The sequence below is a fragment of the Berghia stephanieae genome, chromosome 14, assembly GCF_034508935.2.
Source record: "Berghia stephanieae isolate SIO BIC M18660-M18661 chromosome 14, UCSD_Bste_1.3, whole genome shotgun sequence".
NCBI classification, from domain to species: domain Eukaryota; kingdom Metazoa; phylum Mollusca; class Gastropoda; order Nudibranchia; family Aeolidiidae; genus Berghia; species Berghia stephanieae.
The window spans coordinates 27,016,355-27,073,854 of NC_088373.1; the positions used below are offsets into that span (position 1 = coordinate 27,016,355).

The following is a 57,500-nucleotide window of genomic DNA, read 5'->3' on the forward strand; positions in this document are numbered from 1 at the left end:
ACTGAGTCCCTACCACCAGCGCTTTTACTGGGTTCCTACCACCAGCGCTATTACTCACCAAGTCCCTACCACCAGCGCTTTTACTCACTGAGTCATAGAGCTTTTACTCACCGAGTCCCTACCACCAGCGCTTTTACTCTTCGAGTCCCTACCACCAGTGCTATTACCGTCCATAGAGCTTTACTCACTGAGTCCCTACCACCAGCGCTTCTACTCACTGAGTCATAGACCTTTTACTCACTGACACTGAGTCCCTACCAACAGTGCTATTACTATTACCGAGTTATAGAGCTTTTACTCACTGAGTCCCTACCACCAGTGCTTTTACTCACTGAGTCATAGACCTTTTACTCACTGACACTGAGTCCCTACCACCAGTGCTATTACCGAGTTATAGAGCTTTTACTCACTAGAGTTCCCTACCACCAGTGCTTCTACTCACTAGATCCCTACCACCAGCGCTATTACTCACCGAGTCCCTACCACCAGGAGCTTTTACTGAGTTCCTACCACCAGCGCTATTACTCACAGAGTCCCTACCACCAGCGCTTTTACTCACCGAGTCCCTACCACCAGCGCTTTTATTCTTCGAGACCCTACCACCAGTGCTATTACCGTCATAGAGCTTTTACTCACTGAGTCCCTACCACCAGCGCTTCTACTCACTGAGTCATAGACCTTTTACTCACTGACACTGAGTCCCTACCACCTGTGCTATTACCGAGTTATAGAGCTTTTACTCATTGAGTCCCTACCACCAATGCTTTTACTCACTGAGTCATAACCTTTTACTCACCGAGTCCCTACCACCAGTGCTATTACTCACCGAGTCATAGAACTTTTACTCACTGAGTCCCTACCACCAGCGCTTCTACTCACTGAGTCATAAACCTTTTACTCACTGACACTGAGTCCCTACCACCAGCGCTTCTACTCACCGAGTCATGAACCTTTTACTCACGGACACTGAGTCCCTACCACCAGTGCTATTACTATTACCGAGTTATAGAGCTTTTACTCACTGAGTCCCTACCACCAGTGCTATTACCGAGTTATAGAGCTTTTACTCACTGAGTCCCTACCACCAGTGCTTTTACTCACTGAGTCATAGACCTTTTACTCACTGACACTGAGTCCCTACCACCAGTGCTATTACTCACTGAGTCCCTACCACCAGTGCTATTACTCACTGAGTCCCTACCACCAGTGCTTCTACTCACGAGTCCCTACCACCAGCGCTTTTACTCACTGAGTCCCTACCACCAGTGCTTCTACTCACGAGTCCCTACCACCAGCGCTATTACTCACCGAGTCCCTACCACCAGCACTTTTATTCACCGAGTCCCTACCACCAGCGCTATCACTGAGTCATAGAGCTTCTACTCACCGAGTCCCTACCACCAGCGCTTTTACTCACTGAGTCATAGAGCTTTTACTCACCGAGTCCCTACCACCAGTGCTATTACTCACCGAGTCCCTACCACCAGCGTTATTACTCACCGAGTCCCTACCACCAGCGCTTTTACTCACTGAGCACCTACGACCAGCGTTATTACTATTACTCACTGAGTCCCTACCACCAGTGCTATTACCGAGTCATAGAGCTTTTACTCACTGAGTCCCTACGACCAGCGCTATTACTCACTGAGCCCCTACAACCAGCGCTTTACTCACCGAGTCCCTACCACCAGCGCTATTACCGAGTCATAGAGCTTTTACACACTGAGCACGTATGACCAGCGTTATTACTCACCGAGTCCCTACCACCAGCGCTATTACTCAGCGAGTCACAGAGCTTTTACTCCCCTACGACCAGCGCTATTACTTACTGAGTCCCTACCTCCAGCGCTTTTACTCGTTGAATCCCTACCACCAGCACTTTTACTCGCCGAGTCCCTACCACATGGCTATTACTGAGTCCCTAACACCAGGGCTAATACTATTAGCCACCAAATCCCTACCACCAGGGGGACAATATAAGCTAAAATTAGACCCCAAAAATTCTTACAGTGATGCAGAAAAAAACAACGAACAGATCTCTTTCAAATTTACACAAAATGTTTCTTACAACAAGATGGATAGGTTTAGCAATAGTCTTGTAAATAAATTTTTCAGAATTTTTTTTCGATTTCTTAGTGAAAATTTGGTGTGACATGACAGGAAAAAAAATTGATTTAAAAATTCATAAAACTGCTAAATTTTTGTTTAGCCCAAAACCCAACCATCATGATGCAAAACACATCATAAGAAAAATTCTGACCAAATTTGAAGACAATCTGATGGGAAACAATCCAGATGTGAATGTTAGAAAATCAGAGAATGACGCACAATGAAATTTTGAGAAAATGAAAAATTTGTCTTTAATTTGATAATAAAGCTAATAATGCAGACAAAGGCCAACATTCATCAAGTATAACCGATATGGAACAAGAAAACAGTAATATTTTATAAATTGATCAAATTCTGAAAAAAAATTATAAACGATTCGCTAACCCACACCTCTAAGAAAAAAAATTGCGAAATAATTTAATATCTGCTGTTATTCACCAAAAAATTACTTTAGTGGTCAAATACGCTTTATAGTTCTAAAATTTTTAATTATATCTCATGAACTAATAATGTAATGTATAATTTGATGCTAAACACCAAAAATAACTGAATTAAAAAAAAAAACTTTTTAAGGGGCAACATAAGCTAAAATTAGACGTAAAACCCTAAAATTTCTAACATAGATGCACCAAAAACTAGCATATAAATTTCATTCAAATTTAAACACAATGTTTCTTTCATAAATAGCTATATCATGAAAACTCTTGGAATAATTTTTTTAGAATTTTTATTTGATTTCAACTGAAAATTTAGCGCGGATCGACAGGAACAAATGAATTTTAAAATTTATAAAATTGCTAAATTTTAATTTACCCCCAAACACTTACATCATGATGTAAAACACATCATAGAAAAGATTCTGAATAAATTTGAAGATAATTTAAAGGAAAATGACTAAGGTAGGATTGCTAGAAAATCAGACAAATGACATAAAACAGACATTTGAGAAAGCGCAAGCTTTTTCTATAATTTGACATAAAAGGCTGATTTTGCAGACAACTAAAAGAAATGATCCATCAAACTTTCAAAATATGACCGTAATAGGACAAGAAAACGAAAATTTTGTAGATTGATCTAAGTCTAAAAAAAATTATAATCGGTTCACTAACCCATACCCCTTAGATAAAAAAAATGCTGTAAAATTGATTTTTTTACGCCCAGAGATAAAATAATTTTGTGGTCAAATATGATGTCATACCTTATGAATTCATCATTATAATCACAAAACCTAATTATTTACTGTATACAATAGGTTATACAGATGATTTCTAGATATATTAAATGATTTTTCAAAATATGATATGGCACGCTATCCTCATTTTTCATTTTTTTATTCTACTTGAGAGACAAGTCGTATAAAATTAGATATCTAGTCAAGTTGAACTGCAAAATCAATTCTATTTTAGACAATGAAACAGTTAAATAGTGCACTAGCTCTGAATAAAAAGCAATTTGCTTTCCCAAACCCTTGGAATAAAAATCTCTTTCGCCTCAAATACAGAAAAAGTCAACACTACTTGTTTGCCACCACTTTTTTGTAGTTCCACAAAGAGGGTTGATCCTGCTCTGGATGGAAAAATTGAAATAAAAAAGAGACACATTTCATTAACAATTTTTGGAAATGGCATTATTGTCATAAAATGCATTTGTCAAAGACATAGCAATTTTTAAAAAATGATCATTATTCACACCAACACACTTGAAATTTCATTGGTTTTACATCCCTAGAACAAAACTCTTGGCAACAAACTATAGTCTGTCGTTAAGTTAATACATTCAGTAGTAATTCAATTCAAATGATGCTTTGCCATTTTCATTTAGAAAAATGAGCATTTATTTTATTGATCACCAATAAAAAATGTAAAGGCGCTATGGAGATTTGACAACATTACTAACCATTGTCAAAAAGTGCATGCAGACACTCTGGTCTGCTGGCCCAGATGATGGTTTGCTGATTGATGAGTTTTGCCACAGGCAAAGGTTTGCCACAGGTTTGCCTCAACACACCTTGCCAGAATAGCCCTTGAGCCAGCATCTTTATGGATTCTTTATGGATTGTCAGGACACCAGTAACGCCAACAGTGTTCTTTCATGTTAGCTGTCGATGAAAACAAAAAATTAAATTAAATTCACTACAGCGAAATAGGCACATACATGCCAATGCTAAAGTTTATAACAGCAACACTTCGCATGTTGAACGGGACATACCGTCTGTTAGGCGATATTACAATTTCTTCGGACAGAGACAACGCAGTTAACGGCCAAGTACACATTTTACAACTGAGTCCGGTGAGAGAAAGTGAGCAAAGTGCCTTTTCCAAGAGTTCAACTATGCGCCGAGCGAGTCTCGAGCCCAGGACCTTCCGGTCCAAAAGCGAGTGTCATACCACTACGACATAGCCGTACGTAATTTTTAAAAATATAATAAAAATAATCACACTAATATAATTATCTCACATTGTCATCATCATAGGCATTTCAAAACTACTAATAATACTACCACTACAGATATCTTATCATTATAAAATATTACTCTCTCTCTCTCTCCCATGAACATAACATACAAAACCCAATTTTCCGATATAAAAAAACAGCCGCCCCCCCCCCACCCCCCCCCCCCCCAAAAAAAAAAAAAAAGTTTTGAAAAAGTATGGACGATGCATGCTGTATCGGCCATAGTAAAGATAATAACAATAACTGAATGAAAAGTATTTTTTAAAGGACCCTGAGCCTGGAATGTCGTGAGTACTCGAAACCTCTTGATCTTGATAAAATTAGCAACCTTTTGACTGGGATCGAACATTGAAACACCTGGTTTTAATCACCTGACATGGAAGGCTGATTTAAATTATTTGGGGGGGGGGGGGAATAGTATTTTAATTTTTTTAAAGCCCTGTTATTGTTATTTTTCACAAAATAAAGTAATAAAGTTAAGTAATTCGCGGTAGCGACAAATTGTCGTCAGTTGATGCACAATCAACAAACACACAACCCCAAAGCATGTTTAGTTATAAAAATAAGAAATGAATTAAAATGTGCATTTCGTATGCTTACCTTGTAAACTGAGTATTCTGTGACTTGAAAAGAGTGAAGAATTACCAAAGTCCGTCAAAATCAACTTGTAATAATAGTAATAATAATAATGTGATTGTGATGAGATGAAGTGTTCACTTTTTGACTTCCAGATAATTCATTGTATATTGCAGTTCTATCCGTATAAAATGTTATATTTTTAGTAATTACGCAAATTCTATTTTTAGTAAGAGTACAATAAATAAGCTGCGACCTTATTGGTACGACAACTCCGCCTGGCAGGTGAGAGCGTGGCTCTACCGTGTGAGCTATCCACGAACACAAAAATATTCGTTTCAAACCCAAGTCATTTCTAGATCCCTCTCTCACCCACTTCTTGAGACCGTCGATTCGTTCGCACACCACCATCGCGAAGTAATTCTGACCAGCAGTCAAGCTTAATAGCCAATATTCTCAACACAAACATATAACATAGAAACGATTGAGACATTGAGTATGCTCCGTTGTATGGGGTGAATTTTTAATTCAGAAAAGCGAGTGGTGCAGGCACTTATGTTGGTAACAACGAGATATGAAGTGAGTAGAAAAGTGCCAGAAGACAATAGAGAATAAAAATTTTTCGCGGCGGTGGTGGGGTTTGAACCTGCGACCTTATTGGTACGACAACTCCGCCTGGCAGGTGAGAGCGTGGCTCTACCGTGTGAGCTATCCACGAATACAAAAATATTCGTTTCAAACCCAAGTCATTTCTAGATCCCTCTCTCACCCACTTCTTGAGACCGTCGATTCGTTCGCACACCACCATCGCGAAGTAATTCTGACCAGCAGTCAAGCTTAATAGCCAATATTCTCAACACAAACATATAACATAGAAACGATTGAGACATTGAGTATGCTCCGGTGTATGGGGTGAATTTTTAATTCAGAAAAGCGAGTGGAGCAGGCACTTATGTTGGTAACAACGAGATATGAAGTGAGTAGAAAAGTGCCAGAAGACAATAGAGAATAAAAATTTTTCGCGGCGGTGGTGGGGTTTGAACCTGCGACCTTATTGGTACGACAACTCCGCCTGGCAGGTGAGAGCGTGGCTCTACCGTGTGAGCTATCCACGAACACAAAAATATTCGTTTCAAACCCAAGTCATTTCTAGATCCCTCTCTCACCCACTTCTTGAGACCGTCGATTCGTTCGCACACCACCATCGCGAAGTAATTCTGACCAGCAGTCAAGCTTAATAGCCAATATTCTCAACACAAACATATAACATAGAAACGATTGAGACATTGAGTATGCTCCGGTGTATGGGGGGAATTTTTAATTCAGAAAAGCGAGTGGAGCAGGCACTTATGTTGGTAACAACGAGATATGAAGTGAGTAGAAAAGTGCCAGAAGACAATAGAGAATAAAAATTTTTTAACAAAAAATTAAATTAAATTCACTACAGCGAAATAGGCACATACATGCCAATGCTAAAGTTTATAACAGCAACACTTCGCATGTTGAACGGGACATACCGTCTGTTAGGCGATATTACAATTTCTTCGGACAGAGACAACGCAGTTAACGGCCAAGTACACATTTTACAACTGAGTCCGGTGAGAGAAAGTGAGCAAAGTGCCTTTTCCAAGAGTTCAACTATGCGCCGAGCGAGTCTCGAGCCCAGGACCTTCCGGTCCAAAAGCGAGTGTCATACCACTACGACATAGCCGTACGTAATTTTTAAAAATATAATAAAAATAATCACACTAATATAATTATCTCACATTGTCATCATCATAGGCATTTCAAAACTACTAATAATACTACCACTACAGATATCTTATCATTATAAAATATTACTCTCTCTCTCTCTCTCCATGAACATAACATACAAAACCCAATTTTAAGATATAAAAAAAAACAGCCGCCCCCCCCCCCCCCCCCCCAAAAAAAAAAAAAAAAAGTTTTGAAAAAGTATGGACGATGCATGCTGTGTCGGCCATAATAAAGATAATAACAATAACTGAATGAAAAGTATTTTTAAAGGACCCTGAGCCTGGAATGTCGTGAGTACTCGAAACCTCTTGATCTTGATAAAATTAGCAACCTTTTGACTGGGGATCGAACATTGAAACACCTGGGGTCTGATTCATGGAGCGGGACTATGGTAGTCTCAGACTATAGCAAAGTCTGAGACTTTGTAGTCTAAGACTTTGGGAAGTCAGAGACTACGGAAAGTAAGCTATTCATGGAGTCAGACTTCGTCCCTGACTATCAAGTCTCTGACTACGCTTGCGAAGTCTCAGACTACAGAGGTCAATCTATTTTTAACTGGGGATTCCTCGGAAACGTATCACAAAACGTCATAGAAATGTGTTACTTTTCCAGCTGCGCATGCGTCATACGAAGTGGCACAGAAATCATATCTATTTCTTCTTCGTGTTTGTTTTGATCGGTTTGTTTGTTTTTTTTTTTTGTTGTTTTTTTTTTGCCCCACAAATAAAAATGATGTGAGACAAGTTTAGGGATGTAAAAATTGTTTGAGAATGTGTGTGTGTGTGTGTGTGTGTGTGTGTGTGTGTGTGTAATGTTTTTAGTAAATATAAATAACGATGGCGCTTAAATGTGACATAAAAAAAGAAGATGGCACTTGGGCATCGGAAGATGAAGACAAGGCAGAGGTGCTAAATCTCTTCTTTGCAAGTGTCTTTACAGTGGAGAACCAGAAAAACTTGCCAGATATTGCTAAAAGAAGTAATATAGATACTACACAATGGCCGATTACTGAAGAGAGAGTAATGAAGAGACTACAAAACCTAAAGGAGAGTAAATCACCTGGACCTGACAAACTTCATCCTTACATCCTAAAAAACTTAGCAGAGCAGCTAGTAGAACCCCTAACCAAGATATTTAACCAGTCGATGAAAGAAGGAAGACTACCAAGGGAATGGAAAGAAGCTAACGTCACAGCCATATTCAAGAAGGGAGACAGAAAAAATCCAGAAAACTACAGACCAGTGAGCCTGACATCTGTCGTCTGCAAGCTCATGGAACAGCTGATTAGAGAAGAAATGGTTGATCATATGACCAAGAACAAACTATTCAGCAAAGATCAACATGGTTTCATGGCGGGAAGGTCTACAGTAACAAACCTACTTGAAACAATGGATGACTGGACGAGAGACCTGGAATTAGGCAACAATTTAGATGTCATATACCTCGACTTCAGAAAGGCATTTGACAAAGTTCCACACTGGCGCCTAATCAGGAAATTGGAACAGTATCAAATTAATGATCAGACAGTCAAATGGGTCCGAGATTTCCTCAAAGATAGAAGACAAAAAGTGATAGTGAATGGAACAGCATCAACAGAGAGACTGGTAACAAGTGGAGTTCCACAAGGAAGTGTACTGGGACCAGTTCTCTTCCTGATTTATATCAATGACTTGCCAGACAATCTATCATCTAAATGTAAAATCTTTGCCGATGATACTAAGCTCAATGGAGTAGCTAATACAGAAGAAGAAAGAAACATCTTACAACAAGATTTGAAAAAGCTTGAAGAATGGTCCGAAATATGGCAGATGGAGTTCAATGTAGATAAATGTGCAGTTCTTCACCTAGGAAAAAACAACAGAGAAGCAAACTATATAATGAAAGAAAAACCCCTGCAGAAATCCAATGGGGAAAAAGACCTAGGAGTATTTATTGATAGGAAGCTAAACTTCAAGAAGCAAATTAAAGATGTTCAATCTAAGGCTAGTAAAACACTCGGAATAGTGAAAAGAAATTTCAAGAATCTGAAAACAAAACACATGACTACCATCTACAAGACTATGGTTAGATCAAAGCTGGAATATGCTAACTGCATATGGTATCCGAAGTTTGAGGGAGACAAAGACTGTTTGGAAAGAGTGCAAAGGAGAGCAACAAAACTTATCACACACCTGAAAGACAAAACATACTGTGAGAGATTGAAAGAATTAAATCTCCCGACCTTAGATTACAGGAGAAGAAGGGGAGATATGATCCAAACATATAAAATAGTAAAGGGAATAGACAGGGTAGAGGCAGGATTCCTTAAACCAAACAAGAACATTCAGACACGAGAAAACAGCAAGAAACTGAAAAAAGAACGTTTTAAAACAAATGAAAGAAGGAAGTTTTTTTTCATCTAGAATTGTAAATAAATGGAATAAACTACAAGAAACCACAGTATCAGCAAAAAATTTGAATAAATTCAAAGCAGAGTTGGAGATAAGCAACACCCTAGGAAACAAGTTCAATTATAAAAATTGGTCCAATCATTAATAGATGAGGAGGAGCGAAGGAGACTACACCAAGTCTAAAAGCTCTATACAGAGGTATCCAGGTATCCAGGTAAATGATTCTTATCAACGGTGGAGCATTGTTCTAAGTCGAGAGCGGTGGGCGCTGCCTGAAGCATGGGGTCCCGAAAATACTAACGAAAGAGTGAAGATGGATAGGAATCGGTGGAAACAATACAGACAATGGGCGTTTCGGATACAAACCCTTCGTCGGCACAACAATAAACAAATAAACGTTGAAAACAAATAAGAAGAAATGCAGTATAAATTGGATCGTCTGTACTCAACGATGGTTGGAGTGTGAACGAATCGTTAGCGTGGTGTGATAGAAATGATGAGGCCAGTGAGAGACGTGAAATTTCTAGAAAATAATGGACGATAAAAGACATAATAGAAATGTAATAGTAGTAGTAGTAGCAGTAGTAGTAGTAGTAGTAGTAGTAGTAGTAGTAGTAGTAGTAGTAGTAGTAGTAGTAGAAGTAGTAGTAGTAGTAGTAGTAGTAGTAGTAGTAGTAGTAGTAGTAGTAGTAGTAGTAGTAGTAGTGGTATTAGTGGTAGTGGTAAGTAGTAGTAGTAGTAGTAGTATAGTAGTAGTAGTAGTAGTAGTAGTAGTAGTAGTAGTAGTAGTAGTAGTAGTAGTAGTAGTGGTAGTGATAATAGTGAAAGTAGTAGTAGTATAGTAGTAGTAGTAGTAGTAGTAGTAGTAGTAGTAGTAGTAGTAGTAGTAGTAGTGTAGTAGTAGTAGTGTAGTGTAGTAGTATAGTAGTAGTAGTAGTAGTAGTAGTAGTAGTAGTAGTAGTAGTAGTAGTAGTAGTAGTAGTAGTAGTAGTAGTAGTATAGTGAGTAGTATGTATAGTAGTAGTAGTAGTAGTAGTAGTAGTAGTAGTTAGTAGTAGTTAGTAGTAGTAGTTAGTATAGTAGTAGTAGTAGTATAGTAGATAGTAGTAGTAGTAGTAAGTAAGTTACTATGAATCAATATGTGTACCTGCAATGTGTTTGGAATGGACAAGATGAGGAATGTATGTGCGATTGTTGAATCTTCGAGAAAATAAAATAAAACAAAACAAAACAAAAAGAAAAATAAAATAAATAAATAAATAAATAAAAATAAAATCAAAAACTGTCTGGTAGCCTTGTTCTAATCGCAGTACAATTACTCCCACCAACGTATAGCACATATTATGATTTGGAAATTTAGTCCCAGACTACGATATTTACACCTGCTAAATCGCGGGTGTAAATTTCACCCGTTTAGTCCCTCGTTTAGTCTTAGACTTCGCGTAGTCCGGCTTCATGAATAGCTTACTACGCCTTTTAGTCAGAGACTACCGATATAGTCTCAGACTATCGTCGTAGTCCCGCTCCATGAATTAGAGCCCTGGTTTTAATCACCTGACATGGAAGGCTGATTTAAATTATTTGGGGGGGGGGGGGTGGAATAGTATTTTAATTTTTTTAAAGCCCTGTTATTGTTATTTTTCACAAAATAAAGTAATAAAGTTAAGTAATTCGCGGTAGCGACAAATGTGTCGTCAGTTGATGCACAATCAACAAACACACAACCCCAAAGCATGTTTAGTTATAAAAATAAGAAATGAATTAAAATGTGCATTTCGTATTCTTACCTTGTAAACTGAGTATTCTGTGACTTGAAAAGAGTGAAGAATTACCAAAGTCCGTCAAAATCAACTTGTAATAATAGTAATAATAATAATGTGATTGTGATGAGATGAAGTGTTCACTTTTTGACTTCCAGATAATTCATTGTATATTGCAGTTCTATCCGTATAAAATGTTATATTTTTAGTAATTACGCAAATTCTATTTTTAGTAAGAGTACAATAAATAAGCTGCGACCTTATTGGTACGACAACTCCGCCTGGCAGGTGAGAGCGTGGCTCTACCGTGTGAGCTATCCACGAACACAAAAATATTCGTTTCAAACCCAAGTCATTTCTAGATCCCTCTCTCACCCACTTCTTGAGATCGCCGATTCGTTCGTACACCACCATCGCGAAGTAATTCTGACCAGCAGTCAAGCTTAATAGCCAATATTCTCAACACAAACATATAACATAGAAACGATTGAGACATTGAGTATGCTCCGGTGTATGGGGTGAATTTTTAATTCAGAAAAGCGAGTGGAGCAGGCACTTATGTTGGTAACAACGAGATATGAAGTGAGTAGAAAAGTGCCAGAAGACAATAGAGAATAAAATTTTTTCGCGGCGGTGGTGGGGTTTGAACCTGCGACCTTATTGGTACGACAACTCCGCCTGGCAGGTGAGAGCGTGGCTCTACCGTGTGAGCTATCCACGAATACAAAAATATTCGTTTCAAACCCAAGTCATTTCTAGATCCCTCTCTCACCCACTTCTTGAGACCGTCGATTCGTTCGCACACCACCATCGCGAAGTAATTCTGACCAGCAGTCAAGCTTAATAGCCAATATTCTCAACACAAACATATAACATAGAAACGATTGAGACATTGAGTATGCTCCGGTGTATGGGGTGAATTTTTAATTCAGAAAAGCGAGTGGAGCAGGCACTTATGTTGGTAACAACGAGATATGAAGTGAGTAGAAAAGTGCCAGAAGACAATAGAGAATAAAAATTTTTCGCGGCGGTGGTGGGGTTTGAACCTGCGACCTTATTGGTACGACAACTCCGCCTGGCAGGTGAGAGCGTGGCTCTACCGTGTGAGCTATCCACGAACACAAAAATATTCGTTTCAAACCCAAGTCATTTCTAGATCCCTCTCTCACCCACTTCTTGAGACCGTCGATTCGTTCGCACACCACCATCGCGAAGTAATTCTGACCAGCAGTCAAGCTTAATAGCCAATATTCTCAACACAAACATATAACATAGAAACGATTGAGACATTGAGTATGCTCCGGTGTATGGGGTGAATTTTTAATTCAGAAAAGCGAGTGGAGCAGGCACTTATGTTGGTAACAACGAGATATGAAGTGAGTAGAAAAGTGCCAGAAGACAATAGAGAATAAAAATTTTTTAACAAAAAATTAAATTAAATTCACTACAGCGAAATAGGCACATACATGCCAATGCTAAAGTTTATAACAGCAACACTTCGCATGTTGAACGGGACATACCGTCTGTTAGGCGATATTACAATTTCTTCGGACAGAGACAACGCAGTTAACGGCCAAGTACACATTTTACAACTGAGTCCGGTGAGAGAAAGTGAGCAAAGTGCCTTTTCCAAGAGTTCAACTATGCGCCGAGCGAGTCTCGAGCCCAGGACCTTCCGGTCCAAAAGCGAGTGTCATACCACTACGACATAGCCGTACGTAATTTTTAAAAATATAATAAAAATAATCACACTAATATAATTATCTCAAATTGTCATCATCATAGGCATTTCAAAACTACTAATAATACTACCACTACAGATATCTTATCATTATAAAATATTACTCTCTCTCTCTCTCTCCATGAACATAACATACAAAACCCAATTTTCCGATATAAAAAAACAGCCGCCCCCCCCCCCCAAAAAAAAAAAAAAAAAAAAAAGTTTTGAAAAAGTATGGACGATGCATGCTGTGTCGGCCATAATAAAGATAATAACAATAACTGAATGAAAAGTATTTTTAAAGGACCCTGAGCCTGGAATGTCGTGAGTACTCGAAACCTCTTGATCTTGATAAAATTAGCAACCTTTTGACTGGGGATCGAACATTGAAACACCTGGGGTCTGATTCATGGAGCGGGACTATGGTAGTCTCAGACTATAGCAAAGTCTGAGACTTTGTAGTCTAAGACTTTGGGAAGTCAGAGACTACGGAAAGTAAGCTATTCATGGAGTCAGACTTCGTCCCTGACTATCAAGTCTCTGACTACGCTTGCGAAGTCTCAGACTACAGAGGTCAATCTATTTTTAACTGGGGATTCCTCGGAAACGTATCACAAAACGTCATAGAAATGTGTTACTTTTCCAGCTGCGCATGCGTCATACGAAGTGGCACAGAAATCATATATATTTCTTCTTCGTGTTTGTTTTGATCGGTTTGTTTGTTTTTTTTTTTTTTTGTTGTTTTTTTTTTTTGCCCCACAAATAAAAATGATGTGAGACAAGTTTAGGGATGTAAAAATTGTTTGAGAATGTGTGTGTGTGTGTGTGTGTGTGTGTGTGTGTGTGTGTGTGTGTAATGTTTTTAGTAAATATAAATAACGATGGCGCTTAAATGTGACATAAAAAAAGAAGATGGCACTTGGGCATCGGAAGATGAAGACAAAGCAGAGGTGCTAAATCTCTTCTTTGCAAGTGTCTTTACAGTGGAGAACCAGAAAAACTTGCCAGATATTGCTAAAAGAAGTAATATAGATACTACACAATGGCCGATTACTGAAGAGAGAGTAATGAAGAGACTACAAAACCTAAAGGAGAGTAAATCACCTGGACCTGACAAACTTCATCCTTACATCCTAAAAAACTTAGCAGAGCAGCTAGTAGAACCCCTAACCAAGATATTTAACCAGTCGATGAAAGAAGGAAGACTACCAAGGGAATGGAAAGAAGCTAACGCCACAGCCATATTCAAGAAGGGAGACAGAAAAAATCCAGAAAACTACAGACCAGTGAGCCTGACATCTGTCGTCTGCAAGCTCATGGAACAGCTGATTAGAGAAGAAATGGTTGATCATATGACCAAGAACAAACTATTCAGCAAAGATCAACATGGTTTCATGGCGGGAAGGTCTACAGTAACAAACCTACTTGAAACAATGGATGACTGGACGAGAGACCTGGAATTAGGCAACAATTTAGATGTCATATACCTCGACTTCAGAAAGGCATTTGACAAAGTTCCACACTGGCGCCTAATCAGGAAATTGGAACAGTATCAAATTAATGATCAGACAGTCAAATGGGTCCGAGATTTCCTCAAAGATAGAAGACAAAAAGTGATAGTGAATGGAACAGCATCAACAGAGAGACTGGTAACAAGTGGAGTTCCACAAGGAAGTGTACTGGGACCAGTTCTCTTCCTGATTTATATCAATGACTTGCCAGACAATCTATCATCTAAATGTAAAATCTTTGCCGATGATACTAAGCTCTATGGAGTAGCTAATACAGAAGAAGAAAGAAACATCTTACAACAAGATTTGAAAAAGCTTGAAGAATGGTCCGAAATATGGCAGATGGAGTTCAATGTAGATAAATGTGCAGTTCTTCACCTAGGAAAAAACAACAGAGAAGCAAACTATATAATGAAAGAAAAACCCCTGCAGAAATCCAATGGGGAAAAAGACCTAGGAGTATTTATTGATAGGAAGCTAAACTTCAAGAAGCAAATTAAAGATGTTCAATCTAAGGCTAGTAAAACACTCGGAATAGTGAAAAGAAATTTCAAGAATCTGAAAACAAAACACATGACTACCATCTACAAGACTATGGTTAGATCAAAGCTGGAATATGCTAACTGCATATGGTATCCGAAGTTTGAGGGAGACAAAGACTGTTTGGAAAGAGTGCAAAGGAGAGCAACAAAACTTATCACACACCTGAAAGACAAAACATACTGTGAGAGATTGAAAGAATTAAATCTCCCGACCTTAGATTACAGGAGAAGAAGGGGAGATATGATCCAAACATATAAAATAGTAAAGGGAATAGACAGGGTAGAGGCAGGATTCCTTAAACCAAACAAGAACATTCAGACACGAGAAAACAGCAAGAAACTGAAAAAAGAACGTTTTAAAACAAATGAAAGAAGGAAGTTTTTTTTCATCTAGAATTGTAAATAACTGGAATAAACTACAAGAAACCACAGTATCAGCAAAAAATTTGAATAAATTCAAAGCAGAGTTGGAGATAAGCAACACCCTAGGAAACAAGTTCAATTATAAAAATTGGTCCAATCATTAATAGATGAGGAGGAGCGAAGGAGACTACACCAAGTCTAAAAGCTCTATACAGAGGTATCCAGGTATCCAGGTAAATGATTCTTATCAACGGTGGAGCATTGTTCTAAGTCGAGAGCGGTGGGCGCTGCCTGAAGCATGGGGTCCCGAAAATACTAACGAAAGAGTGAAGATGGATAGGAATCGGTGGAAACAATACAGACAATGGGCGTTTCGGATACAAACCCTTCGTCGGCACAACAATAAACAAATAAACGTTGAAAACAAATAAGAAGAAATGCAGTATAAATTGGATCGTCTGTACTCAACGATGGTTGGAGTGTGAACGAATCGTTAGCGTGGTGTGATAGAAATGATGAGGCCAGTGAGAGACGTGAAATTTCTAGAAAATAATGGACGATAAAAGACATAATAGAAATGTAATAGTAGTAGTAGTAGCAGTAGTAGTAGTAGTAGTAGTAGTAGTAGTAGTAGTAGTAGTAGTAGTAGTAGTAGAAGTAGTAGTAGTAGTAGTAGTAGTAGTAGTAGTAGTAGTAGTAGTAGTAGTAGTAGTAGTAGTAGTGGTATTAGTGGTAGTGGTAGTAGTAGTAGTAGTAGTAGTAGTAGTAGTAGTAGTAGTAGTAGTAGTAGTGGTAGTAGTAGTAGTAGTAGTAGTAGTAGTAGTGGTAGTGATAATAGTGAAAGTAGTAAGTGTAGTAGTAGTAGTAGTAGTAGTAGTAGTAGTAGTAGTAGTAGTAGTAGTTAGTAGTAGTAGTAGTAGTAGTAGTAGTGTAGTGTAGTAGTAGTAGTAGTAGTTGTAGTAGTAGTAGTAATAGTAGTAGTAGTAGTAGTAGTAGTAGTAGTAGTAGTAGTAGTAGTAGTAGTAGTAGTAGTGGTAGTGATATAGTGTAAGTAGTAGTAGTAGTAGTAGGTAGTAGTAGTAGTAGTAGTAGTAGTAGTATAGTAGTAGTGTAGTAGTAGTAGTAGGTAGTGTATAGTAGTAAAGTAGTAGTTAGTAGATAAGTTACTATGAATCAATATGTGTACCTGCAATGTGTTTGGAATGGACAAGATGAGGAATGTATGTGCGATTGTTGAATCTTCGAGAAAATAAAATAAAACAAAACAAAACCAAAAAGAAAAATAAAATAAATAAATAAATAAATAAAAATAAAATCAAAAACTGTCTGGTAGCCTTGTTCTAATCGCAGTACAATTACTCCCACCAACGTATAGCACATATTATGATTTGGAAATTTAGTCCCAGACTACGATATTTACACCTGCTAAATCGCGGGTGTAAATTTCACCCGTTTAGTCCCTCGTTTAGTCTTAGACTTCGCGTAGTCCGGCTTCATGAATAGCTTACTACGCCTTTTAGTCAGAGACTACCGATATAGTCTCAGACTATCGTCGTAGTCCCGCTCCATGAATTAGAGCCCTGGTTTTAATCACCTGACATGGAAGGCTGATTTAAATTATTTGGGGGGGGGGGGGGGGGGGAATAGTATTTTAATTTTTTTAAAGCCCTGTTTTTGTTTTTTTTCACAAAATAAAGTAATAAAGTTAAGTAATTCGCGGTAGCGACAAATGTGTCGTCAGTTGATGCACAAGCAACAAACACACAACCCCAAAGCATGTTTAGTTATAAAAATAAGAAATGAATTAAAATGTGCATTTCGTATTCTTACCTTGTAAACTGAGTATTCTGTGACTTGAAAAGAGTGAAGAATTACCAAAGTCCGTCAAAATCAACTTGTAATAATAGTAATAATAATAATGTGATTGTGATGAGATGAAGTGTTCACTTTTTGACTTCCAGATAATTCATTGTATATTGCAGTTCTATCCGTATAAAATGTTATATTTTTAGTAATTACGCAAATTCTATTTTTAGTAAGAGTACAATAAATAAGCTGCGACCTTATTGGTACGACAACTCCGCCTGGCAGGTGAGAGCGTGGCTCTACCGTGTGAGCTATCCACGAACACAAAAATATTCGTTTCAAACCCAAGTCATTTCTAGATCCCTCTCTCACCCACTTCTTGAGACCGTCGATTCGTTCGCACACCACCATCGCGAAGTAATTCTGACCAGCAGTCAAGCTTAATAGCCAATATTCTCAACACAAACATATAACATAGAAACGATTGAGACATTGAGTATGCTCCGGTGTATGGGGTGAATTTTTAATTCAGAAAAGCGAGTGGAGCAGGCACTTATGTTGGTAACAACGAGATATGAAGTGAGTAGAAAAGTGCCAGAAGACAATAGAGAATAAAATTTTTTCGCGGCGGTGGTGGGGTTTGAACCTGCGACCTTATTGGTACGACAACTCCGCCTGGCAGGTGAGAGCGTGGCTCTACCGTGTGAGCTATCCACGAATACAAAAATATTCGTTTCAAACCCAAGTCATTTCTAGATCCCTCTCTCACCCACTTCTTGAGACCGTCGATTCGTTCGCACACCACCATCGCGAAGTAATTCTGACCAGCAGTCAAGCTTAATAGCCAATATTCTCAACACAAACATATAACATAGAAACGATTGAGACATTGAGTATGCTCCGGTGTATGGGGTGAATTTTTAATTCAGAAAAGCGAGTGGAGCAGGCACTTATGTTGGTAACAACGAGATATGAAGTGAGTAGAAAAGTGCCAGAAGACAATAGAGAATAAAAATTTTTCGCGGCGGTGGTGGGGTTTGAACCTGCGACCTTATTGGTACGACAACTCCGCCTGGCAGGTGAGAGCGTGGCTCTACCGTGTGAGCTATCCACGAACACAAAAATATTCGTTTCAAACCCAAGTCATTTCTAGATCCCTCTCTCACCCACTTCTTGAGACCGTCGATTCGTTCGCACACCACCATCGCGAAGTAATTCTGACCAGCAATCAAGCTTAATAGCCAATATTCTCAACACAAACATATAACATAGAAACGATTGAGACATTGAGTATGCTCCGGTGTATGGGGTGAATTTTTAATTCAGAAAAGCGAGTGGAGCAGGCACTTATGTTGGTAACAACGAGATATGAAGTGAGTAGAAAAGTGCCAGAAGACAATAGAGAATAAAAAAATTTTTAAAAATTTTTATTCTCTATTGTCTTCTGGCACTTTTCTACTCACTTCATATCTCGTTGTTACCAACATAAGTGCCTGCTCCACTCGCTTTTCTGAATTAAAAATTCACCCCATACACCGGAGCATACTCAATGTCTCAATCGTTTCTATGTTATATGTTTGTGTTGAGAATATTGGCTATTAAGCTTGACTTCTGGTCAGAATTACTTCGCGATGGTGGTGTGCGAACGAATCGACGGTCTCAAGAAGTGGGTGAGAGAGGGATCTAGAAATGACTTGGGTTTGAAACGAATATTTTTGTGTTCGTGGATAGCTCACACGGTAGAGCCACGCTCTCACCTGCCAGGCGGAGTTGTCGTACCAAAAAGGTCGCAGGTTCAAACCCCGCCACCGCCGCGAAAAAAATTTTTATTCTCTATTGTCTTCTGGCACTTTTCTACTCACTTCATATCTCGTTGTTAATAAATAAGCTATGGCGTTATTTGCAGTGGTAGTACAAATAAGCGTAGCCATATATATATATATATATATATATATATATATATATATATATATATATATATATATATATCGTTTAGTAATTGTTCGTCTCTCTCTCTCTCTCTCTCTCTCTCTCTCTCTCTCTCTCTCTCTCTCTCTCTCTCTCTCTCTCTCTCTCTCTCTCTCTCTCTCTCTCTCTCTCTCTCTCTTCGCAGTCTTTTATAGTTCATCTCCCCCTCTATCTTTCATTTAGTTATGCCGGACCAAAAAAGAAATCAAATGGAAAGAAGAAGAGGGGGGGGGGGGGGGAGGAGGCGGAGAAAGCAAGGTGGCAAGTGATATTTCAATATTTTCACTTCATAACGGTAATACAGTCATTGCCGATTAATTTGATGATGAAAAAAATGAATGATGCAACTTTGATTAATACCGTGATTAAATGAATGGTTAGAATTTTGGAGGGGGGTATCTGATGATGATGATGATGATGATGATGATGATGATGATGATGATGATGATGATGATGATGATGATGATGAGTGAGAGTGAAGGGGATGGAGGTTGATGAAAAGGAGGAGATGAGAAGGAGAATTGTATTGATGGTGTTAAATATGGTAACTTACAATTTCCAGCAAGATGATGTTGATGTTGATTGAGAGGTGAGCTTTTTTTAAGAATTAAGATAAATAGACAGAGACGCCCATTTTAAATTTGGCTCACAGGAGTTTCAGACACCACTCGTAGGAATTTCAATGCCGAAAGAGGAATTTCCGCACAAAAGAAAAAGGAATTGGAATGGTATTTGGCATTGTGTTTACATATAGTATAGTTCTAAATAGATAACTGATTAGAATTATACTATGATACATAAACACATTGCCAAATACAATCCCAAAGTTTCCTTATTTCAAATGAAGTAAAGCACCAAAATCAAATGGTAGAGATTGTGGTACTGGTGGTAGTGAGGATGATGTGGTGTTGGTGGTTGTAGAAATAGTGGTAGTGATGATGAAGATGTGATAGTGGTTGTTGTTGTAGTAGTAGTGGTAGTAATGATGATGTGGTGGTGGTGGTGGTTGTAGTAGCAGTGGTAGTGATGATGATGTGGTGGTGGTGGTAGTGATGAAGATGAGGTGGTGGTTGTAGTAGTGGTGGTAGTGATGATGTGGTAGCTGTTGTAGTAGTAGTGGTAGTGATGATGATGTGGTGGTTGTAGTAGTAGTGGTAGTGATGATGTGGTGGTAGTGGTTGTAGTAGTAGTGTTAGTATTGATGTGGTGGTAGTGGTTGTAGTAGTAGTTGTAATGATGATGAGGTGGTGGTGCTTGTAGTAGTAGTGGTAATGATGATGTGGTGGTGATGGTTGTAGTAGTAGTGGTAGTGATGATGTGGTGGTGGTGTTGGTTGTAGTAGTAGTGGTAGTGATGACGATGTGCTAGTGGTGGTTGTAATAGTAGTGGTAGTTGCGGTGATGATGATGTAGTGGTGGTGGTTGTTGTAGTAGTAGTGGTAGTGATGATGTGGTGTTGGTGGTAGTTGTAGTAGTAGTGGTAGTGATGATGATGTAGTGGTGGTGATTGTAGTAGTAGTGGTAGTGATGATGATGTGGCGGTGGTGGGGTAGTAGTAGTGGTAGTGATGATGTGGTGGTAGTGGTTGTAGTAGTAGTGTTAGTAATGATGTGGTGGTAGTGGTTGTAGTAGTAGTTGTAATGATGATGAGGTGGTGGTGCTTGTAGTAGTAGTAGTGGTAATGATGATGTGGTGGTGATGGTTGTAGTAGTAGTGGTAATGATGTGGTGGTGGTGGTTGTAGTAGTAGTGGTAGTGATTATGTGGTGGTGGTGGTGGTTGTAGTAGTAGTGGTAGTGATGATGATGTGTTAGTGGTGGTTGTAATAGTAGTGGTAGTTGCAGTGATGATGATGTAGTGGTGGTGGTAGTTGTAGTAGTAGTGGTAGTGATGATGATGTGGTGGCGGTGATTGTAGTAGTAGTGGTAGTGATGATGATGTGGCGGTGGTGGGGTAGTAGTAGTGGTAGTGATGATGTGGTGGTAGTGGTTGTAGTAGTAGTGTTAGTAATGATGTGGTGGTAGTGGTTGTAGTAGTAGTTGTAATGATGGTGGTGGTGCTTGTAGTAGTAGTGGTAATGATGATGTGGTGGTGATGGTTGTAGTAGTAGTGGTAACGATGTGGTGGTAGTGGTTGTAGTGGTAGTTGTAATGATGATGTGGTGGTGGTGCTTGTAGTAGTAGTGGTAATGATGATGTGGTTGTGATGGTTGTAGTAGTAGTGGTAATGATGTGGTGGTGGTGGTTGTAGTAGTAGTGGTAGTGATGATGTGGTGGTGGTGGTTGTAGTAGTAGTAGTAGTGGTAGTGATGATGATGATGTGGTGGTGGTTGCAGTAGTAGTGGTAGTGATGATGGTTATAATTCTAGTGGCAGTGACGATGATGTGGTGGTTGGAAAGGGGGGGGGGGGGTGTCCTTGGAAGAATTTGACCTCACCGGAATTTGACAGCAGTTGCCCGGAACCCGGAATTTTTTGCTCCAGACCAGAGTTTTTTCAGGTGAAACCGGAGTTTTGGCATCACTGAATAGACTATCAATGACAATTTCATTTTGATGTGTACAAGTACAAGATCATCCGGTTTTGTTTTGACTCAAGGCAACAGTTCAAGGTTTCGCTCGACGGCAGATGATGGCTTAGATGACACTATAGTTTTTAAATTACCTTTAAATTATTTTTCAATTGCTAAATTAGATTTTAAAAGATACACACAACAAACATCATGGTGGGATTGGCAATCACAATGAATATATATCCATGAACAGAAATAATAACAAACGACGCGATAAATTCATTGCATCAACAGGTAATCCAGCGTAACTGAGGTGTGTAATGTGTACACTGTACACACAAACTTTGTTGACAATCAAATAAGTCGCGGGGTTTTCGTAGGTGCTTTCCCTGACGTCCGCGCTAAATCTATTTTTAACTGCTATAGCTAATGTTATGTAGATTCTTCTGCCATTCTTTTCATTCATTCATTGATCCTTTCATTGCTACACGCCTATAGAATACGATACAAAAGAATGATCTGTTCCATTGTTCCTGAATAAAGACTTCATCATTTTACATCCTGGCCTTTGTTGTTTGATCGCCTCCACTACCCTGGAGTGGATGGGCTAGGACTCGGGTAGACTATGGTGTCTCCGGACTTGACTGTGGTGTGTGCTCTTCGCTCATGAAATCAACTCCCTACTTCTACTTCTGACACATGAAGTCATGCTACTATCACTAACAGTAGTACTAAACTGTCAATTCATTGTCTCGATCTATCTTCCTCACTTGAGCACCACCGCCGCAGTTACAGTCTGGAACTCTTAAGTCGACCCCGGGACCGAGTCCATTCACTCCCACCACGGCCTCTACACTCTGCCAATACTACTACTACCACTCGCCGGCATCAACTACCCGGTTGTCTCCATCAGTATCACACTCGCCGGCATCAACTACCCGGTTGTCTCTCAATCACACTCGCCGGCATCAACTACCCGGTTGTCTGACTCTATTACATATGGAACAGTCCAATCTGAAAAAACGAGGAAATTCTTTGAATAAATTGAGATATCTACGCCTACATGATAGCTCCACTGTCTGTCTGAAAAATCCAAAACACAAGAGAACAAATTGAAAAAGTCCTTCTGAAGGACAGCTCAAACCACCACGAGATAGCGAAGCTGTAAAAGAAGTAGTCTCAGTGGGAAACGATGACATGTTACCTTGGAGATCCGGGTGTTTTGATGCAATACAACCTGCAATATAAAAAAGAGGCATTGTCTCATCAGTTGACAGTTTACTAGGAAAGTCTGGAAGTGAATCTAAAAGCAAAATATCATTGTCAGAAAATGGAAGGTCACATAAATTACAAGCATGCGGTGCTCCACTGTAATCAACATATGCTCTCCAGCAAGAGCTTGGCACGATCAATGGTATTGGTATGTGAGGCATTCTCTACTGAGATGTAATAGTTACACCCTGCTGATCTGCGTAAGTCACCAAAATGGCTTTCAATATCTGTTGAAAAAAACCAAGAGCGACATAATCATGATGGAGACTGTTATCTGAGGACAAGAGAAAATGTGCCAAATCAATAAAGCACTTGCAGGTCCAGAAGAGAGCCTTGGCTGTATCTGCTGTAAAGAATGCATACGGGGATTGGAAAGTGGAGTAAGATTTAATGCCATATCTGCCCATGAGCTCAGAATATCCAGCTGGTGATGCTCCTCATCCCTGATTACTGCCATATCAGGATCTCGAAGTCGAGTCTGTCGGAGAGGATCTTTGGTATTGAAAACTTTCCATAAACATATCACATTATCAATGGATATAGCCGTATCTTTCCATGACTGTGTAGAAGCTGATGACGACTTGAGGGCTGCACTTGTTTTTTTTCTGAAAAGACATCAAGAACAAGAGAAACTTTCTGCTTTTCGATGTTAGAAGGCCTAAGACAAACATTATTTAATTTAGACATCCGCAATGAAAATTCAGATGTTTCATGATCATATAGTGCGATCAAATCAGACCATTTAGCCATCTTCTTGTCTGTGGGGTCAGGACTATCTAAAGGTGAAAAAGCAATGGTACCAGTTCTTTCTGAAATCCAATTATTACGTATGTTCTTTAACAGGTGAACTGGATCATAAATCAAAAAAAGAGGTTTGTGATTAGTTGAGACTGGGGATTTAGCAATCCAAGGCTTTTGCTCATCATCTCTGTCAAATTTCTGAAAAAAAGACTGATTTACTCTATTATTATCACATACAATGGCGACAACATTTCCTCCACATTCCTCCACAGTTGTAATGACTTCAGCAACCTGTTGAAATTGAAATTCAGAAGTTAATGAATGACACGGAACAAGTCTGGCAAGGAAAGATTTTGAACCAAAAAAACATTTCACCATAATACCAAGCATTGTTGTAGCTGCTCTGTCAGGATAATCATGAGCATAACCAAAGACTTCACCACCACGATACGACAAAGAGGCTTTGATGTAAATTTCATCCACAATCAATATACATCCCCGGCTGCGCTCACTGATGCTCCTGAAAATAGAGGTAAATAAAGCTGCATCACTCATATTTTTGCTGACAGCAGTAATTTTCTGTAAAGTAGAAATGGATGGTAATTGTAAATAATTCCTAAGCTGTGAATAGACAGAACGAGACAATGAATACCAACTAAAAGCAGTAAAAAGGTCATCTGTGGAGAAAATGCGTTTATTTTTAGAGGCATTAAGAATGTGAACATTACGATGTAGAAATTTCACCTGTGGAACATCTTCATCATTGGAAATGACATACTTAATCAATGCATCAAGCCCACTCCAACACTTCACTTGCTTGTCACTAGAAATAAAGTCTGGATAATTCTTTATTTTTCTGACGCCCTTGTAGCATTCAAATGATAAAGCCAGAGAACCTGAGGAAGATAATATATTAAAAAACATAGAAAAATCACAGATTGGACCATCTCTACGTATACTACAGAAAGTGTAGAGCCCTCTTGCCTTCTCAAATCCAACAACACCTCCTACAGGATGGCCAAGAAGCATGTTAATAAAGCGTTCATGAAAATCCTTTCCATCAAGCGAATCTCTTGCACGAAATTCAGCCAATTCATCAATAACAACAGCTCTTGACTCTGTTGTTGCTCTGTCTGTAGTACGACAAGTATGTCTGCCAGCCTGTAGAGGGATACAAGATTTTGGGACGTTAGGGAAAATAGAAGGTGGATTAGCAGGTCGAAAGGCTCTTCCAACGGTTCGAATCATTTCAGTGCCTTTCGGCCAATGTAAAGAACACACGCCCATGTTATCAGTCACATCCTCAAATTTCAATACATTGGGCAGACGTGAAATCCAAAGCCTTTTTGGTTCATCGTCAGTTGGAAAACGATAAACAGAAATCTTTTCATCTGATGCCGATGGTGGATTATCGCGAGTGGGACGATATCCACTTCGACTATTTACGACTGAGAACTTCCTCCCCATTTTATATTAAATCCTGTTGGAAATCACAAATAAATTAATCCTGAAATGTTAGAATGCTGAGGAAATAAGAATCGTTTAATAAAAATCACTCTAAAAAGGGGGGAAAATCAAATTTAACAGACTCTCATCAAAACACGCCATGCCTGATAACATTGGATGAGAAAGAGAAAGTAGAAATCTTAGGCCTTGACAAAACGAGGCTCAGTGCGCGTTCCATGTCCGGTATGTAAGACCTCAACGGGAAGGACTAAGAAAAAAAAAACCCGACTTGGGTAAAAATCGACTTAAGCAACGTCAACGTATCCAGAGTGCACTGTATAATAATAATAATAATAATAATAATAATAATAATAATAATAATAATAATAATAATAATAATAATAATAATAATAATGATAACAATAATAATAATAATAATAATAATAATAATAATAATAATAATAATAATAATAATAATAATAATAATAATAATAATAATAATAATAATAATAATATAATAAAATAAAAAAATAAATAGATAAAAAAAGATAATAATAATAAATAAATAAATTTAAAATGATAATAATAATAATAATAATAATAATAATAATAATAATAATAATAATAATAATAATAATAATAATAATAATAATAATAATAATAATAATAATAATAATAATATGAGGGGGGGGGGGGGGGGGTCGAAAGTACTCCGTGATGTACAAACTAAATTGCCTCACACAACCAAACATATCTGGCCAATCTCCAATGTAAACATAAAAAGATGGCCGCCCTCTCACCAGGGACATCAACCCCCCAGCAGTGCACTTATTTGCATATTATATGTACACGTCGTCTTTGACACTAGTGATCAACTTTAACTAGAGAGCTTGATATTAGAATAGCAACGTAAAACAAACAGACAAGGATTTCGTGTAGAATAGTGATCATGATGAAATTCCTACTTTTCAAAGTTTTTCGTTAATCTTTCGTTTCGTTTCTTTCATCGCCGTGCTCAAAACGTTTTCAAGATGGCCGAATATTTGGCGTCGATTTTTGGAACTGAAAAAGACAAGTAATTAAAGTGTTATTTATAATACTTGGAATTGAAAATATGGTCATTATCCATGTATAACATGTACAATATTTATCAATCACAAACTTTCATCTTTTCCGTTTCCTATTTATTAAATTAGGTGACCGGCTTTTTGTTCATCTTGTCTTTGTCAACTCAAGTCTTAGTTTCGGTTTGAGTTTTTGCATTGGGCTCACTCTGTGATTCGAATCCTAGTGGCTTTGATTAGGCACTTGCAAGAATTTTTCAAAATAATGATATCGGTATTAATTTAGCGTAGAAAAATAAAGGGGAGTGAAACATTTACTAAAGTGAAAAAATTATCGCTCTATCTCAACTAGAGAGCTGAGCCGGTGTTAGAGAGCCTCGCCTTTGGCCTACCAACCTCCGCTGCACGTCCAACTCGCCTTGAGCATGTATTCACGTAAAATATAAAGATTTTTTTTAAAAACCTACCTCTGTTTCAAAAACTAGCATCTTTCACCTTTCTAAGAAACATTTTGATTTTTCAGAACTTTAGTTCGTTAAAAAATACCGGCCAATCTGACCCGTTGAGTCGAATGAAAACGAAATTTTGTTGTTTACACGGTTCAAAGGAAATGCCGTAAATAAGCTTTCATGGACTTCCTGTGTTGTTTTTACAATGTCACGTGACCGTTTTGAGAAATTTGTCGTCTGCTACAAATAATTAGACCGGTAGGGGTAGATATTTTCGTTGGAGCAGAGAAAAAGTGAGTATTATTTCTTGGACTTGTAGAGAGGCCTAGGGTCCACCAGCAGTCAAGTTTATTGAATAAAAGAAAAAAAGGCCTTTTTACTGCACTAATGCACCAAATTGCATACCTATCTATGGACACTTTGTTCCGTATCTTTTTCCCAATAAACTTTTTTAAAAACCTGGGGCCAGGGTTGCTAGTTTGGCCTCCTGGTGGCCAAATTTGAGAAATTTGGCCTTTTCCCAAGCCATTTGGCCTCCCAAAATTTGGTTTGGCCACTTGGCCTCCTGTAACCTTTTTGGCTTCCTCTGACTTTCCCCGTTATATCGTTTTACTCTGGTACCGGTGAAACTTATTTTATTTGGCAATCTAAATATCTAAATGCAGCACGTGCTAACGCCACAGATTGCATTTGCTAATGCTTCTATATATACGATTTTTCCTTATCCTATCTAAATTGTTTAACAAATCTAAAGAGTTTTCGCGAGGCTAAGGTGGGTTTGGTGGTATTTGGGCTCCTGCCGAGGAATCTGGCTTCTTGCTATAGCTAGTTTGGTCTCTTACTCAAAAATGATCTGGCAACCCTGCCTGGCTAGGCGGAACCTTGATAACAGAAACGGGGCCCACACGATTTCGCGAGGAATTAATCATGAAAACAATTAGGATATAATTTCAACACAACTTTTGAAATTCATCAAGGATTGTCCATTACCGAATGTTTTTTGATAGAAAACAAATGCATCTTCAAATCTAAACTGCTTTTGACGGTAAGCGGTAAGTTTTTATTTATTTTTCTGTCCAAACGAATGATTTGTCCTGGTTATAGAAGCTAAGTATTGGTAGAGAGCTGAGCCGGTGTTACCAATACTTAGCTTCTATAACCAGGACAAATCATTCGTTTGGACAGAAAAATAAATAAAAACTTACCGCTTACCGTCAAAAGCAGTTTAGATTTGAAGATGCATTTGTTTTCTATCAAAAAACATTCGGTAATGGACAATCCTTGATGAATTTCAAAAGTTGTGTTGAAATTATATCCTAATTGTTTTCATGATTAATTCCTCGCGAAATCGTGTGGGCCCCGTTTCTGTTATCAAGGTTCCGCCTAGCCAGGCAGGGTTGCCAGATCATTTTTGAGTAAGAGACCAAACTAGCTATAGCAAGAAGCCAGATTCCTCGGCAGGAGCCCAAATACCACCAAACCCACCTTAGCCTCGCGAAAACTCTTTAGATTTGTTAAACAATTTAGATAGGATAAGGAAAAATCGTATATATAGAAGCATTAGCAAATGCAATCTGTGGCGTTAGCACGTGTTGCATTTAGATATTTAGAGTGCCAAATAAAATAGGTTTTACCGGTACCAGAGTAAAACGATATAACGGGGAAAGTCAGAGGAAGCCAAAAAGGTTACAGGAGGCCAAGTGGCCAAACCAAATTTTGGGAGGCCAAATGGCTTGGGAAAAGGCCAAATTTCTCAAATTTGGCCACCAGGAGGCCAAACTAGCAACCCTGGCCCCAGGTTTTTAAAAAAGTTTATTGGGAAAAAGATACGGAACAAAGTGTCCATAGATAGGTATGCAATTTGGTGCATTAGTGCAGTAAAAGGCCTTTTTTTCTTTTATTCAATAAACTTGACTGCTGGTGGACCCTAGGCCTCTCTACAAGTCCAAGAAATAATACTCACTTTTTCTCTGCTCCAACGAAAATATCTACCCCCTACCGGTCTAATTATTTGTAGCAGACGACAAATTTCTCAAAACGGTCACGTGACATTGTAAAAACAACACAGGAAGTCCATGAAAGCTTATTTACGGCATTTCCTTTGAACCGTGTAAACAACAAAATTTCGTTTTCATTCGACTCAACGGGTCAGATTGGCCGGTATTTTTTAACGAACTAAAGTTCTGAAAAATCAAAATGTTTCTTAGAAAGGTGAAAGATGCTAGTTTTTGAAACAGAGGTAGGTTTTTAAAAAAAATCTTTATATTTTACGTGAATACATGCTCAAGGCGAGTTGGACGTGCAGCGGAGGTTGGTAGGCCAAAGGCCCACCTCTCTAGTTAAAAAGTTATGACCTTTTATGTGGTGAAAAATCTCTATAGAAGCTTATAGGAAAATATGTGACCAAAACACAGCAACCCAATGGATAATCAAGTATAATTCAGAAACGGCTTCAGATACAACTTTGAAATTTTTACATGTGGTAATTCAACATCTCTGTAATACATTGCAAACAGAAAAATAATTATTTATTGAGAGAGAAAGGTATAGTTTAGAGCTGAAACAGCTGAAATCAAGGAAAAATAGATCACGACATGCAAATGAATGACCTATTGGAATTTTGGAAAAGTCGACAATTAAATATTTATTCACATGTAGATAGACCAAATACACCACTGAATCGGCGTCATTTAGTTATTCACTTTGAACTTTTCAAAATGAAAATAGACCTCATAAAAGCAGAGATATGGACTGATAAATGTTTGAGGTGGTGTATTTGTGTTTAAAATGATCGAAAATAGGTGATTTTAAAAACTTCCGTCCCCCGTTCCCCTAAATTGAACAGACGTCCGTCAAAGGATGAAAAACGTCAAAATCAACAGTGAAAAATCAATCGGAAAAAAAAAGGAAGAGAATTGTAAATTATGAAATGAATGCATGGACATGAAAACGCCAATTAATTAAATAATTTAAAACAAAAATAACTTCCATAAATGGAACATATTGTAAGATATAAAGATGTAAAGTTTTGATGTGGATTGACGAAGTTATCTCTCAAACGCAGCAGACGACAGGAAGTGAATCAGTATAAGAAAATGGCAGCTTCTGTAAACAATCGAGGCCAATTACTGTTTTTTGGGGAGCTCTAACTTTTGAGTGCAAACATATTTTGCTCTGAAATTTTTAGAGAAGCTACTTTAATATGTATCTCAGAAGGACTTGTTTTTATTAAGAAGGACCATCTCTGGTTTAAAAGTTATAAGCGTTTAAACACATATACTCTCTTTACACAAAGATTTCTCAAAATCATGATATAAAAAGATAATAATATTAGCATCATTGTATGTAGAATTTTATGCCCTTTCCAATGATATATAATACATGCCATTTCATTCCACTGAGAAAGAAGAATGAACATTTTAAAATCACTCCTAAATTTTTTCCCCTCAAAAACGGAAACAGAAATCCTCGCCTGTTTTCAACTCGCGACAGCTACTTCTTGCAAATGCCTACTTTGATCAAAACTTTCTCAAAATTTATTTGGACTTTTACATTTTGTCATTTTATTTATGCAATTACTCTAATACTGACACGAATACAGTTGTAGTCAAGGTATAGAGAGGTGAGCCGGTGTTACCAATACTTAGCTTCTATAGGACAAATCAAAATCATTCGTTTGGACAGAAAAATAAGTAAAAAACTTACCGCTTACCGTCAAAATCAAAAGCAGTTTAGATTTGAAGATGCATTTGTTTTCTATCAAAAAACATTCGGTACTGGACAATCCTTGATGAATTTCAAAAGTTGTGTTGAAATTATATCCTAATTTTTTTCATGATTCATTCCTCGCGAAATCGTGTGGGTATCGTGTCTGTTATCAAGGTGCCGCCCCAGGTTTTTAAAAAAGTTTATTGGGAAAAAGATACGGAAAAAAGTGTCCATAGATAGGTATGCAATTTGGTGCATTAGTGCAGTAAAAATTGGTGCGCAAAATTAGTTCGTAGCGGATGCGAGACTGCGCGTGTGTGTGTGTGTGAGTGTGTGTGTGTCTCTTTCTTTTTTTTTTTTTGGGAGTGCCTACGTACACGGTAACGGGGCATCTAGCCTCAGGATCTACGTACACGTAAACTGGTTTACCGTTGCAACACAAGCAATAGATGGTCCTCGCTGTCGTGACCGCACGCGCTCGTGTGTGTGTGTGTGTGTATGTGTGTGTGTGAGTTATTATTTTTATTAATCAAAACAATTTTAACCATTAATGGCGAGATTCGATCTTACACTTCCCAAACTCCAGATCTTAGTCTTAATGTTATCATTAAAAGACAAGCTTTGGGATTTATAGTTTAATTGAAGCCCGAGTCGAAATATACTCTTACTACTGCTCTCTTGGTGAAACGATTTATTCCGCATAAGCAATCTGCAGAAAAAAATCAGTGTCACTGTAAAAGGTTGAAATTTCACGAAGTACGCACCATGAACACCGCTGTAACAATCTTTTGATCGACGTCATCAGGCAACCCATTGTTTCTTTCATCTTTTCCCATTCCCCCTTACTATCCCCCCATCCCCCCGCCCACCTCTCTCTCTCTCTCTCTCTCTCTCTCTCTCTCTCTCTCTCTCTCTCTCTCTCTCTCTCTCTCTCTCTCTCTCTCTCTCTCTCTCTCTCTTGTCATAATGTTATCCTTCCCCTTCCCATCTCAATGTAAAATGAAAACGTTTTGATGTTTGCAGATACATGTATGATTGTTTTGTTTTCTCTCTCTCACTAGGCTAGGATTAAAAACCAAGACATCAGGTAATGGGTGTCTAATGCCAAAGTATAGATTCTCTCTTTGGCCAATTTAGTCACGCATGTGGCAGCCCAGCTATTTATTATGTTCTGCCTATAACACACAATAAGTGGGATTTTGGGGGTGGGTACGAAAGAAATCAAGGTCATAAGTAACCGTGCACAAGAGCTGTATAGGGAATTGGTTTCTGGGGGTCTTTCAAATGCCAAATATTTTATGGAAAACTCTTTCGAACTCCAAGACGTCTGGTTTGTTTTGCTATCTTGGAACAAACGAAACAGAGATGTCTTGATGTGTGACCTAGTTGTCTGATTTTGTGACCTCGATGTAAGGTTTTGTGACCTAGATGTATCCTTTTGTGTGTGCAAGCCATGCGGGTAAGTACAGCGATAGCTTGCCAGATGAGGAAAAAAAAAAAGGAAGAAGCAGCGTATCCGCATTTGAAAAACAAAACAAAAAAAACGTGAAAAAACGAAACAACTTAACCTTTTAAAGGCGAATATCAATCTTACTTGGACCAAAAATAAAATCTTACCGTTTTCATCAAAAGACAAAAAACAAATTACAATTTAAGAATTTGAGCTTTTATATAGGGCAATATCCACCCAACGTGCTCAAAGCGCTTTTTATCAATATTCTTACTGCTCTTATGGTGGAAACGTTTTTTTTTTTCTGCGTTAAAAAATAATATAAATGAAGACTATTATTTGAAAACAAAAAAATCAGTGTCACTGGCAAAGGGTTAATTGCAGTACTCCTGCATCCTTTGAGACTCCTACGGCACTTGCTAATCATAAAAAAGGAAATAGCAATCAACAATACTAAGTTGAAAAAAAAAAAGAAGAAAAAAAAAAGGAGGGGTGGGGGAGAGATCAAACCCAGTAGCAATGCAACCTTTAGTGGCGAAATTCGATCTTTGACCTAACACCAAATCTTCTTTCATCAAAAGACAAGTAACGGCAAAACGATTATAGACAATTGAAGTCCTAGTTGCGATAGTCTGACTGCTCTCTTGGTGGAAACGCTGTATTCTCCGTTACCAATAATAAAGATAAAAGCAAACTATTATCTGAAAGCAAAAAATTTGCTTCGCTGGTAAGGGGTTAAGAGCACCTGCCAGCATCTCAAGTCACCAAGGTCACCAAGCGACACGTCTCCCTTTCATCTTCATGCAACCCACCCCCCCCCCCCCCCCCTCACCCTCCACTCTCACGGTGGTGGTGGCGGCGGATAAAAAAGGCCTTTTTTTCTTTCATTCAATCAACTTGACTGCTGGTGGACCCTAGGCCTCTCTACAAGTCCAAGAAATAATACTCACTTTGTCTCTTCACCAACGAAAATATCTACCCCCTACCGGTCTAATTATTTGTAGCAGACGACAAATTTCTCAAAATGGTCACGTGACACTGTAAAAACAACACAGGAAGCCCATGAAAGCTTATTTACGGCATTTCCTTTGAACCGTGTAAACAACAAAATTTCGTTTTCATTCGACTCAAGGGGTCAGATTGGCCAGTATTTTTTAACGAACTAAAGTTCTGAAAAATCAAAATGTTTCTTAGAAAGGTGAAAGATGCTAGTTTTTGAAACAGAGGTAGGTTTTTTAAAAAAATCTTTATATTTTACGTGAATGCATGCTCAAGGCGAGTTGGACGTGCAGCGGAGGTTGGTAGGCCAAAGGCCCACCTCTCTAACTAAAGAAAACAAACAAAAACGCACCGTTTTTATGCACCTCCGTTGGCGGTGATGGTAAATTAATGAAAATGTTGCTGCATACGTTCATGAGGTTTTAATAGTTTTAAATTGTAGTTTAGCACGCTGCTTAGTGATTACCGATGTACGTTTATACAATGATAATAAATTAAAGAATAATAACAATAAATTTAAAAATCAAAAGTAAAAAGAAACATGGCACACAAATACTGATCTCAAATAAATAAATAATTTTAGAAAATTAAAATCAAAGTGTTTTTAAAACATGATAACAAGGTTTTGAAAAACAAAAAAAAAAGAAAGAAAGAAAAATGTTGTCTTCCTCAATAAAGTAACGAAGTGGCAATTTGGACCCGAGTCTGAATTGCTTCCCGTGGCAATTCGGACACCTGCCACAATGCGCCTGCGCAATCACAGGAAGTGTCGGAAGTGGAAATTGGGTCGAAAGTAAAGCGTGGTAGGGTGGGGGGAAGCTGCTCGTTCTCAGTTGTCAGTCGGTAGGAGGGCGAATGAGCAAGCAAGTCACGTTTTAGAACTCTCGAAGATGACTATACCTTCAAAAGCGGTGATCTATTATTCCCCTTTGTCTTACTTTTTCTTGGGTACTTTTTAATTGTAATTCTAGAACTTTTTACTATCCAATTTCTCCCTTTTTACTGGCGCTGATATGACCTAAATGTGTTGCAAGCGCCTTAAAAACAAAAAAACAAACAAACAAAACATAGATCTAAATATTCGTGGTCTTTGGAAGATTACAATTGTAGTCGCTATTGTTAACATTAACAATCAATTTGCCCTCGCATAGATAAAAGAGTGCTATTGTTTAATGATTGGAAGATTTATTTGATTTGCCATGAACATGTTGCAAAAGATACATGCATGAAATATCTACATTATATATATTGCCATTTGCGGCCGTGAAAAAGTGCGGGTAAAGGCGAATAATATGACTTTGGGTTTTGAGCGTTTTATTTAAAAGGCAGTATATCCTGGACAATACGGTTTCTATAGCCTAGCTGCAAACGGAATAGTAACTGAGAGTTTCACTAATGATACTAATGATAAGTTCATCATTCGGGCGCAGTATTGCAGTATTCCGAATCGAAGAGCCATCGGAGACTATTCAGACTCGACCCTGGTTAGCCACGGCGTTCTATTTAGTTTAGACTCAAGTCCGAATTGTCACGGGAAGCAATTCAGATTCGGGGTCCGAATTGCCATGGGAGACAATTCAGACTCGGGGTCCGAATTGCCAAGGGAAGCAATTCAGACTCTGGGTCTGAATTGCCACGGGAAGCAATTCAGACTCTGGTCCGAATAGCCTTTTCCATAAAGTAAACTTTTTTTTAAAAATTTGTCTACGATGGGAATCGAACCCAGTACATTTAAGGTTAGAGTCTGACAGCTTGTCCACTGCGCTACAGAGCCACCTGACTGTTCATCACATTTGATAAGGTCTTTCTAAAACATTATTTTACCTTCAATTCAACTTCTATTTTCTGGTTTTATATTTCGATTTTTAAAATTATTATTAATTTTATATAAATTTATTAACAAACACATTCTACAGATGTCACAATATAACTTTTGCCATGTCCAAATACAAAAACACAATATCGCTGATGAAATTGGGTGGGATGCGCATGCCTGACGGAGGTGTATAAAAACGATCCGTTAAGATACATCATCAACGGAGGTGCATAAAAACACTTCGAAACAAAAATGGTGTCTTTCTCTTTGTCAATAATAAACTTAAAAAAAAGAATTGTCTACAATGGGAGTGGGAATCGAACCGAGTACTTTCAAGGTTAAAGTCTTGACAGCTTGTCCACTGCGCTACGGAGCCACCTGACTGTTCATCACATTTAATTTTAATAAGGTGTTTCTAAAACATTTTACCTTCAATGCAACTTCTATTTTCTGTTTTTATATTTTGATTCTTTAGATTATTATTATTTTTATGTAAATTTATTAACAAAAACATCCTACAGATGTCACAATATAATTTTCGCCATGTCCAAATACAGAAACAATATCGCTGATGAAATTGGGTGGGATGCGCATGCGTAACGGAGGTGTATAAAAACGATCCTTTAAGATACACCGTCAACAGAGGTGCATAAAAACACTACGATATATTTAACACAAGCTGAAATTAAATAGTGCTCAAATGGATCAATGAAAATGTAAGTTTGTGACACTTTGAACTGATACGTCAAACTGACAATTCACCTTCTTTTTTCAACCAGCAAGAAACTTGTTAATCATCAAATCGTTTCATAGTCCACCAACCATTAAAATTTTCATTACCTACCTACCTACCTGTTAACTGTATTGATCTTCTTTTGTTTCTATAATTTGTTCATTCTGACCACAATTTTGGGGATATTGATGATGGTTGGGAATTTGTTTATTTCACGGACGAATCCCTAGGCCTAGGTGTTGTTCGTCTCAAAACTGACCACATCTGTTTTTTTCCCTGTCTTCTTCATACAAAACATTACAATTTATTATCACACTTCCTCAAAACTAGAAACAGCAACATATTATTTGAATCAGAGATGAAAATAACTATCAAAACTAAAACAAGGAAGTAAAGATGGTGGAAAATTATCTAGCTCATAAATGAATTTTAGACCACCTTTCATTTTGATCGCCCCCCTTTTTTTTACTTTTTTGTTGTGAAAGTAGTAGTAGTAAATTACTAAATCAAAAGATATTGATATGACTATCGATACGGGCAGTCATGATAAGATCATTAAAACATGGCATTTCGGCGCAGAGTTAAAAAGTGTTGCGCATAGATATAGAGCCCTGAAATTTGGCATGAATAAGGTGCAGATGTTCTTCTAAAAACAAGCGTTTTTATTTACAACTGTAAATGAAAAAGACAAATGCATTTGAAAATTTCCAAATTTTAACTTCATATAACTCCTGACATTTTTGATGGATATTTCTTTATTTGGCACGATTTCAGAGGAAATTGAAAGTCGAAAAAAATGATACCAAAATATCTGCGACATTCCTCTTTATAACAAGGTTATGCATCTTTAACTGAACCCCCCTAAATGTGAACTGCAATTTCCAGTCACAACTTTCTTATGGGCAAGTTGGGTCACAATTTGACTCCCATTGCTTCTGCTCACTAAACTGCCTCTTTTACTTTTACTGTTCTGTAAAGAAGGTATGCCTTCTCAACATGCTCGTCAGCTGATGCTGAACGAAGCTTTTCTTTATACAATCTTGTTTTTTTTCTTCTAGAAGGTGTAGACTCACAGAAGACAACATCAAAGGACTAGTTGCCTCTTTTCTTGAGTAGTAAAGGAAAACTAGGCTTTTGTTGCGTCTTGAGAGAAAGTGTACGTTTGAGATAGGCTGTAGATGTGAAAGTTTGATAAATCTGATACTGTGAATGAGAGGGAGTAGGCCCTATGTGTGACTCAGTTGAATGTTCGCCAGTGTAAGTGTTCTTCTACAGTATGTGTCTGTGTGTATTTTGTGTGTGTGAGTGTTATTGTCTAAAAGTTTGGGCACATAAATTGCATTACAGTGCGGAAAATAATAAACAGCCTCTTTTAAGTGTAATAAAATGTCTTTTATATTTATTTTTCCATATAGCGTGTTAATTCTTACCGGAAGGCTTAGTTCTGCTCGGCAAATATTTTGGAAAATTTTGGCAATTTTTAGGCCCCAACTTGGCAAAAAATGCAGATGACATTTATATTGGAGATTGGCCAGATGTATTTGGTTGTGGTAAGCAGTTTAGGCCGTACATTACAGACTACTTTCAAATCTATTGCATAGCTGCCAACCGTTCCGTTAAAAACGGATTTGTTCCGTATTTGACTTCCTGAGTCCGTAAGTCCATATTTTTAGTTCAAAATCCGTATTTTGTCATTTTTGGCTAATATGTGGTAAACAAGGCATGTGAGCCTAATGAATTATTATTATTACTATGACTATTATTGTTATTATTATTATTATTATTATTATTATTATTATTATTATTATTATTATTATTATTATTATGATTGGTTTCCAGAGGGAGATGATGGGCAGGGTTTAAATCAGCACAGTATATTCTCCATTCCTGTGTAGCTCTTTAATTTGTATTATGCCTCTCTGTCATAAATGATTTTCGACAGTTTAAAGAATTCCAGTTAATAATATGACGCCGGTTTTTCACTAAAACCTTTCATAATGTATTGGAGATTTGCATAAAATATGCATGTTAGCCTCGAATATACTTTTAGTGTTCTCAGACAGTATTGATTATTTCACTATTTGTTACAAATATTGTTTTAATTAAAAATAAAATAAAATCAGCACCTTTGACTGGAAGGTATTCAATCAGAAAATCAATTGTTTACATAGATTTAACATTGCAATGATTATTTCCCTTTATTAATTTATGAAATATAAATTCAATCCATTAAAACAAATCTTGATCTGATTCTATTTTTTTTTTCAAGCAAGCTTTTATAATGGCATCCACTATTTGAAGGATAATGCGTGTATCACTTATTCCATTGCACACAGCATTAATTTGAATTTTTAATTCCAATATTTCCTTTTCTCACGAGTTTGCCCGAATATTGACTTGTTGATTTTTATTATCTATTTTACAGAGTTAATTGTTCCTTTTACTTCAAAATTGGAGCTTGCCGTCATGGTGACAGATGTTCTCGTCTTCACAACCGACCAACTTTTAGTCAGGTATGACGCAGTGCTGCCAACTCATTTCTTATGGATTTTTGCTTTGTACACTTGTACACATTTTGATAAGGACTGTAAGCTTTATTGAATTTCTATTATTTAAACTTTTTTTTTTTTAATCATACACTCTTTCAATGTACTTAAAAGAGATATCAAAACTCCTGATGATGGTGTCTGTCTGAGTAGGACTAATCATATCCTTTTGTCTTCCATTTTTTTCAGACCATTCTTCTTCAAAACTTATACCTCAACCCCCAGAATGCAGCTCTCACAGCCGATGGATCACACAGTAAGCGGTTTTAGTATCATCATATATTTATTCATAAAATGATATTGACAAAATACAATTATGCCAACACGATTTTGTACCCACCACCATCAAGTTTGTTTAAACTTTGTTCTAGGCCAGTTGTCCTCTTCATTTCTATGGTGGAAGTGTGGAAGCAGACCAATCTCTTGTTTCCAGGTCGGTTCGGGTTTGTTATTATTATTATTATTATTATTATTATTATTATTATTATTATTATTATTATTATTATTATTAATGGATAGCTTCTCCTTAAAGTGTCAATGTGCGGGTGGTTGGATGGGAGCATCACCCTTGAATCATATACCTATGATGTTTGCATTGGTGTACAATCCGATAGTGATGTCGTTTCTTCTTCTCTTTACTAGCCTATCCTGCTTCTTTGGTTTGTGATTGTATTTTTGACAGGGGATATTTTTTTTTCTGTAAATCTTCTGCCTGTTTGTTCTTGGTTATTTATAATTTAGCTTATGATATCTTTAGGTTATGATTTTGATTTACATTTGTACTATTTTTGTTAGATTGCTTGTTTTTTTGTTTCAGCGGTCTCTCATATAACCTCAATTGTGTTGGAAGAGACCTTAAGCAACAAACAAACAAACAAAAAGTGTCAATGTGTATAAAATCTACTGAATCAAATTGTTCTATATATGAAACATGACCTACTCATGGTTTGTTTTTATTTTGTTTTAATTACGATTTGTTATTGGGGTCTATCTTGACTTGATCACCTATCATCTTAAAATTGGGGTCCCTATAGCTCAGTTGGTAGAGCACTCGATTCACACGCAGAGGGACCAAGATGGGTCCCGGGTGTGGTTGAGATTTTTTCTGACCCTCCTGTCCACCCAGGAGGAAATGATAAGCTGAGTCTGTTAGATTTGGTGGAAAGTACTTTACGATATCGACTAGCTTCCTAACCAAAGGATAGCAAGCTATTGCTGTTGTCCGTTTCACGGTATAGAAACCGGGATAAACTCTGACTCCATGGGCCTCATGGCTCTGAAGGACTATTTTTATCCTGAAAAGTTGAGAAATGTAGGGTATGGAGAAGTGTTGGATGAAAGCAGAGAATAAAAAATATTGCAGTGTCAGAGCCAATGGGATCCATCAATAATGGTGAGAAATGTAGGGTATGGAGAAGTGTTGGATGAAAGCAGAGAATAAAAAATATTACAGTGTCGGAGCTAATGGGATCCATCAATAATGGTGAGAAATGTAGGGTATGGAGAAGTGTTGGATGAAAGCAGAGAATAAAAAATATTACAGTGTCGGAGCTAATGGGATCCATCAATAATGGTGAGAAATGTAGGGTATGGAGAAGTGTTGGATGAAAGCAGAGAATAAAAAATATTACAGTGTCGGAGCTAATGGGATCCATCAATAATGGTGAGAAAATGTAGGGTATGGAGAAGTGTTGGATGAAAGCAGAGAATAAAAAATATTACAGTGTCGGAGCTAATGGGATCCATCAATAATGGTGAGAAATGTAGGGTATGGAGAAGTGTTGGATGAAAGCAGAGAATAAAAAATATTACAGTGTCAGAGCCAATGGGATCCATCAATAATGGTGAGAAATGTAGGGTATGGAGAAGTGTTGGATGAAAGCAGAGAGTAAAAAATATTACAGTACAGTGTCAGAGCTAATGGGATCCATCAATAATGGTGAGAAATGTAGGGTATGGAGAAGTGTTGGATGAAAGCAGAGAATAAAAAAATATTACAGTGTCAGAGCTAATGGGATCCATCAATAATGGTGAGAAATGTAGGGTATGGAGAAGTGTTGGATGAAAGCAGAGAATAAAAAATATTACAGTACAGTGTCAGAGCTAATGGATCCATCAATAATGGTGAGAAATGTAGGGTATGGAGAAGTGTTGATGAAAGAGAGAATAAAAAATATACAGTGTCAGAGCAATGGAAATCCATCAATTAGGTAGAAATGTGGTATGGAGAAGTAATTGATGAAAGCAGAGATAAAAAATATTCATACAGTGTCAGAGCTAATGGGATCATCATAATGGTGAGAAATGTAGGTATGGAGAAGATGTTGGATGAAACAAGAATAAAAAATATTACAGTGTCAGACTAATGGATCCATCAAATGGGAGAAATGTAGGTATGGAGAGTGTTGGATGAAAGCAAGAATAAAAAATATTACGTGTAGAGCAATGGGATCCTCAATAAGGAGAAATGTAGGGTATAAGAAGTGTGGAGAAAGGGAGAAAAAAAATATTAGAAATGAGGCTAATGGAACTCAAAATGGGAGAAAATTAGTATTGAGAAGTGTTGATAAAGAGAATAAAAATATAAAAGTAGAGGTATGGGAAGTTGATAAAGAGAGAATGTATAAGAAAGTTTGGATGAAGCAGAAATAAAAATATTACATCGTGTAGAAAGTAGGGATCATCAATAATGGAGAAAGTAGGTATGGAAAAGTATTGATACAGCAGAGATAAAAGATCATCATAAGTGTAAAGGGGTATGGAACCTTTAATGGTGAAAAAGAGTAAGAGAATGTTGGATGAAGCAGGATCAAAATATACAGTGTCAGATAATGGGTCATCAATAATGGTGAAAGAGGTAGAAAATATTAGTGATGACAGAGTAATAATTCATCATAATGTGTCAAGCTAATGGTCCATGAAAGGTGGAGAAAGTGAGGTAAAAGAAAGTGTAGAGTATGAAACAAATAAAAAATATAGTGTCGAGCTAATGGATGCATAAAAGGTAAAATGTAGTATGGGAAGTGTTGGGAAACATAGAAAAAAAATATACAGTACGGTATGAGCTTATGGGACATCAATAATGGTGAGAAATGTAGGTATGGAGAAGTTTGGTGAAAGCAAGTAAAAATATTAGACAGTGTCAGAGTAATGGGATCATCAATAATGTGAGAAATGTAGGTATGGAAAGTGTTGATGAAAGGAGAATAAAAATATGAGTACAGTGCAGAGCTAATGGGAATCAATAATATGTAGAAATGTAGGTAGGAAAGTTGGTGAAACAGAGATAAAAATTGATCAGTGTCAGAGCTAAATGTATCATAATAATGGGACAAATAATGGAGAATGTGGATGAAAGGAGAAGTAAAAAATATTACAGTGCAGAGCTAATGGATCCATCAATAATGGTGAGAAATGTAGTATGAGAGTGTTGGATGAAAGCAGGATAAAAAATATTAAGCAGTGTCAGAGCTATGGATCCATCAATAATGGTGAGAAATGAAGGGTATGAAAGTTGGATGAAAGCAGGAAATAAAAATATTAGTTCACTAAGGTCCTATGGAAATGTAGGAGATTTGAAAGATAAAAATATTCGGCAGTATGACATCATGGAAATGTAGAAGTTGATGAAACAAATAAAATTCATTCAGAAATGGCTCATAGTGATGGATGAAGTTGTGAAGAGAAAATTAAGAAGAATCCTCAAGTGAGAAATGTATGAAAGTGGTACAAGATAAATCAGTCATAGATCCTCAATAATGGAAAGTAGTATGAGAATGTGTGAACAAGAATAAAAATATTACAGTGTCAAGCTAATGGATCCATCATATGTGAAATGTAGGTATGAGAAGTGTGATGAAAGCAGAGAAAAAAAATATACAGTGTCAGAGCTAATGGGATCCATCAATAATGAGAATAGGGTAGGAGAAGTGTAACAAATATTCAGTTCAAGCTAATGGATCCATCAATAATGGTGAGAAATGTAGGTATGGAGAAGTGTTGGTGAAGCAGAGAATAAAAAATATTACAGTAGTGCAGAGCTAATGGATCCATCAATAATGGTGAGAAATGTAGGTATGGAGAAGTGTTGGATGAAAGCAGATAAAAATATTATCAGTGTCAGAGCTATGGATCCATCAATAATGGTGAGAAATTAGGTATGAAAGTGTTGATGAAGCAGGAATAAAAAATATTCAGTGTCAGAGCTAATGGGATCCATCAATAATGGTGAGAAATGTAGGTATGGAGAATGTTGGATGAAAGCAGAGATAAAAAATATTACAGTTCAGAGCTATGGATCCATCAATAATGGTGGAATTAGGGTATGGAGAAGTGTTGGTGAAAGCAGAGATAAAAAATATTACGCAGTGTCAGAGCTAATGGGATCCATCAATAATGTGAGAATGTAGGGATGGAGAAGTGTGGATGAAGAGAGAATAAAATATTACGTGTCAGAGCTATGGATCCTCAATAATGGTGAGAAATGTAGGTATGGAGAAGTGTTGGATGAAAGCAGGAATAAAAAAATATTAGTACAGTGTCAGAGCTAATGGGATCCATCAATAATGGTGAGAAATGTAGGTATGGAGAAGTGTTGGATGAAAGCAGGAATAAAAAATATTACAGTGTCAGAGCTAATGGGATCCACAATAATGGTGAGAAATGTGGGTATGGAGAAGTGTGGATGAAAGCAGAATAAAAATTACAGTGTCAAGCTAATGGGATCCATCAATAATGGTGAGAATGTAGGGTATGGAGAATGTTGGATGAAGCAGGAATAAAAATATTACGTGTCAAGTATGGGATCCATCATAATGGTGAGAAATGAGGGTAGGAGATGTTGGTGAACAGAGTAAAAATACGTGCAGAGTATGGATCTCAATAATGGTGAGAAATTAGTTGGAGAGTGTTGGATGAAAGCAGAGAATAAAATATTAATACAGTGTCAGCTAATGGGATCCATCAATAATGGTGAGAAATGTAGGTATGGAGAAGTGTTGGATGAAAGCAGAGAATAAAAAATATTACAGTACAGTGTCAGAGCTAATGGGATCCATCAATAATGGTGAGAAATGTAGGGTATGGAGAAGTGTTGGATGAAAGCAGAGAGTAAAAAATATTACAGTACAGTGTCAGAGCTAATGGGATCCATCAATAATGGTGAGAAATGTAGGGTATGGAGAAGTGTTGGATGAAAGCAGAGAATAAAAAATATTACAGTGTCAGAGCTAATGGGATCCATCAATAATGGTGAGAAATGTAGGGTATGGAGAAGTGTTGGATGAAAGCAGAGAATAAAAAATATTACAGTGTCAGAGCTAATGGGATCCATCAATAATGGTGAGAAATGTAGGGTATGGAGAAGTGTTGGATGAAAGCAGAGAATAAAAAATATTACAGTGTCAGAGCTAATGGGATCCATCAATAATGGTGAGAAATGTAGGGTATGGAGAAGTGTTGGATGAAAGCAGAGAATAAAAAATATTACAGTGTCAGAGCTAATGGGATCCATCAATAATGGTGAGAAATGTAGGGTATGGAGAAGTGTTGGATGAAAGCAGAGAATAAAAAATATTAGTACAGTGTCAGAGCTAATGGGATCCATCAATAATGGATGAGAAATGTAGGGTATGGAGAAGTGTTGGATGAAAGCAGAGAATAAAAAATATTACAGTACAGTGTCAGAGCTAATGGGATCCATCAATAATGGTGAGAAATGTAGGGTATGGAGAAGTGTTGGATGAAAGCAGAGAATAAAAAATATTACAGTGTCAGAGCTAATGGGATCCATCAATAATGGTGAGAAATGTAGGGTATGGAGAAGTGTTGGATGAAAGCAGAGAATAAAAAATATTACAGTGTCAGAGCTAATGGGATCCATCAATAATGGTGAGAAATGTAGGGTATGGAGAAGTGTTGGATGAAAGCAGAGAATAAAAAATATTACAGTGTCAGAGCTAATGGGATCCATCAATAATGGTGAGAAATGTAGGGTATGGAGAAGTGTTGGATGAAATCAGAGAGTAAAAAATATTACAGTGTCAGAGCTAATGGGATCCATCAATAATGGTGAGAAATGTAGAGTATGGAGAAGTGTTGGGTGAAATCAGAGAGTAAAAAATATTACAGTGTCAGAGCTAATGGGATCCATCAATAATGGTGAGAAATGTAGGGTATGGAGAAGTGTTGGATGAAAGCAGAGAGTAAAAAATATTGCAGTGTCAGAGCCAATGGGATCCATCAATAATGGTGAGAAATATAATAGAATATGGAGAAGTGTCAGATACAAATATTGCAGTGTCAGGGCTAATGAATGGGATCCATCAATAATGGTGAGAAATATAATAGGGTATGGAGAAGTGTCAGATACAAATATTGTGTCAGAGCTAATGAATGGGATCCATCAATAATGGTGAGAAACATAGGGAATGGAGAAGTGTCAGATACAAATATTGTGAATACAAATATACAAATATTGAAGTGTCAGCTAATGAATGGACTCCATATTTTCTGGATCCCATGGGCTCTGACACTGCAATATTTTTATTCTCTGTTTTCCTCTTGCACTACTCATACTCCATATCCTATATCATTATTGATACAAGTGCCTCCTCCACACTTTTTCTGAATCTCGTCTGAAAAGTTGTGTTGTTTGATGCAGTGCCAGACAAAGAAGAGTTAAGGTAGCTAAAACGCTGAATGAATGAAATATTTGGATTTGGATAGTTAAGTTTTATATTTCACGTCTTTCTTTACATCCCCACCCCTCTCCTTTTCTGTTTTATGTAGTCATGTTGGATGATGTCCAGGCACAGCAAGAATATGACGAGTTTTTTGAGGAGATTTTTGTGGAACTGGAGGACAAGGTAAGTTGTCCATAATTGTCACTTGTGCTGATCTGCCAATTGTCATTTCATGAAAATCTTCAAACAAAAACTTTTTACAACAAGACAATGATTTTTTTTTTTTTTTAGTATATCAATTTCTAAGCCTTACCATGCTCATGTAGGTTATCTCCGTAAACCAGATGATTCTGTCATCGTCAGAGATTGCTGCGAATGAGTGTTTGAATGATGGAGGTCATTCATTTTAATCTGGTTTTGGTGTTAGCTGTTATATCAATTTTGCATTGGAGGGTGTTCACACATTTTTGCAATCATGCTCACGAAATGGTTTCGATGGCATTAAACAAACAGTAACAATTGCTTGCTTTCCTTTGAATTGGAGGCTGTTCTATTACAACGTGCTTTCTGACAGATCGAACAGACCTAGTTACCCGTGATTGAACCAGGTCCCTCTGCCTGTGGAGGCGTGCTCTACCAATTGAGCTATCGAGAGTTTATATTCTGTTTCAAAAGATTGTTTCCCCATCCCCCACCCTTTAATGTTTATATTCTATATCAATGGTTATTCCCCACCATATTTAATAGAGTCTATATTCTGTTTCAAAGGCTGTGTCCTGCCATATATGAACAATAGAATTTACTTTCTTTTTCAATGATTGTTCCCCGCCTTATGTAAACACTAGAGTTTATATTCTGTTTCAGTACGGTGAGATAGAGGAGATGAATGTCTGTGACAATCTTGGTGACCACTTGGTGGGAAATGTTTACGTCAAGGTGAGTGTTTTATCTTCCATTGTACAATCATACTATATATCAGTGCTGATGATTTCCGCAGATTAGCAGAAATCCACGATTTTGGAGTTTCCTCCTTTTGAAAATTACATTCCCCCCCAAATCAAATTTACTGGCAGCTAGAGAGTTGATGTTTGGTGGAACAAACAGGTGTAGTTTATCACTCTCCAGAAGTTAGAGCCTCTTTGTCCATAATTTCATGGCCCACGTGTGGAGGGTTCATTCTCCAGAGTGAAGGGCATCAAGAAGGTCAAGCTTGGCAGTTTGGATTTGTCAACCTTCTCAACAATCCAGACTGTAGAATATTTATTCATGTCCAGGAGCACCACATCAGAGCAATGCTTAAAAAGCCAGACATATTTCACACAGCCATTGATTCAGCTCTAGTAAAGATTTTTTTTCTGAAGTCATTTCAATCAACCAGTAAAAGACTAACAAAATAAAAAAAAATTCTGTCAGTCAAAGTTTGAAGTTCAGTTCTCTGTGAGAAATTTTATTGATTTTATTGAATGCCATATATGATCGGTATTAAGTCTGGATGGTTAAGATGTTGAAAATTGAATTTATAGCCAGAAATATCAGACTTGTTTTGAGTTTGTATGTTTTATTGAGGAGAATGGATACCCTATTTTAAGGTGCTAATGCCAACAATTTATATTTTTGACTAGTTTAACAGTTAATTCGGCTTTTAAGCATTTGGTTCGTTCCGACATAATACCGTTTTCAGACGATGGGTCACATATGTATAAGCGCTTCGAGCACTTTTGATGGAAAGGGGTGCTATAGAAATTACGCAATATTTTTATTTATTATAATAGCTTTTCATACAGGCTTTTTTAAATTGACCACCCTCAGCCCCACTCTTTCTGATAATAGGTGGGAAAAGAGGGGTATTTTTATTGCATACGTATTGCTTGTTGATTTTTTAATTTATTTATTTTTATTTTATTTTTTTGTAGTTTAAAATAAATATTATATTATGACTTTTTATTATTTCAGTTCCGCCGTGAAGAGGATGCAGAGAAGGCAGTTGCAGAACTGAACAACCGCTGGTTTAACCAGCGTCCCATCCACAGTGAATTGTCTCCAGTCACAGACTTTAGGGAAGCCTGTTGTCGGCAGTATGAAATGGGGTAGGTACCTGTACAACCTGTATTTTTATTATTATTATTATTATTATTATTATTATTATTATTATTATTATTATTATTATTATTATTATTATTATTATTATTATTATTATTATTACTGTTATTGCTATTTTTATTTATTGTTGTTACTATTATTATTATTATTATTATACCGAGAAATGGTCTTTTTTTTTTATTTTAATCATTTATGTACAATACTTTTAGATATGCAGAAAAAGTAAATTTTTAGTGTATTGTTTGGGGAGGGGGGGGGGGGGGCAATAACTCAATTGGTAGAGCACTTTTTTTACACATGAAAGAACAAGTATCAATTCCAGGCTCAGTCATTTTTTTTCTAATCTCCCTGTCCACCGAGCTCTGATTGGAGAGCTGGGTGTGTTAAATGGTTAAAAGCACGATAGACTAGCATCCTGTTTAAAGGGTAGCAAGTAATTGCTGATTTCTGTTTGAACAATAGAAACCAAGATGAACTTTTGTCTCCAATGAACTTATAGCTCTAAGAACTTTTTATTTAGTGTATTATGATTTGTTTGTATAAACAAATTTCTTCTTCGTCGTCTTTGTTCCCCCTCATATTGTGTTCGTTTGATTGTCTAGTTGATGAAGGAATGCCGTTTTCTTCCTCAGCTCTGTCAGGGAGCCCATACAATTTAGTCTGCAGAAATTTGGTACCAATCCTCTCTTGCTGTTGCATACTTTGGAGTATTATGTGGGCGTCTTCTTCTCCTTCACCACAAATCACACATGCCTGGTTCCCCTAATTTGAACATCTTGTGCTGATCGCAGTCTAAAAATTGGACCTGGGAGATGATATTTTTTTCCTTGTAAATCGTCTCTCTGTTATGTTTCGTTAGTTATGAATTCTCTAAACATTTGAGTGCGTTACTACTACTAGTACATTAAAGGTTTGCTCTTGGAATCTACATCTGTTCCCTAATTGAACCAATTCCCCCTTTGTCTTACTTTTTTTTGGCTGCTTTGATTGTAAATCTAGAATATTTTGGCTCTTCCATTTTCTTCTTTTTACTGGCGCTGATATGACATAAATGTGTTGCAAGCGCAGTAAAACCCTTAAAAACAAGTAAACAACTTAGATTGCACCTGGACTTTTTTGTTTCAAAGTTTGATTGGGTCACTTTTATTGATGCCCGGGTGCACCTTTCTTCTTTTTTCTTTTTTTTTTGCGCGGACCGTAATGATTGATTTGAATGCAGTGTATTTATTGGAATTATTGGAGATGCATTTACATACTTTTAACAAAAGTACCCTGAAATGTCCATTTCTTGTCACTTTAGGGAATGTACAAGGGGAGGATTCTGTAATTTCATGCACCTCAAGCCAATCTCCAGGGAGTTGAGGAGGGAACTTTACGGGAGAAGTGGAAAGAAGAAGGGACGAAGGTGAGAAGAATGTCTTAAGTCTGGCTTTTCAGATAATGTCTTTGTTAAAACTTTGCAAATTTTTAGTTACACAGGTGTCGAACCAACTAACCACTGTTTTACTTAAATTGAAAGGTCTCTCTGCTGTCAGGTAGAGACATTTTAATTTTTTTAAAAGAACCAGTGGAGAACCTGCAATATTTGTGATGAAATAAAGGCTATATTATTGAGCGTGGCTCAGCTGTACAGTCTTTGCTTTGTACCCGAAAGGTATTGAGTTTGATCACCCACCGCTGGACAGCCTTGAGCAAGTCACCTCGCCCTAGCTCAATTTGCGGCGCTGCTCTCTCGGATTAGAGCCTAGAGACCAGTATGGGATGAATAAAAGTAATTTTTTTCTTTAAAAAACAAAAAACACAGGCACTCATCTATTTTATAATTATTGTACTTCAGTATTGCGGAAATTAATATAGATCAAGGCAGATCTTTTGAACCATCAACAATCAAAATCGGTCCGGTAATAAAGTCTAGGTGCATGGAAATACATCTGGCAACTGATGGCAATGACCAACATCAAATGACCGATCATTATGCCCTAGCAGATTTTTTAATCAACGGGTGATAGATTTACCCTTGATTTAAGAAAGGTTTGCAAGTTACTCGTATATTAATCTATAAAAATAAGAAATAGTTTAATAATTTTTAGATTTGCCAGTAATTCTATGCTTGTTGGCAAAAATTTGACACAGGGTGAACGGAATCATTTTGACCCTCAACCCTATTTTAAAAAAGAATAGATTGTGATTTCTTTGTATTATTATTATTGTATTAATATGTGTGTAAAGACTTTTTTTGGGGGAGAGCAGGGGGGCTTAAATTTGGCAATGTTCGGAGTATATAAAATTTTAGATATAAATATGGGAGTGTGTGGTTACATAGGAATCCTGATAAAGCAACATTGCTGGACAAGAAAGATTAGTTGACTTTAAGCAAGGATGACTTTTACTTTATCCATTATCATTGGAAAACTCATAAAGAACAGAAAATATGGGAGCAGCAAGGGGTGTTGACTTTAAGTGGAAGTTCACTTTTAGAGTATTGACTTTATGCAAAGTTCACTGTATTTTAATAATAATAATAATAATAATAAATGGCATTTATATAGCGCTTTACCCCGTTGTCACAGGCTCTAAGCGCTTTACAGTGATATAAAACAAAACATATTACAGTGAGACAAGTGTGAAGGAAACGTGATACGAATTCAATTTAACAACAACAAAATATGAAAATAATATTGCAACATTATGACGTAAAAAGATAAAACTTTAAGCGAGATTTGAACGTTGTCAACGAATCCGAGCATCTCACGTGTGACGGGAGAGAGTTCCAAAAATGGGGGGCCGAAAATTGAAAAGACTGTTCACCTATTTTACGCAATGGCTTAGGTTTGACAAGGATTGATTGGTCATTGCTTGACCTCAAGTTTCTATTGGGGACATATATGTTTAGAAGGTCTTTAATATAGGAGGGACTGTTCGTGCTTAGGGATTTGTAGACAACAGTACAAATCTTATAGGCAACTCTTTTTTCAACAGGAAGCCAATGTAACTCACGGAGAAGAAGAGTTGCTGACGGTATTTTTTGTTATTGCGTACAATGAGCTTGGCTGCGTTATTTTGAGCAACCTGAAGTTTGCTAATTTTGTCTTTAGTTAAATTCGCCCAAAGGGAGTTACAATAGTCCAATTTAGATAAAACCAAGGAATTAATTAAAAGTTCTGTTATATGCTTCGGTATTAAATTACGAATTTTGCTTATTTTTTTCATTTCTATGTACATAGATTGTATGGTGTTATTCACGTGGCTTGTCATGGAAAGATCTTTATCAATGATGACGCCAAGGTTTTTTGCTTTATTTGAAAATTCTATTGTGCTATTTCCGAGAGTAATTAGTGATTTATTTGCCTGAGAAATGAATGTATAATTCAAAATAGAACTACTCTATCCCGATTCTGAAGATTGTATTGACTTTATGCAAAGTTCACTGTATTTTACTGAGAAATGAATGTATAATTCAAAATAGAACTACTCTATCCCGATTTTGAAGATTGTATTGACTTTATGCAAAGTTCACTGTATTTTACTGAGAAATGAATGTATAATTCAAAATAGAACTACTCTATCCCGATTCTGAAGATTGTATTGACTTTATGCAAAGTTCACTGTATTTTACTGAGAAATGAATGTATAATTCAAAATAGAACTACTCTATCCCGATTCTGAAGATTTTTTAAGTTACAATTCATATTTAAAAAGGGTTAAAACATCTTGCAGTTTAATTTCAAACTTTTTTCCGTTACATTATTTTTTCCCCCTTAAAATTTTAATTTCTTCCTCAAGGATTTACAGATTTCTTTGATAGGTGCCTGTGCCTGTGCCTGAGTGTTTATTTTTATTTTTATTTTTATTTTTACCCATATCTTTTGTCAGATCCCGGTCAAGATCACCTCCAACCAGTGGATCTCGAAGACGTTCCCGTAGTCGCGAGCGAGGAGAGGACAGACGCAAGGACAGGAAGCGGTCTCGGTCCAGGGACAGGGACAGACATGGACGTTATTGATGATGGACCATCCAGGCCAAAAATGCTTGTTGTTAGGTTCGCCTCTCGAATTTACTAAAGTCTACGGTTTTATGGGGAGGGGGGAGGGGATTGTTAATTAATTTTTTTTATTTTAATGTATCTGAACATAAAGTGATATGACAAGAATTTAGGCATAAGTAGTCCGAATCATTTTGTAAACTCTGTTGTGTAATAATACTAACACCATATCTGGTCAGCTGTCGGGGAGACTGGGGTTCAATCCCCAGTCAAGGGAGAATGAATTTTTTTAAATTTTTTTTTTTAATGCATTTTCCAGATTTTTCTCTCTGCTTTGTCGGTTTGGGGTGAAACAACTTTTTAAAGTAATTTGGGGGAAAAAAAAAACCCAGCTTTTTCTTATTTGGTCAGTAATTCATATATTGAATTAAATTTGCCTCACTGGGTGGGGGTCTTTTGACCTTCCAAGTTGAGCAGAGAGGTCACTGTTGCTGTCTTTTATCTCCCTTAATATATTTTCTCTTTCCACATTGCCCTTGTCTATGTTCTGGACTGGCATTGCTCGGGGTTTTTTTTCTGGTCCTGGATGGGATCTTTAGCTGAGAGGGAGGCAGTTGAATCTGTAATTTTTTTGTAAATGATATTCTTTTCGTTGTAAATCATCACTCTGTTAAATACTATTAGAGTTTGTTTTTTAAAATTTTGAACCAATACTTTGTAAACATTTGAGTATATCCTTCATAGCGGAATATTTTGCTTGTGCCTGAGTGTGACTTTTGGGTAATGTCAAAATAGGCACGTTGATAGATTGCTCATGAAACCTTTGTTCCCTATTTGAACCATTTCCCTTTGTCTTACTTTTTCTTTAGTGATTTAACTTCAGATCTAGAACCTCTCCCTCATCATCTTCCTTTTTTCTGGCGCTGAAATGACCTGAAAGTGTTGCAGGCGCTATATAAAAACCCTAAAAACAATCAAAATCAAGAACAGATTTGCCCTCAACATCATTTTCATTTACACAACTTTTTGTCATTTGAACTTTTTGTTTTATTTAGTGAAAGTAAAGTGGCGTAGCAAAGCAACATTAAAATTCAAGTGACTTTTTTCTACTTCATTGGTGAATTGTATATTGGCGTGGGGGGTGAATTGTGTTTTGGCGTGGGGGTTATGTGAATGGTTGAGATAAAGAAGTACCGAATTCATGCTTGCCAAGAGGAGAACTTAAGAAATATCTATGAGCACTGAGCCATTGATATATTTTTAATTAAATGGGAGTTTTTTGAGTGAAGATGTAAGTCGAATGGTGTCCTTTTGTTGTAATGGGTTGAAGAGATTAATCTAGCTTGATCATCATCATGTCTTTAATGTTTTGGGGCTTATTTTTTTATTGCTGTGTGTTGTGTTGCAGCATTGCAGTTAATTGAATTGATGTAATAAAATTTTAATGACTATTGGTCTCTTTTGTTTTGTATGATTTTATTTTTATTTGATGTTTCCCTTTTTTTTCTGGGTTTTTAATTTTAATGGTTTGTTTGTTTTTATTAATCTTTGTTAGCCAAAAGGTTACTCATACGTTTATCAACCTTGACTCCCTTGTGGTTGATGGATTATCCGTCCACTGGGTGGGGTTCCTGACCTCTCATAGTGGGCACGGAGGCACTTACTATGTCTTCTATCCCCTTATATCTGTTTTCCAATTCGCTTTCTGTCTTTGTCTTGGAATGAGATTACTTGGTTTTGTCCTGGCCGGATATGCTATACGGGAGGGAAAGTCAAATTTTAGGAAATGATTTTTTTTTCTTGTAAATCATCTCTCTTTAATGCATTGTGTTATTTTTGTTTTACATATATATGATTTGTAAACATCTGATTGTGTTGTTCTTAGCAGGGGAGATAAATAGATATATGTGTAGATAGATTGATCAAAGTGAATAAGTCCCTCTCTCTTTGGTCTCTTTGTCGATGTATGTTTAATTTCTATTGCTGTCATTGTTATTAAAACTGATCAATGGAACCGAGCCTAAAATGTACAAGTAAAAGTGTAGTTTAATATTTCTAATTTAGTTTATCATCATAAACCTGACCTTATCGACCTCAATCAAAGTCATTAAAATAGGGACTAAATCACACAGTGTCCCTGGTTGCATAAAAAAATAATATGGCGGCACTCTCACTCGCCAGTTTTGTTGACGCATCTCCCCGTTGTCATATCTGCCCCTCTCACTCTCACTAATCTGTGGTTATAGCCGAATTTCGAGGAAAGAACCCCAAAATGGCCTAAATCACCTTTATTTTATCATTTGTAATCTCTCTCTTTCTCTCTCCTCACTCACGTTCAAGCTGACCGTTGTACATGTGTTTTGTGCTAAAAATTGCCTGTGTGCAGCAAAGCCAATGTTAAACTGAAGATTATGTAGTATTTATAGTGGTGGCCTATACCAACACACAGAGTATTCACCAACTAGGCATAGCCTAGCTTTCCGTTGCCTTTAGCTGTACCTGAGCATGATGTGGGTTACTTCATTGTATTTGGAGATATTAAGTGGGTTTTGGCATCCCTGTAATATCCGATTAGGCTCTTCAAAAGTCTTTGCTATCGCTAATAAATTTAACTAAAGACAAAGAGAGATAAAAGGGAGATTTTTTAAAAAAACCATTATAACCGGATGCCTGTTATACCAAGGTTCCATTGTAAATTGTTAGGGTTTTAGTATATACAAAGACACATCAACACCTGGGCAGCTCTGTTGGGCTGACTGGATAAACCAAAAGTTAAATCGGCCATTTTATCCAATGTGTACATAATCCTGACATGCTCTAACCAAAACAACAAAAACCAACAGACAACAAAACAAAACCAGACCAAGGGAGAAATTCGGGAGCTTTTTTGTTTGTTTGTTGCTTTAGGTCTCTTCCAACACAATTGAGGTTATATGAGAGACCGCTGAAACAAAAAAACAAGCAATCTAACAAACATAGTACAAATGTCAATCAAAATCATAACCTAAAGATATCATAAGCTAAATTATAAATAACCAAGAACAAACAGGAAGAAGATTTACAGAAAAAAAAATATCCCCTGTCAAAAATACAATCACAAACCAAAGAAGCAGGATAGGCTAGTAAAGAGAAGAAGAAACGACCTCACTATCGGATCGTACATCCATGCGAACATCATAGGTATATGATTCAAGGGTGATGCTCCCATCCAACCACCCGCAATTCGGGAGCAGGAATTCGTGTGCAATAGAAATCTGAAAAGGTGTGTATGAAACGGTGCCAGAACAAAACAAAGAAAAAAAAGAACATCCCCCCCAAAAAAGAAAAAAGACATCTGCCTCGACAGGATCCCATTGATATAACACCCACCGCCTGGCTGAGAAAAAGAGGTCAGCGAAGGAACGCAGTAACACTGAGCCACTAGAGCCCCTTATTATTAACCCCCTCCTTACCAACAATAGGAATATCGTCACATTCATTACGAAGATGCAACCGACAATTTTCTCTTGGTACATCACAAAATGTAAACTAAACATATTACAATGCATAACAGAGAGATGATTTACAAGAAAAAAAATATCATCTCCCAAAACTATAACTATACATTCGACTGTTTCCCTCCCAGCCAAGGAACTCCGGCAAGGATCAGGACAAAACTAAGTAATCTCATTCCAAGACAATGACAGGAAACAATTGGAAAACGGGTATGGGGGGATAGAAGACACAGCATGTACCTCCCTGCCCACTATGGGAGGTCAGGATCCCCATCCAGTACCCTAAGGGTAATTCCACCCTCTATCAAATAATGCTGAGCGTGGTCAAAGATGTAACGACCCATAATACATGTATCACTAAATCAAGAGATGTTTTAAAACACATAAAAATCAGCAGAGGGGTTGGGGTTGTTTTTTTATCCAAAGCTAAATGCACACTTTAAAAGAAAAAAAAAAAGAGACATGAAAACACTTATTTAAAATTACAATTTTTTTCCACATCTTTATTTTAAAAATTTCAGTTTAATCTTTGAATCACATTCAAGGAATAGGAATATATATGAGTACTTACATTTATTCAAGTACTAGTCCCCATGCATTAAAACAACGATATGGAAAATTCAATTCTGTGCATTAAAACAACGAGAAATTAAGAATCTGAAATCCTTGTAATAAAATTCATTTGAAATATGTTACAGACAACTAATTCAGAACTCTCAGATAAGTAATATCACCTGTATTTAAACCTTCCTTCAAAGCCATAAGACCATGGAGCTGGATTTAAACCTAAATCATTTAGCATTAACTGGACTATAGGAATTACTTGATAAAGAACTGAACAAGTGTGTGTGGAAGAAAAAAAATACAAGGAAAAAAAAACCATCCCAAAAAATCAGTCGACCTCGACTGGGGATCGAATCTCAGATCTTCTGATTACCGATCAGATGTGTACTGGTAGCATGTCTGACCAGTAATCAGAAGGTCTGAGGTTCGATCCCTGGTCAAGGTCGACTTTTTTTTTTTTGGGACAGTGTTTTTCATGTATTTTTCTTTCTTGCCTTGTCTGGCACTTTTCATACACACTTGTTCAGTTCTTTACCTTGCCTGCTCCTTAATTTGATATTTTCAAGGCAATTACTACATTTAAGATAGGGATGCTAATTTATTGTAAAATACTTTTCACCATTGCTGGATAAATAGGGGGTGAAGGCCATTTGGCCCCCATACTAGAAAATCTCTAATACCAGATGAGCATCTCAGTGTAAATACGTTATGCAATCAATGCACGTGGCAAGCCTGAAATTTGGCAAGACATGTACCTCATCATTTTAGGATAAGCCACCAAATTTCAGGTCTCTGCGTCAAAAATTGACAGCTTGACGGTCAAAAAACATACACCTAGGGCACTTGTGGCCCCTCAAGCATGAAAAGAGGGTTAACAATAGTTATTTTCATATTCCTGACAATAATTTTGTGCTATTCCCCAATATTACTTAAATCACAGACTTTGGATTTAACTCCTTTCTTAAAAGATGTTTATGTAGCAATGGATTGGGGAGAATTTTAAAATCAGAGAGATTATCACATCCAAATTCTACCACAGCCCTATAAAATATGACAATTGCCAGATGGGTTTATCAACACAAATGATGCGATAAAAATAATATCCTTGATAAATACAAATGACATAAAAATCTAGTTGAACATAATTGTTTAAAGATACTGCTTATAAAGTCATGAAAACAAATTGCTCAAAAGGAAAGATACTGCTTATTCAATCATGAAAACAAATTGCTCAAAAGGTTACACAAAATGATTCTAAAAAAAAAAAAATCGAGGTTTCATAAAGCACAAATTCCACTAAACATGTTCAAAAAGCCTATATCAATATACAACATGTAGGATGAGCAATGTAAAAAAAAATTGACTTATTTTATAATGAGAATATAAAATCATACCGAAAAAGAAAAAAAAATATATTTGAGATGTTGCCTTTGGAACAAAAAAGTTCATACCTGCCTACTTGAAAATTTCAATTTCAGTAAGAAATACAGAATACATCAGTAATTAATGGTCAAATTTCAGTAATACTAAAGCAAACAAAAATAATGATAGATACACCCTTTTATATGTAAAAGAAAACTCCAAATGAATGACAACTTTAAAAACTTTAATCCTACTAGATCTAGATCTAGATGTCTATCTACTTGTATTTAGACCTGTAAATTCTCAGTCAATTAACTGAAATCAGTCAATTCGTCAAATTCAAATATTTTTAATAAGGAAATAAAGAATTGAATAAAGAAAGAATTCACGAATCGCAGTTGAATGACCGTAAACTTAATTAGAAATGTTCCACAGCGCTATGCATAGCTCATGGGCCGTTTATATTAACGTTGGATATATCGCCAAGGCTAAGCAACGCTTTTTAGAATTGCCGTGTCTGAACACAACCCAGTGTAATTTCACACAGCCTTCCTGAAATTATTTTTTCACTTTCCAAACCTGTTGTGATCCCAATGGTAGCCAATTTTAACTGAGCCGCTGAGCGATAAATTTCACTGTTTCGTCTAAGCCAAAATTGACCACATTAACCCGGAGGACAGTAAAAGTATGAAAAAGAAAAATTCGAACGCCCGAAGTGCGTTATCTAGACACCTTCGAATTACAAAGAGCTTCCGTCAATTTTTATAGAGCTCATTTACAGGTCTATAGTATTTAAAAACATCGAATCTAGAAATTTAACAGATTTAGATCTATCACAATCGACAACGAATACCAAAAAAAAAAGGTTAAAATATGATCCAGAACATAAGAAAAATTCGAACTTCAAATCAGCACTATGTCCATGGGTTACAAATTCAAACTGTTCAAATCAACGTTGCGACCATTTGTATCAGTAATATTTCTTCTATTTCCTTAAGTCCGTAATTGTCCTTACACTTCTGTAACAATTACGGACAGACAGTCCGTAATAATAGGCAGGTATGAAAGTTCAGCGTGATTTTTACACCCAGTGTCCAAACGCTTTATCAAATCACAGGAGTTGCCAGATATTTTCTCTTCATATGAATGGACAGATTGATATCTTTATAGTGTGGCTATGTGGTCTAGTGGTATGACAATCGCTTTCGGATTGGAAGGTCCTGGGTTCGAGCATAGTTGAGTCCTTGGAGAAGGGTCTTTACTCACATGCTCTCACCGTACTCATGTGTAAAATGAGTTCCTGTCCGAAAAAATTGTAATATCGCCTAACAGCCTTCATGTACCATCCTACATGTTCAATGTTGCTTATGGGCCAGGGACCCCTGGAAAAGCACTTTGAGCATGTTTAGTGAATATTGTGCTATATAAAAGCTCAATTTTTTTTTCTTTATCTTCCCTCTAGCATTAGACATTAGAATTAAAATTGTGATAATAAAAAAACCTCTATAAAGTCTTTCATAAATAATCAAGTATATATATATATATATATATATATATATATATATATATATATATATATATATATATATATATATATATATATATATATATATATATATATAT

At 36.9% G+C, this 57,500-nt stretch overlaps 1 protein-coding gene and 1 long non-coding RNA gene across 4 annotated transcripts; one reads left to right on the forward strand and one right to left on the reverse strand.

Annotated features, from left to right (window-relative positions):
• Nucleotides 1–2,335: 2,335 nt before the first annotated feature.
• Nucleotides 2,336–5,370, reverse strand: LOC144959829 (uncharacterized). 3 transcript variants are annotated; one of them, XR_013642691.1, is made up of 3 exons: nucleotides 5,164–5,370; nucleotides 4,006–4,207; nucleotides 2,336–3,670 (listed from the first exon to the last, which is right to left on the reverse strand). It is a non-coding gene; the product is annotated as an uncharacterized LOC144959829 (long non-coding RNA). The 3 variants fall into 3 exon arrangements; XR_013642693.1 differs by having other exon boundaries at nucleotides 2,336–3,675; XR_013642692.1 differs by lacking the exon at nucleotides 5,164–5,370 and having other exon boundaries at nucleotides 4,006–4,643.
• Nucleotides 5,371–25,699: 20,329 nt separating this feature from the next.
• Nucleotides 25,700–51,910, forward strand: LOC144960123 (splicing factor U2AF 26 kDa subunit-like). The gene is made up of 8 exons (XM_078893100.1): nucleotides 25,700–26,002; nucleotides 37,572–37,659; nucleotides 37,882–37,948; nucleotides 44,482–44,558; nucleotides 45,240–45,311; nucleotides 46,329–46,462; nucleotides 47,776–47,880; nucleotides 50,349–51,910. The coding sequence occupies exons 1-8, from the start codon at nucleotides 25,959–25,961 to the stop codon at nucleotides 50,476–50,478; spliced, it is 717 nt and encodes a 238-aa protein (XP_078749226.1). The 5' UTR covers nucleotides 25,700–25,958; the 3' UTR covers nucleotides 50,479–51,910.
• The last annotated feature ends 5,590 nt before the right edge of the window (nucleotides 51,911–57,500 follow it).

Excerpts from the sequence above, each read along its gene's own strand:
- LOC144960123 (XM_078893100.1), top strand. The coding sequence starts at position 25,959 with ATGGCCGAATATTTGGCGTCGATTTTTGGAACTGAAAAAGACAA. Across the intron at positions 26,003-37,571 it reads TTTGGAACTGAAAAAGACAA|AGTTAATTGTTCCTTTTACT; the intron begins GTAATTAAAGTG and ends TCTATTTTACAG. Across the intron at positions 37,660-37,881 it reads ACCGACCAACTTTTAGTCAG|ACCATTCTTCTTCAAAACTT; the intron begins GTATGACGCAGT and ends CATTTTTTTCAG.